The sequence below is a fragment of the Sycon ciliatum genome, chromosome 1 (assembly GCF_964019385.1).
Source record: "Sycon ciliatum chromosome 1, ocSycCili1.1, whole genome shotgun sequence".
NCBI classification, from domain to species: Eukaryota; Metazoa; Porifera; class Calcarea; order Leucosolenida; family Sycettidae; genus Sycon; species Sycon ciliatum.
Window position 1 is genome coordinate 11007034 of NC_088643.1, and position 72089 is coordinate 11079122.

Consider the following 72089-nt stretch of genomic DNA (forward strand, 5'->3'; position numbering starts at 1 on the left):
ACTTGAAGTACTACTAAAGGCCATCTGGCTCTCACACTCAGTCCTTCCACCCCTCATTTTCGTGGTTTGGGCTTCCACTCTTGACTCGGCAGGTTCCTGGCCTCTCCGCAGTCTGTCCTCAGGAGACTGGGGTCGCTCTGGAGCTAGTGCAGCCGAATCGAAGGGAATCGAGTTCTTTCTCAGACGTCCACAAACTTTCGTTGTGCTTGACTTCGCTTCCACTGCGGGAAAGTAGTCACACTTCAGGACCACGACGTGCTTGTTGCAGCCTACACCAATGATACTAAAATAATATTCCCTCATTTTTTATTACCGAAGTTTCGCTTTTTGCCTGACGAACACTGAGCTAGTTTTTTTGGCTAGAGAGTAGAGTTGTTTTGATTCGGCTTGTATCGTCATGCCGAAGCGCTGCTACGCTCCTGAATGCACTAGCAGACGAGAGATGGAACTGAGGCTCCCATTCCATACGTTCCTTTTTTTTGGAGCCGGCCGGCCGGGAGGCAGAAAAAATGAGGGAATATTATTTTAGGGTAATCATTTAGTTTAGGGTCCCAAATTATGTCGCACTTTCCCAGTGTTCTCTGTACTTTCTGTGTACGTGAGAGCGTGCTTGAGTGTGTTTCGAAGTTTTGTGTCCTTAGTACTGAGTTGTTTCCTTTGACTTCGTGGTAATGGCTGGGCGTCCCGGTGCGCCGATACGGAATGCCGTCCCTCAGGGAGACATAATGATGCAATTTTGATGGAGCAGTGGACCGTGTTCACCCTTGTGCCGATCTTTTCCAGGACCCAACTTGGCCAACTCGAGTTCCTTGCCGCTCGGCGCTTTATCAGGAACGAAATGCTCTGTGACACATGTGGTGCGCGATGTGGCCTCACTAGGACTGTAGGAGGCAGGAAAGCCACGATGGGTTTCGCTGGAGATGCAGACCTTGCCAATATGTCAAGAGCATCCATACCAACAATGTCGAGAATATGTGGATGCGTGCAAAGCGCCAGCTCAACGCAACTTCGGCACGTCTCGCGAGTTGTTTCCAACCTACCTCTGCGAGTTCGTGTGGAGGCAAAGAGTTCGAGAGGAACGAAACACCTTCGGCTCCCTGCTCCGCAGCATTCATCAGCAGTACCCTGTCTGATCGGTTCTGATGAAAAAAATCCATATCAACAGCTACTGTGTTTTTGATCTCGATTTGCAAATTTCTGGGGTTGACACGCTCTCACGTACACAGAAAGTACACAGAACACTGGGAAAGTGCGAAATAATTTGGGACCCTAAACTAGATGATTACCGAAACTTCGAAAGTCACGAACTCAAAAGGTGGGGAAGTCAGAGTCAGAAGGTCCGCTTGCGCAATTGCCCCGTCTCGAACCCAGACAATCTTTGTGCAAGGCATCTAATCGGCAAAATATCGAAGAATTGAAAGAGCGGAAATTGCCGGCAACATCGGAGCAAAATATCGAGATGTTGGGCAAAATCGATGCCTGATACTTGGATTTCCGTGTTTCTTACCCGTTCAGCAGGCCTGCAGGGTACACTGCCCAGGACGCGACGAGATCATGTCACCGAATTATCACTGGGATTGACTGTGGCCGATCGACATGATTTTGGAAAAAACTTGGGGACACGTGCGTGGAAACCCGTGTTGAGAAACCGACCCTGCGATTTTTATGAAACGTTGTACGGGATTGTACGGGAAGTGGATAAAATACACGGAGCAAAATATCGAGTTTCCTGCGCCAGGCCCGGCAAAATATCGAAGATTTCGCAGCAACATTTTGCGGCAAAATATCGAGGCGAGCTAGGCCTTGACGGATTATGCTAGCATAATTTTTCGCATAATTCCTACCAAAATCGAATAATCGCATAATTCGAGGCAAATTGCATACGAATCGCATAAATTGGAATAATCCGCCTGTTCGCATCAAATTCCATACAGTTGTACATGTTTTACAAGTACAAGTACAGTCGTCCCTCTCTAATCCGGCACTTATTATTATTATTATTATTAACTGTTATTTTACTAGGGTGTTTCCCACAGACCTATGGTCTTCTTACGGCAGCCCCTAGGAAGGTTATGCATGAGCGAATAAATGAGCGGTAATCGGCTTGTTTATCCAGCACCCTTGCAAACCAGCACACTTTCTGGCAAAACGGATTTTTTCAGTTCATTTTGTACGCTTTAATCCGGCACTTGAATTCCGCCTCCGGCAGCGATTTTCTGCAACAAATCGCTCACACTGTACATAATTCGGTTTTCTAATCCAGCAGTTTTACATCGCATACCGTACCGGAGCACAGCTATACCGGTATGTCAGTTTGGTCAGTGCACGAGCTACTTATCAGGGAGCATTCTACACATGTAACATACACTTGGGAATATCCTATGCGCTGTATAGTAGACATGCATTCCACAAAGTACTTGGATTGACACGGAAAATCCCTGCGTTTTGACGTATGACACAAACATGTACATGTATGTTAGTAGGTGGGCCGGGGTGGAGGACAGGATTTGATAATCCAGCACCCTCGTTTATCCAGCAGAAAATGCCGTTGCAAAAGGTGCCGGATTAGAGAGGGACGACTGTACAAGTAGATGCACCAGGAAGTCGTAGGTTTACGACTCCCTTGATAACATGTCCAGTCCACTACAATCAGTGACGGTCGTAGCTAGGTCGGACGGTGCGTTGACCCCGTTGAACTTTTGCTACTACATGTATACAGTACACATGGTACAACGCCCTCTACAAAAAATTCCCCTGTTATTTTGCACAGAACGATCATATACATTAGCAGCATATGTGAGCATGATGCGGCATAATATGATAACTTTTAGCATAAAAATAGCATAATTCTGCCATTTTTTCAGCAATGCGAAAAGCATAATTTCACGAAAATATTAGCATAATCCGTCAAGGCAAGAGTAGGGCTGCGTTCGTTTTTAGCTACCTGGTAGAGTAGAGTAGAGTCACTCTACCAATAGAGGTAGATGGTAGAGGCAAGTGTACGAACGCTGTTCTACCACATCTGGTAGTTTCCACGGTGTGTACGTGAAATGTTTCTTTTTTTTATGGAGTTGTGTACAAATCCTTGATCTTGCTGGAAATGCCGTAGCTCTACCAACTTCTACCGGATTCTACCAACTTTTTCCCGGTAGAGCCGGTAGAGGAAAGTAGAATCTACCCTTTTGAGTAGAATTTTTTTTCAAAAAACGAACACCTCTACCGTAAGAAGTAGTTTCTACCCAAACCTGTAGATCAAAAACGAACGCCCCCTAGATAAACAAGAGTGTGCAACTCCGGATCTCTCCTGCACAATCTGAAGATACCCCCCGCCCACGGCGGAATTTTTTGTTGACGTCACCTTTTTTCAGAAGAACGCGCATTTTGCTGCAGAGCAGTGTGAGAGCACGTGCTGAGCACCGACTTTGTAGTGCAAATGCGGCCAAGTGCACGAGGGAAAACTTTCCAAAAGACTCGTAGTGCGTGCGTCGTCCAAAAGATTACGTCAACAAAAAATTCCGCCGTGGGCCAACCCATCCGCGAGTTGCACACTCTTGTTTATCTACTCTTGGTCAAGGCCTAAGGCGAGCGGAGCAGAATCTGTCTGGGCCTAGCGCCTGCTAGCGGGCATATTATTATGCAGCATTGGGCACATCAGTCTATCCATATAAAAATCGCTCTGTGAGCGGTTCTGAAAAACCTTTACTGGTACTGCCCCGTCGTAAAAGTAAGAAATTAGAACTGGCCCATTGTCCCCCCAAATGCGAACTGATCCACCTAAATCGCGAATGACGGGACCCGAACGCACCAGTAGCACGAGGTCGGGAGTGCACAGGATCACGGCAATTATCATAGGGTAACACCAGTAGTAGCAGTAGAATTTATTATTTTGATAGGGAAGCCTACCGCTAGTACAGTACATGGCCTATGGTCCGGACCAACGTCCCCATCTGCATCCACAGGTGGGAACCTCGTGCTACTGGTGCGTTCGGGTCCCGTCATTCGCGATTTAGGTGGATCAGTTCGCATTTGGGGGGACAATGGGCCAGTTCTAATTTCTTACTTTTACGACGGGGCAGTACCAGTAAAGGTTTTTCAGAACCGCTCACAGAGCGATTTTTATATGGATAATTTCAGCTCTTTTTCCGTTCCCTCCCCACCCCAACCCCGAAGGTAAACATGTTGACCTCGCGCGTGATGTACTGTATGTAGCCATGCGACTGCAATAACACACTGATACATACCAGCCCTCCCCGCCTCGCTACCCCGCACACAGATACACAAACATGTGTATGCACACGGCACACACACGTGGCCACGCACACATACGCACATGCACACGACACAAACAGGAAATTCTTCATGTATAATGCCATGCAAAGCAGTGGCCACCGTACTTGAGGAAGTCAGTTGTGAAACAAAAATAATTCACCTACAGCGTGTAGACAAGCTCACGGCCAAAGCACAACATAGCAAACATGACATTTGCCCAAGGATTGCAGTTTGCAGACCATGCCATGGAAGCAGCGAATACAGAATGTAATATCATACAAAGTGACAAGCAAGGACGTGGCCATCATACACCAGAAACTTGCAGAAAGTCACATATCCAACAGATAGAGAAGTGAACAGCAATCTGATACAGCCCACACAGGACAAAGCGGACCTGATACTCGTCCCAGGATCGCAAGTGGCAAACCCTTTTCAATGCATAACATGCAGGTGTACGTTAGACGCATGAACATCTGACCGTGTCGCCAGCATACAATGTCATCACATGTTTACCCCACAAGTTACACACATGCACAGTAGAAGCACAATGAAAGCAATGGAAAAGTACGATGTGGTTGCTGAAGCATCTTCACACTTCAAATTCAGACTTCAATGTGGTCGTCACGGGATGATATACCTGCAAGATACAAGTGATGAAGAAAGGAAGCAGAAGGTCGTGAGGTAGGCTATGAGACACCACAAACGGTTCACCTACATGTCTGTTCAGGGCTAGTGCACTCACACGGAGAATTGTCATAATCGAGCATTTCCCAAACTGAGAAGTGCAATGAAATCCACTTGCATGCACAGGAGCAATTTTGCAATATTATGATGCGCAATTCGACACGATCTGCGATGCTGCGTGCGATGTGCCCTGCTGTCATGATAGTGACAGTCACCGCAGTATGTTTTGTCAACGTCGCCCATGCACTCTTCTGTCAAGTCCAAAGTGCTCACATACTTGGCAATGTTTTTGCAGTGATTAACTTTTCTCCTAGTTATGTCACGGGTAACTTTAATGAAGTACCCGCAGGCCGTGTCGATCTGCACATCGTCCACTCTCTCATGTACTTGGCCTGCTTTGTCTGTGTATCCATTTCATGTGCGATCCACAAAATCGACTAGACAGTGGGTGCAATACGCTCTCTACCTGAAGACGTTCTTCTGGCGACATCTCGCCATGTACTTGGCCTGGCTTTGTCTGTGTATCCATTTCATGTTCGATCAACAAAATCTCAATGCACTACAGAGACTAGACAGTGGGTGCAATACGCTCTCTATCTGAAGACGTGAACCATTAAATTTTTTGGAAAAGTTATACGTACACCTGAAACGTAATGAAGTACAGGAATAGAGAGAGTGACTACAATACGCTCTCGACCTGATATAGTGATAACGTGAGTACAAGACACTCTCCACCTGATAACGTGTTAGAAGGTAACATGTCTACAGTCCCACCGTACCCTTCCGACACGACTGCAGACCATTACATTTTTTTGAGAAGTTATACGTACACCTTAAACGTAATGAAGTGCAGGAATAGAGAGAGTGACTACAATACGCTCTCGACCTGATAACGTGAGTAGAAGACACTCTCCACCTGATAACGTGTTAGTAGAAGGTAACAGGTCTACAGTCCCACCGTACCCTTCATCATTCCTCATTCACCATCGCGCGATACCCTGGCACACACTGGCAACATATCAATGGGGTGCCTTACCGTGGTCTAGAGGAGACGTCTTCGCAGCAATATTTTCCCTCCTGCGCATTCAGTCGTCGACGCGACAGCGTTCACGGGGCCGTTCCAGTTGCGGAAGACATTCGATTCATCGGGCCAATTCAGCAACAGGGCCGTGGACACACAGGGGGCAGAGGAGAGACATTGTTAGTGGACAAGAAATATGCAGTGGCAAGTGGCGAGTGCCGCATGGATGTCAAGTTGTCATGCACAATTCAGCTATTACTTACGGTCCAGCTAGTCCTGCCATTGCTCGCTCGTCCTGGTTCCTCCTCGTTCGTCTTCCTGCACGTCTGCACTTCTCCTTCCCCACCGTTGGCTTTGCGGTACGGGGGTGCCGGAAGGAATTCCCACCATGTATCCATGTACATGAAGTCCCACCATGACTCTCCAAGTACATGTCCACGGCCACGTCAGCAGTTTGTATAGTACCGGAAGGAGTTCCCACGATGTCTCCAAAGGCCTAGAGCGGACGTCTTTGCAGCGATTCTTTTCGCCCTGCGCATTCAGTTCGCCGACGATGTCTCCAAAGGCAAAGGCCTAGAGCCTAGTAGAGGGGACGTCTTTGCAGCAATTCTTTTCACCCTAGTACCCTGCACATTCACTCCGCCGACACGACAGCGTTTACGGGGCCGTTCCAGGTGCAAAAGGTCCACGTCAGCAGTTCTCAACTATTTCGCGTACGGGATAGTCGCCGCGACAGCGTTTAAGGGTCGTTCCAGGTGCAAAAGGTATCCATCCACAAAGCACTTTGCAGTATGGGGTACGGAAAAGGGGCCTCCTCGTTCGACTTCGTCGACTTCTGCAGTTCCCCTTCCCGTCAGGGGTACCGAAAGGGGCCTCCTCGCAGTTGTCCTTGCCGTCAGGTCCACGTCATGCAATTCTCAACTATTTCGCGTACGGGATAGTCGTCTTTGTCGTACGCGACATCGGCGTTTACCGAGTGGCATTGGCACAAAGCAGACCGTTGACGGGGTCACGTGTCAAAAAAGTATCAACAAAGTGTCGTCTAAGTGTCGACCACGTGTATAGCGGTACACTCAGCGGTACACTAATTCTCGTGCCATTCTCGTGTCACAAAACTGGAACATCGAGTACCAGTATGGAAAGGCTTCAGACATGTAAGCCTTTCCAATCCGGCAATCGGCAATCATGTCAGTGACATGACATCACGTGATTCACGTCACGTCATGCATGCACGTCATGCATGATCATGATGATTAATCGATTGTGTCACTCATAGTTTTTATGCGACATAATCGCGGCAAAAAAACATTTTTTTTCAGCTGACACGTACGTATGATGCGATAAGTATGCGATCACGTCAATCAATCCGAAAATTTGGAGGCGAAATGGCGAGCATGGACAAAGACGATCAGCCACTGTTGGCAGAGGATTTGACGAATCCTAGAGATCCAGTAGCGGAAGAGCCTGGTAGCAGTAGACCAACGGCATTCTCTTTTGATGATGTGGTAACGGGGATCTTCGTTGTGTCTTTCGACACGCACAAAGGTTTGTGAAAGAAATACAAATTTTACTTTTGAAAGACACATTATTGGCTACACATATTGCTGCGTATCAGTCTCTTGTCGCGGTAAAGAGAAGTATCTCAGTCACATGTTCTCGTGCAAGTGGCTTCTGCAAGCGAGTGCAGCATAGAAGTACATCCAGGGTTCTTGACGTAAAAGTATCTTGGTCACATTAGCTGCAATATTTTTTTCAAATTATTCATTTTCATGGCTGGATGAACATGGAAAACGGAAGGAAGTGTTCACGACCACGTACTGAGAAGAGCATGGGGAAGAGGGGGGGGGGGGGGGGGGCGGGAGTGGGGGCATGAGCACAGAACACTATTGCCCTGGACCTTACTACACTTTAAGTTCAATACACACTCAGGAATGCACCATAATAGCTCAAAAAGAGTGATAGCCTAGAATTGGCATGATGCTCAATGCTACGTACAGTGAAATCTGGAGAAAAAAGCACCCCTTGGCCCTAGTTGTAGTGGTCCTCTGGGACAGGTGGTCACCTTGACAGGTTTTACTGTACGCCGGTGAAACCTGTCTAAGCTGACCGCTCAAGGGACCTTGGAAATGTGGCCTCCATCTTCAGGTTGTTTCCTTGTGTAGGATCATTTGACTGGAAATAGCAACCTTTGGTCCTGGTTGTAGTCACGATCCTCTTGGACAGGTGGTCGTCTTATCAGGGTGATCACCTTGGCAGGTGTTACTTTATCAGTTTTATCAGTAGCAATCAGTATGTAGCAGCTGTACAGTGCATTTCAAAACTATAGACACGTAGGGTTTTTGAAATATTTCAAATTTGGCTGGAACTTTTTGAGAATAGTTTTCGGAATATTGCTCAGGATCGCTCCACAATTACTCTCATATAGTTTCTAAAGGATTGGATAACAGACGCCCAATTTGGAAAAATTTATGCACAAAGTGATCACAGATTTTATGTGGTATAGATGCTGGCATAACGGTTTTTGCCTAGGTACGCGTCTATAGTTTTGAAATGGACTGTAGTTAGACTACATACAGTACATGTATGTATGTATGTATGTATGTATGTATGTATGTATGGTAGTGTGAGCGTGCGCAAGCGTTTATGTTTGCGGCAGGGAGAGCTGTTGTCAAACATGGGAAGCATGCGTGCCAGTTTGATTGCGCAATTTGCAAGCACAGGCCGCTTATCTGTGACGCATGATATGTGTCACAGATGAGCGGTCTGTGTTCGCAAGTTGCAAAATCCATCATCGTTGATCTTGAAACTCGGATGTTGAGCCAATAATAAATGTACAAAGGAAATGGATGCATGGATACGAGTTGTGAGTAACTGTCCGCCACTGTAACTAGATAGTACGTCAAGTATAAAGTCAGAAAGTGCGACAACGAGGCATACAACTAACAGGGCATTGAGACATTCAATGACCTGACACCTTGCTCCAACCCTTATCCAATCTTTTTTCTTTTCTTTTTTAAGAACACTGCTACTTGATTTTGCACTGTTTTTGCATGTGAGATTTCACGCCCATCACAAACAAGCGGACACGACGAATTCCCGGTTTGTTATCGTTGACTTCATGCCACTGCAGGCAACACGGTGGAATGGAAGTCTCCGGAGTCCCTCAATCTTGCTGGCCTGGAGTTCAAGGCGATGGCGAGCGGCTTCCACACGGTCAGCGACGATTATGTGTAAGTATAGTACAATGCAGGCACAGTGGGTTGGTCAAAGACCATGATTGAGATACGAGAGGTACCTGGTTCAAGTCCTGCCTGGGAGCGGTTTTTCCAGCCGTGCTGCTACCCACAGTCAACTGGGAACTTGTGGCCAGGCACAAGGGGTACATGGATGCAGCTAATGGGGTCGATTTCGGCACTTGTGCCAGTGGTTGTGAGACTTGCCCACTCACCCCCACCGTTAGGCGCTGCATCTGCCGCTAGGGTTTATCGGGTGTTAGCGGCCGTCGTGAGTTCCCTTCGGGAACGGATGCGATAATTTACTTTTTACTTTTTTAGTACAATGCACTGTCGGTCGCCGAAGAACTGGGGTGTCAGCCTCCTAGCCTAGACCGTTCTTATTTTTATGTATCACAGTCTATGCGCAGTTGAGTCATCGTGTATACATTGGCATGCTGTGCTTGGTGAAATTCTTGCCTGGTCGTTCTTCGGCGCTCTGTTCTTCAGCTACCAACAGTACTGTATGATTGGTACGGCTGAACATGATTCTATTGATAATCAATGTCGCCAATGTGCATTCAAGTTCAAGCATACAATGTCTTAGTGCCTTGTCTTCGCAGCTTGCAGTTTTAATTGTAAAGTTGTCTCGCTGTGCACAGTGTTCTTTTACTTGTGTTTGTTTTGTTTTGTTTTCTAGTAGTATTGATGCCTGATACATGTGTGTGTGTGTGTGTGCGTGTGTATGTGTGTGTGTATGTGTGTTTGTGTGTGTACATGTGTGTGTGTTTGTGCAGCCTGTTCAACTTGGGCGGCCTGTTCGGTCTCAGCTGCTACCAGAAGATCGCCGTGGACAGCGCCGAGGAGCGCGGTGCACGCATGCGCAGCGTGGGCGTCCTATGCCCGTCATTCTACGCTCTGTGTCGTCATCAAGACTTCCTGAAGAAAGAGGTGCAGCGTCAAGTGGAGGACCCCAACCGCGGCCATGAGCAGTTGCAGCGTTACTACGAGGCGCACCAACCGAGCGGCGCCTCGTTTGCGCCCCAGTCGCCGCTGCCAACGGACGCTGCCGTAACGCCGGGCCAGTCGGTGATGCCGCGGATACAGGTGCGTGTACGTGTGTGTTACAGTTCTTTAGTTTAATGTGTATTGTCGATGTGTATGTGTGTGTGTGTGTGTGTGTGTGTGTGTGTGTGTGTGTGCGTGTGCGTGCGTGTGCGTGTGTGTCTGTGTGCGTGTGTGTGTGTGTGCGTGCGTGCGTGCGTGCGTGCGTGCGTGTGTGTGTGTGCGTGTGTGTGTGTGTGTGTGTGTGTGTGTGTGTGTGTGCATGTTTACTGTTATTATTTATTATGCATGATGTGTTGTGAGTACAAATCCTGCCAGAATGTATGCTATGTGTAGTCGACTCCTGATATACCGAACACCAACGTGCAGGAGAGTTAGTTCTTCACAGCCGAAGAGCAGAAAAGGCACTCAACCATACAAACAGCACGTCATGCCTGGCATGCGGCCTGTGACTGCATGAGTGCACTTGGTTTACAAGCTTTTCTACGATATGTGATTCGCCATATCACGGAATTTACTACATGCGAGTTTGTGATAAGTGGAACCGTGGAGGCGACTGTAGTTTCTATCGGTCCACTTATGCCCTCTACCTTTGACCTAACTGTCTCCTCCGGACACCTGAAATGGCGCGTACCTTTCCTATGTACTGTGCTCTTTGTGTGCGTGCAGGCCCGTCATCCTCCGGGCTGTGTGTCTGAGTTCTGCTACTCGTTCGGCGCCAAGATCTTCTCCCTGTGGCGACTGCTGATGCTGCGCAAGCGCATTCTCTTCATTGGACATCCACCCGTGGGACTACTGTGCGGACGAGGTAGGAGTGCATGATTTTGTGTTTTTTTTTATTTGCTCAAATGAAGATTAGAACTTTTTCAGCTTGGGAAAGTGGCTCATCTGCATATAAAAAGTTTGCACAGTCTGTGAGCAGTTATGTATCCTGATGAGAAAAGATTCTCATTGAGCAGGTTACACCTGTAACCGACCCATTGTTTTCACCATAATAGTACACCTGGTCAGAGGTCCACTGTACAATGCATTGCTGCTTTTGTGTACATGTGTGTGTGTGTGTGTGTGTGTGTGTGTGTGTGTGTGTGTGTGTGTGTGTGTGTGTGTGTGTGTGTGTGTGCGCGTGGGAATGCATGTGTATGCGCGTGCATGTTTTTTCTTCTTTTCTCGGCCGTGTGCGTCCATCCGCCAGTGTATAGCTGTCACATGACGAGCTGTACGTCGGAAGTCATCTCGAGCCTGGGCGACGTACCCGGTCTCTTCTACGTCAACGTCAACGACATCTCTTACCTGCAGCAGCAGAAATCCTACATTGCATGTAAGTGCAGAGGAGCTGCAGTGTATACCGGTAGGACAGAAACAAACACATGTGTTTGCCAGACCCTGTACCAAGCGAAATCCTGCATTGGCCGGACCAATTTTCATGCACCAAAGTCCTGTGCATTCCTGAATCAAGCGGAATCCTGTCATATAATCAGGATAGTTTGCACTGCGCTAAGGACGCCCGGTAACAGGGCAGGTTTTCACGGTACCCTGGAAATAACCTGCTTCTCCTTGCATCTGCTTCATCTATACGCCATGCATAAAGTACTGTTGCAAGGTCCCTTCATGTCTTGTTCCAGTACATGTAACTTGACCTCGTATGTAGAATATCTTGCCTACGAAAGAACTACACCTAGGTCTCTCTTATCCGGACCTCGTAGTTACGGGCACCTCGGTACACCGGGCACCCTATGGGTGAGTGTTAGTGGAAATACTGCTACATGTACTCTTTTTGTCAGTTTTTGTGGAATTAGTGACGTCATGTACCAGACCTCTGGCCTTTCCCCATTGAAACACATTTGATTCGGAGTTAGGGTATTTCAAAGTTATGGACAGTGCCCGGTCCTGGCCCACCCGGAAAAGTCACACCCTCCTGCCCCCCCCCCCCCCTCTCTCATAATACTACAAGTGTCTATCTATCTATGTCTCTATGCAGGCACAACAGAGACTATCTTCGAGACGAAGACCACTCTGTTTGACGTGCTGGTGCGTGGCGATGAGATTGCCGTGTCGGCCGGCGCAAAGCAGGAGGGACTGGAGCATGTGGTGCACGTGTCGCGGGCTGACGAGAGGCGCATGGCGGATCTGAACCTGCAACGGTGAGAATACATGTGCAGCTGTAGTAGCAATACTGTACAGCGAGTGACATTGAGTTCATTTTTGCCTCCTGGGTGCAATGCTTGAGCAATCAGTAACTTGATGTTGCTGGTTTTTTGTTGGTTTTTTTTGTTTTTTGGTTTCCCGTTCTCGGGGCCTTCTATTCGGTACTCTTTGTAGTTGTACTTCTGTACTGTTGAGCTATCCGAATTCAAATAAACATTAAAAAAAAAAAAAAAAGTGCTTTTCTTTCTTTGCATCATCATTAATTTTTACAAAAAAACACGGAATTAATTAATTAATAAAAAACATGCTTCCAAGTACATGTAGAGATGTACAGTGACACCTCATTACGAAGAACACTGATAACAGTTTGGCAATCTTAGCCAATCTATAACTTTTGCATGCAGAGACGCGAATCCACACAATCAAGTAGACACTACCTTCCTTTCATCTTTGATGGTGTGGATTTGCGTCCTTGCATGCGACGTTATAGGTTGCGAAACAGGCTGCGAAACTATTGACAGCTTCCAAACTACCGCTTGAACTTATAACAGTGATACGACGAACTTTCTCTTTGAAAGACCTTGTGAGAATACTAGTACCGTAAAGTACCGTTGATCCGCCCCCACGCCATGTCGCTTCCCAGCTGGGTTTTCGGCAGGGGGCGGGAATTAGATCAAGGCTGTCAAGTGCAGTACGATGTACAACAACCTAGAGGATCAGACTCAATGTGCTGGATTGTGCACATTTTGATCCTGGATTGGCAAGTATTGTGTACAGCAGTGCATGCGTCGGTTCAACATCGTATTTCGTTGTATACGCCGAAGTCGCTTCACAAGGAGAAAATCGACAGGGGGCGGGAATTAGAGAGGGGGCGGATCAACGGTACTTTACGGTAGTAGCAAAACTCTCAATGTCCTGCATCCTTCACGATCGCCAACTGTACACAATAATCTCACTCAATCCTCTTTTCCATGTGCGCCAAGGGAACATAGTCGAGTGTACATTACTTGCACACTACTTAGTTGTGCAAGCTTGTAGCAGGTTAGCAGGCCCGGTATGGTACATAGCTGATCAACGTAGTATGGGCAGATCTGTCATAAGTGGCTACCCCTGGGTGCTACTAAAGGCAACTACGGCCCACGGTAGATGGTCGTATGTTATATGCAGGGTGCGTAGCACCCTTAAAAACCCTTGAAAACCCTGAAAGTTTTTCTTCCCCCGGGAATTCCCTGAAATCCCCTCAAATTTTGTATTTTATAGAAAATGTTCCTTGAATCCCCTGAAATTTGTTTTCCAGATCACGCGATCCGGTAGACCTCCGTACTCAGCGACTGACTGTACATGATATGCATAGATCTACGAGTGCCAGTCCGGTCACCTGTACTGGTCATGTGAGTCGACGGCCTCAGCGGCCGGCGCAGCTCGCGTGAATCTTTAGTTCTTTACGGTATTTTTTTGATCGCCATGTACGCTCGACTATCGACTGTGGTACGACGGTTCCTGACTGTAGCGAAACTGGAATCCGCCACTGCAACTGCTTTTCCGTTTTATTTGTTTGTTTTGGCCTTCAACAAGACAAAGTGTCTTCAGTTTTTTTTTCGGAATGCCGAAGACGTTTTACAGAGTTGTACTTGTTCTCCATGCCAAAAGGCAAGTGTGTTTTCAACGATCGCTGGTTGTCTTTAGACCCGTACAAAGACTGGCTAATTCGCTAAGAACTTAGCGATGGAGAAGCATGATGGTGACGGTGGCTCTACTACTTGTAGTATTGATGATCAAATCTTCGATTGTTGACATTCTGAATCAGTGAACCTCTGTGTGGCTACGGATATGTGGTGTCTAGCGGCTGTATGACATCTGTGAATACCCTTGAAATGCCCCTGGAAATCCCCTGAAATTTTGTGTATAGATTGTGCTACGAACCCTGTATATGTATCCAGAGTACTGGCATGGTTAGCACACGTAGCTTATCAGCTCACTGTACACGCACATCTGTGATACGCGATCACCGTTTGAGACGACTAAACCCTAGAGTAGATGGCCGTACGTTATGTCCAGGGCACTGGTGTTACACTCTGTTTACAGCCAACCTCATGGATAACGACCTCGGGTATGCAGGCGCGTGCGCCGGTGCCCTTCAAGGGGGGGGGTTCCGGGGACCTCCCCGGGAAATTTTTCAAAAAATGAAGCAAAATCCTGCATTTTGAGCGGAAAAAAAAGGGGGGAGTTCCGGGCACCCAGGAACCCATGCGGGTCACGCGCCTGGGTATGTGTAATAACAACTCACGAATAACGACATGATCTTCAGACCTAGTAAGGGGTCGTCCGCAATTATCGAAAGTTTTTTCCAATCCGTAGTAGCTTCAAATTTTTCCTCACCCACCCACCCACCCCCCCCCAGTCCGTAATAAAATATTATTGATGGACACACAACCGAACAATAACAGTCGTCAGCGCCAGCGCTAGACGGAAGGACTTCAAAGGAGTGCATGGAAGACGGTACTCTGGACGAAGGAGACAGTGAAACTCAAAAATAGAAAGTGTCGACTCGCCGTCGAATGCGCCGAACTTTATGATCCCCGGCCCAGGAGCAGCCAAGGAAGCGCGCGCGGGGGCGCAGAAACTGCCAGAACTAGAAAATATTTGTAGTAGACAGTTCGCGCGCAGCCGCGCGTGGAAAACAGGGGCTACACGTAGACGTACACGTGGCACGCGCACGTGTCATATCGGAAGTTTTTCAATCCGTAACTGGCCTTGACCCACCCACCCACTTTCGAAGCTACTACGGATTGGAAAAAACTTTCGATAATTGCGGACGACCCCTAACCATGTTACTGCATACTCTAATTTCAGAAATATTTGGTGCTCAATATTTTCGGTAGTTGGGCGAAAGGCCAGATTAGGTGAACAGAAATTTTAGGTACAGAGAAGCAGTTCCCTATTGGATTATGTGTGTTCGTGCCCCGGTGTATTGAAATTTTAGGTACGAAACAGATGCACCGAAAGTAAAAGTACACCGGAAATTTGTGAAATTACAGTACTTTCAACAACTCACGGATGACGATAACTCGCGAATAACAACCCTTTTTTCATGCACAATCGAGGGGGTTGAGGGTCGCTGGTCACAAGGCTGACTGTACATGTGCCGTGGTGTTCTGTCTCATCTGTGTGCTTGCCTGCAGGAGTCAGCTTTCGGCCGAGTCCGAGACAGGAGAAGAGGAGCTGTTCATGAGGTACGTGATGTGTGCGTGTGTGCTGTGGTCTAGTCTGCACATGCTACCTCTGCGTATCGGTATTTGAATACATGTACAGTACGCTGCATATCTGTGCAGGTATGTACTCCCCGTTGTAAGAGGCTCGATATCGACGAGCTTCTGCGGCTCGTTAACGAGTACGAATTGAATCCAGACTCGTCAGCTGGACGGAGGATTCGTTTGGCGGCTCATTTCTGATGAATGCAGCTGAATGACTTGTCAGGAACAGGACAGCCACTCATTTCTCTGGTACACAGAAGCGTGATCGGTGGTGACCGGTGGTCTTCAGTTGGATGTTGAGAGTCATGTATGCACACACGCGCGTGCACACACACACAAACACACACACACACCACACACACACACAAACACACACACCAGCACATATACAACGCCTACACATCTCTCTCCCTGCACTGTGAATCTCAGTATCCTTGGTGGCGGTGCACGCGTGTATACGTGTATATTCACCTGTTTGTGCTTGACACACAGCTTCTTTCAAGACATGAACAATGCCCTGTATCGGTTACTGCGCTCCTCAGCCGACTCTCCCAGCCATCGGCTGACGATGGTGGCGCTGGAGGAGATCGGCATGGATCCGTACGACATTGACTTTGCCCGCCGACTAGCCGACGTGCATAGTTTGGAGGTGGTGGCGCAGTCACCCGTTTGTCCGTGCATCAACTGCTCCATCTTCTAATCTGCGTGTGCAGAAAGCGTTCGATGGCCGTACACGTTCCGTTGCGAATTTCCTAATCCTATTGCAACGTATAGCTTGCCTGGCGTTTTTTGATCCAGCTAGCTGGCTGAATTGGCATGCTACGTACTTGCAGGAATACGTAGGGAAGTGTCCCAAGGCGTCTCCCATCCCAAGATCACTAGTAACCATCGCGATCACGCCTCTCAGTTCACAGGCTGACCCCATCTCCCGACCGACCCATGAGCCAATTTGGCTTTTATTTAGTTTTCGAACCCTATGCCATCTCCTTCTCATGGCCTGACCATGCCATGAACTGTACATAGCCGTGTCATGTGACAAGCAGCAGTAAAGACGCTTGCGGTGTTTTGAGTCTCTGTTGCGCTTTGCGTATATTATTTTCCCGTCTGGCTGCGCAGAGTGTTCCCCGCGCTCTGCGTACGGAAACCATCTCCCCACTGCACATACTTTTTTTTAACTTTCTCAAGCCGCAGCCCCCGATTTCAGCATTCCATCAGTTATTCTGCATCTATTTTAATATCCGGTGCAGGCGCGAATAGCTCGACCTCTTTATTTCTTTAGTTGTGTGTTTCGTGCGTCCGCGAGCAACTCAACCTCTTTATTTCTTTATTAAAATTGTGTGTGTTTTGTGTCTGTGTAACTAATTACTTGTCTGATTGTTGTCTTCTTGTGATTGTATTGTGTTGTTTTGACCAGGGAGTCGTAAACTGACTCCCTGGTTTTGACTTTATTTGAATTCTGAGCACTATGAATCGATGTATGTGTCACTCCTGCTTTCAGGAAGCTGTACGCTTTCGAACAGGTAAAGAGATTTGAATAGAGAATAGAATAGAGATTTGCCTTGTCAGTGAGTGACTTGATTTTTCGCAGACTTTTGGTGTGTGTGCATGTGTGCCGGCAGCTGCTTTGGGATCGTCCACGGAGATCACCTTCCGGTTTAGCAGCCTTCTGATGCTGCGACGAAGCCTGGAAATGTATTTCAATGTGTCAGGCAATACCCAGCTATTGACACTCCACTCCACGTTAGACTTCGTTGTGGGTAACATACAGATTACAGCCAGCGATTCGAAGCCATTTCTTGTGCTCCTTGACCGGGTAGATCTACCAGGTGACATGCACTGCTGCAGCATGCTATACGTATGTCTGGGATTGCAAATAATAATTGGACAGCTTTCCACAAGCAGGGGTGCATGGCCTATGCAGGATGGGAAATCATGACTACAAACCAGCATTCTTTACCTTTGGGAATGCTGATAGAATGCATGTTAGTCTGTCCCTCCAGGAAATCGCGATTCCACGGATGCAACAAATTTCGCGATTTTGGCCCAAACCCGCGATTTTCAGCAAAATCCGCGATTTCCCGCGTTTTTATGTTGTTTTCTGCACCATATCTCACATTTTTATGCACTTTTCACGCAGTACTTTCCATGATCCTGTTTTTCGGTATATTTCCATGATCCTGTAGGTTATTTGCACAGCACGACTCGTACTACTCCCGAGTAGATATACGATGCAACAAATTTCGTGATTTGGCCCAAATCCGCAATTTTCTGCAAATAATTCCGCGAATTCCTGGCAAGTTCTGCATCATTCCGCACTTTTCGTCGCATTCTTTGTTGTTTTCTGCCGCAATTTCTTGCGCAAGTTTTCGAGAGTTTTTTCCGCAAATTCCCGCAGGCCAGGGACAGGTTAGTTGCATGTACCACGGCACCGCCTATCCACTGCTGGTGCTATTTATAGGTATGGGCTGGAGAGCAAAGAGAATCATGTCGCCACACATGCACCGTACACTGAATGGTTATGCAGATATTCTTCAGCGACTCAAGTCCGTCTGCAGAGTAGAAATGACAGCAAATCTTGGAATCACGTTCTCACTCCTCAGAGCGAAGAAGGAAGCAGGCGACCGTTGCAATTTGTCTGATTGTGAACAGTATTTCTTCCTCCTGCCTGCCTACCGTCGGTACCGCCTTCACGAGAGCAATCGCCGCAAACACTTGCGGGTCACCACAGCCCAGCCACATAATACGAGAGCTGCTTGTTGGTCTCCTGCTTGTTGTAGACCTACCATGCATGCCGCCTTCCTTGGTGGATCAACCGGAGGGCAAGTAAGGGAGTGCGTTGAAGTGAAGAATAGATGGTTTAGGTTACTTGTCTGTGTAGTATCAAGATGTCCTCTTGGTACATAGTATCAACTACATGACTGTAGTATCAAGACTAGAGTACATAACCCCGGGGGTTATGGAGGCGCTGCTCATGGTCATTCCACTGCCTTTCTCCTCGCCTCCCTCGAAAGCTTCCCACCGAGTCTGTCTTTCTCCTCGCATGATCCCAAAAACTTGAAGATCCTGTGGTCGTATGAACCTGAGCCTAAAGTGTATTCTAGTTGCGCCTATGTTTACATCACCCCACCCAACCCACACACGTGTATAGTGAGGTTCTGCTATACGTGAAACCAAGCTCGCGCTATGAATGAGCCTATGATCCCAGCGTGCTGCAGCCTACCGTATATCAATCACATCTTCCCCGGAAGTCAGGTTGCTGTCTGATGCTCGGTAAAACCGTGAGTTACAGCAGAAACGTTTTGATAGGCTTCTTTCAAGTGTGTAACCCCAGGGATTATGTACTCTTGAACTTGAAGGTACATGTACATGTATTTTACTACTCTGGGCTTATGTGCTCTGGGGTTATGTACTCTTGATAGTAGGGAGGTTTAGTTCCCACGTAACGGAAACGCGTACGTGGGTGATCCACGTAAAGTGGATGAAGGGCACCCACGTTGCAATGTTGTGTTTAGTCACACGGAACAAACAAAAGCATAAAGCGAAAGGCCCAAACCTGGTCAAAGACGAAGCTACCCGGGCCTAAGAAGCTCATCGAATATTTTGATTTCGTGCTTCGGAAACTTCTTCAGCTGAGCACCCTCACAGCTTGCACAATGCGCTCCATTCTAATTTTCACCCACGTTCTGGCGGAACGTGGGTGAGCCTCCATACACGGCATGTCGTGAATCAGAAAACGTCTGTACGTGGGTCACTGAGTATCACGTGGTACACCCACGTAAAGTACCCACGGATTACGTGGGACTAAACCTCCCTAGTATTGTTACTACCGTGTACTCCCGGTCCCTTATTTCGGCCCTGGCCTTGCCTGGGACAGGGTACCTTGATACGTTGTACTTGTAGCTGTAAATTATGTGGTCCACCTGCGTCCCACAGTAGTGCCCGAGGATAATAGACTACAATAGTGCCTGCACAATTGGTTCCTACCAGAGAGTTGAGTCTATACAAGTCCCTGGTTACAGGCTGTGAATACAGATTTACTAGCTCGAGAACAGTTTATTTTTGTGTTGAATTTTAGATGAAAGTATGCGGTTGATAGGCTGCATTGCCATATGGGTCAGTCATGAAGCTGCCATTGCTCGCTTGAGAGTACAATCATGTACAAAGTCAAGCAATATGGTTCAGGTCCGGTCCAAAGTTTAGAAAATAAATGCAAGATGGAAATTCGTAGATAACGCGGATGAGCATAATCATATAACGGCAAAATACTGGTGGAGAAACAGCCGTAAGCCCGCTCCTTCATACCATGTCATACAGGCTTGTAATAATCGTAATGTTACGTATAGCCGAACGTGTGGCGGTACAGGCACTGAGAAACATGCCTTAACTCATTCATACTTCGTTCCTAGTGGGAATACAATAATTCGCCGTGCACGTATTTTGTACAGTCACATTGCTATGTACATGAAAGCCAGCAGTATGAAGCACCGTTCGAGAGAGCAGCACCGGCTAGCTGGGGAGCATGCATTGCACAGGGAATTTAAAATTCAATTTATACATGATAATAGCATTTAAATAGCAATGATTCCATGCGAATGATTTCTAGCCGGCCAGCAATAATGGAGAAATCTGAATGAATTTTTTTAGAGGATTGTGCTACCTATATGTATATTTCAGTGAAGTCAGCCTGTGCCATAGCGTTGTTGCGTGTAAGGCACCAGCTTTAAATTGCTATGGAGTTGGGCAGGAATGTTGGCAACATGTTGCGGTACGGCATGAGACCGGCTCTGCGACGGTCGATGTTTATCTGTCGCAGGTTGGCGTCCACGGCCATCAGCTTTTTCCGATACTTGCGCACGATCTTGCCGGCCTCGGCCCTGAGGTGTGCCGGTCCCCGCAGCTTGTCGGCGTACGTCAGGAGGTCCGTGTACCGCAACGAGGCGAGCTGTGTGGCAACGCCCGTCTGTTCCTGTAGCATGAACCACACAGTGACTCAATTATTAGTTTATTACTCATATCTTGAAGTACAACTTGAAACGATATGGTGGCATACATCCCCACAGAATTATACTTGTAGCCAAACCAGGATTATGTACTGTGTACTGTGTACTCAAACTCATCCAATCTGATCTACAATACGTGACCCGGTGCAACACTGGGAACCATTTGTAACTGCATTCTCGCACAGCTTTTCATACAGCGCTACAAGACCCACCCTCTCCTGGCATATACCGGCATGGTCGGAACCCCATCCTCTTGTTGCCTGATGATTGCAAGAGCATGATACTTGAAGTAGCAGCAAACAAGCCATGATCGCCCTTGTTGTTCTGTCCCGGTAACCGCAAGTGACATATCCAAAATAGACTGCACCCAACCCACACTTACAATGGCCATCTGATACTGTGGCAACATTGCCACGAGGCCGTCATTGTGATCGTTGGACGTGATGCTGGCGATCTCGGTATCGCTCCACTGCTCCGGCCGTTTGAACACGGTGTAGGCGGTGGCCGGAATGAACGAGCCGATCTCCTTGACCGGGTAGTTGAGTGCGGCATGCTGCGCCGAGTTCACCCATATCACCCTGATCAGCAGGTCGACCAGGTCGGCTCTGCCACTGAACGAGGACGGAACTCCCTTGTTCTGCAGCATTCCAAAACAAGAGTCAGGTTGAAGAAAGCGAACAGCGGTTACAGGCAACAGCGTGAGAGCGGTATGGGGTATGAGTAAACACTTTGACTGCCCGCGCAGGCAAGCAACCGACCAGCTATGAGTTAACAAAGTCTGTACTCTTTGCATTCAATTGGATTCAAACCGGATCATTTCACTCGTTGATATCTAATGCAAGTGAGAACTTCAGTCTTGGAGCACAGGCCATGATAATCATACTGCACCACATACGGAGTGCACCCCCCCCCCCACACACACACACATGCACAGTTGTTGCACTTTGAATATTGAAGTGAAAGCCGTAGTACGTGCAGGGTAGCAGCAGTGCCTTGTTGGTTACCATGGTAACCTGGTGTACGGCCTGCCGTGCCGACTAACCTCGTGTCTCTTGCTGACCTTCTGTATCCACTTCTGAAGGTTTCGATCCTCATACACTGCCTTATCGGAACAGTAGAACCTAAGGGTTCAGAGAGTATTCGAGAACACAGAAACTTCAATAAAGAGAAGCAGAAGCAGGGGTGTCAGGAGCAACACTATCGTATTTCCCCGATTATAAGTCGCACCCCCATTGTCAGGTTTGAGCCATAATGTTTTGATGTATTATTCACTTCAGTAGTAAGTCATGCTCGATTGTTGCATTGTATTTGTTTTTATGGATTCTCCACGGGCCTTAGCCTTTGTAAGTCGCACCCCTTTTTTACCCTTGGGTTTTAGTGTAAAAAAGTGCGACTTATATTCGGGAAAATACTGTACTTGCTATCATGGAGTGTGGCTGGTTGGTGAACTGTTCGTGCTGTCGTGTGCAAGCACTGTGCGGTCTCGTCGGGTCAAACGAAAAACCTATTACGTAACTACTGAAGAGAGAGCATTGCACAACATCAACATGTTGTTGACAGATTGGAGCAAAAAACGAGGCTTGGCTAATGTGGGTACAGTCAATACTGTGCTTGTGAAGGCCACAGCTGCAATTATGTGTTTAATGCTATACCATTCCAACAGCAAGTTGCCATCGAACACACATGCTAGAATACTGAGGTCAAGCTAGAGAGAAGAACGACGGAAAGGTTACTCGGAGAGAATTTCTAAATGGAGACGGGAAGGAGGTGGAGAAGGAGGAGTAAGAGGAGGTGGAGGAGAAGGAAGAGAAGGGGCGGGAGAAGGTTGCTTTGGTATAACCTTGCAACATGTACCCCACACGGTTGCTACATGTACTAAACTTAGACTTCTAAGCAAATGAGCTACTTTCCTACCTGGTCACGTATGCCTTGACAAACTTCCTCAGCACACTGTAGACTTTGAGGCCATCATCCCGAAACGGATACTGCTTCAGAACGGAAGTCTCCACGCCACGTCTCTGCACAGAAAATCCATCGAGGAGAACACCAAGAATCTCACACACTATAAAACAGTGTCTGGTTGTGTACGCCAAACTATATCCTGCATTTCGGAGCTGTTGTGCATGCGTGTGTTGTATCCTGGCCGGTTGGTATGGTGATTTTACAAATATTCGATTTTCAAGTAAGTTGTTGGAACAAGCTGCTCTCGTTCAAGTGAACTATCTTGTGACAAGCTGCATACCGTGTAGTAAGTTCCAGGGAGGCAGAAGTAGGCTGGTTCACTGGCAATGCATGCATACACACACACTCCTAGTCTTGCCGCACACTGCACCTGAGCTCATACCAATTTGACGTTTTGTAATAAGAAGTCTATGCCTCGCGTACTGAAACATGATTCATTTTAAAGAGGACACATATTAGATCGAGACTGGCCATACCTCGAGACCACCGAGCATTTCCGTGTCGTCCCAAGTCCAGTTCTCGTAGCTGGATTTGATGAAGTCGCCGAGGCCGGAGAAGCCGAAACCCGCCACCTTTGTCACAGAGCCGCACTTGCTGGTCAGAAGTTCAAAGCCTTTGCTGTTGATACCGACAAGGCCCTGCGATCAGTAAGCAAACACACAAGAAAAAAGCGTAGACAATAGCAATGGTTGAGTGTGCAGGAGCTGGATTGTTTAGGATACAGGTTTGCCATGGTCAGTTCCAACTGTGAGAGATAGGTGGTGTTGGGCACCTCTTGTTTCAATGAGCTCACCATAGTAACTAGTGTCGGGGGGGGGGGGGAGTTGATGTAGTATGCATTCATATTGATGAGCACACAGTGCAGAAGGCAGTCAGTGTGGGATTAGAGATGGGCTATGGTGTAGCAGGCACCTTTTATGATGTATAATCATTCTTTCAGCCCCCAGAGATCACATGGGATGCCTGGTAGTGATGTAAGATGGCTTGCGAATGCGAAAGCATCATAGATTCGGTGCCCTTTTTCTCACCTCAAAGTGCTGCTGCAGCAAGATGTAAATCGGATGATAAAATGGCAGGCGGATGAACGCTTCCACGGCAAACACCTCCGAGATGAGATGCGAGTTGACCAGGTGGTGACGGATCTGCGACGTCAGACCATCGGCGTTGTTTACGTACATCTTGCTGACCGTCCACCAGAAGTATCCCGAGTCCGGAGTGTGAATGGGCGATGCTTCTGTACAGCAAAGTGACAGTGAATGTTGCATGTGCACAGGCAGTGAAACACAGTGAGGGGTTTTCCGCATTGTCGCGGAAATGGGTTTTCCCCATTGTGTAATGGCATACTTGTGGTTTTTACCGCTGACACAGGGTCCACACAGCCACCTGGAGATGCGGTCGTGTGGAGTGTTGAACAGTGCTCTCCTGATTCCAGCATACTGGTACTCACAAGCATTATCCATACCTTCCATATTTGGCAACCCACAATTGACTTACAGCATAGGTGCCCAGTTTTTTCTTCAGTTTTTGGCAAGGTCTTATTATCTGTGTGTATGGGGGGGGGGGGGTCTTGACACCATCAGCCCAGTCATCTTTGCTTCACAATTCTGCTCCAAGCTCCCGTTTATTTCTTAGCGGTGAAGTACATAACAAGGCAGCTTTTTTAAGACTACAGAAGGCTTTGATGGTTTTGAGCTGATAAACGATGGTATTAGGGGATTTTTTGATGTTTTGAGCTGATGAACCATGATATTTAGGTATTTTAGATGCCTGTGTTGTGGACAGCACAATCATAGTCGAAGCACTGCACTGCGAGAATACCGGCAGCAACAAGAATCATGGCGGGGGCAAGACGCAAAGTCACTTACGCGTGTGTCCCAGCTGGATAGCTATGGGCTTGAGTGGGTAGGCTGGGTTTTCGGTCGCCACGAACAACGCCACCGGCGCCATCATCAGCCGATTGGCGTACGCCCCTTTGGCCTCCGGATCGCCTCTGATGTCTTTCAGCAGTGGGAAGTGAAGCACGTACAGTCGCTCCTCCAGTATCGCCTGCACGGGATTCAGTCATGGGAAGCATCATCGTCACAAAACACACCATTTGAAAAAGAGTAGAACTGGACATAAATGAAACTCAGGATCAAATGGTTTATCTGGTGCAGTGTTTTCCCGAGGGTTTATCCGTTTTATATAATATTTATCCGGTGCAGTGCAATCAAATTTATGCAAACACTTGAGCATCAGTGACGCTTCACCCGATTGGCCATGTTAAACGGTAGTACGGGTTTCTGTCTCGTGGCCTGATACTGACATTCGATCATCTGATCTAATGATCTCAGAATGTGATTTTCAGCCAACTATACACATGCTAGTGGGGGGGGGGGGGGGGGGCGGGGGGATCGTTCTCTGTATCTAGTCTCCTGTAACATCTAGCAAAGCAGAGGGAGGTGAATGGGGAAACCCCTTTTCAAAAATATCTTCTTGCTTGATTCTTGCTTGGTACCGTATACAGATTTTTGGAAGTGGTTAAATTTGCAACTTGGTCTAAATAAATATGTTAGACAGCGTTTGAGCAATGTCGAAAATATCATGCATTTATCCTCCAGTGGGATATTTCAAAGCAGGTCCGAAGTATTGCCTAATGCTTTCTGTCATGTTCAAGATCTCGACTTCACTACATCCGTAAGGTGCCCGACAGCCGGGATCATGACTGTACCTTGGGCACGGTGAGATCGTCTCTTCCGAGTGCCATCTTGATTGCGACTGCCAGGTCCAGGGTGGTGTTGAGCATGGCCTGCAACTGCTGGTAGTGCACGCCAACCGACCAGTTGTAGGTCACGCGCTGCAACTGCAGTGGGTTGACTCCCATCAGGCGAAGCTGTACGAGATGATCAAATTCCACATCAGCTGTCATAAGCATACATCACTGCACATGTTGTCGAACGGGTAAATGTAAGTGAGTATTCATCCTGGTGAATGGTGTACATGATTACTTGGCTGCAGTGGAGCCTCCGCATATTGAAGAAGGTAAATGGTGTACACATTGCGATATTTGACTGATCACACCCATGCGGTGGGAAGTGAGTATCTGAGAAATCTCTTCCGTGCATATCCTAGCCCACAGAGTGGAACTAGTCCTCTGTTCACGTGAACAGAGGACACATGGATGCGCGTCATCCATTCGGTTCAGCCAGAGGAAAGCAAAATGGCTGCCGTGCACGCTGCTCCTGAATGGCCTATTGGCAACACTTTCCCATTATTGTTCCTTTGCTCTCTTGCCTGTATCCCACCTGAGGAGAAGGTTTGAAAGTACACTCATGGAAAACTTTCAAAAGTTTGCTGTTGAAAACCCTGAAGTGTGTCCTCCTTATTTTTTTATTCGCTAGGTGAGGGAATGGAGATGGGAAACGTCTCTAGAAAATTGACTGTCACCTCCAGGACTCGAACCAGGGACCTTGTGTCTTTCCTTCTAGCATTTGTCTCCGAGGAAACCTTTCCATTACCTGTCCGAACACGTTGTCGTCGTTCCAGTGGTTGTCCTGCGGCAGCAGGGGGTCGGTGGCATTGTCTGGCGTCCAGAGACCCGGTGGTCGCTTGGCCTGGCTCATGCCGATGCCGTAGTTGTCGCGGAAGAACTCGTACACCGTCGTGTAGTAACTCTGCGAATGGAAACAAAGCAGCACATGAACTACCACCGGTATCCTATTGTCGCACAAGCACTGTGCCAGTAACAGACATGAGTTAAGAGCGATCCAAGAGTGTTCAAATAGGATAATCAAAGTTTGGAAATATCACCCCTTAGTCAGTTGCATGTGCATGGCCACGGCCTGCAGATCTTCTCCGATGGCCGCAAACGGGCTTAGAAATTTCGGATAATCAAAGTTAGGAAATATCATCCCTTAGTCAGCTGCATGCGCATGGCCACGGCCTGCAGATCTTCTCAGATGGCCGCAAACGGGCTTAGTGCTGCTTTCAGGGTTGTCCCAACTCAATAGTGATGGCAGCAGGGTCTTTCAAAATGGCAGAAAAAACCTATCGCCCCGTAGAGGACAAGAACAATTTAGGCAAGGCAAGGCAAGAATAAATTCTTACTCTATGTCCCACTCTTCCATATGCTGAGCAGTTGGATATTTATGTGTTGTTTGGATTGATATCTAACGTAGGGTAGTACCTTTGCTGTTTGCGTTATGCAGAGCTCGCTGACTTGTAAGTTTGAGCACTCTAGCAAGGTACGTTTGGGCCTGGTTTAAATCTGGTTTTGGAAAATTTATTTTTCATTGCTATCAGGTTCGACCTCATTTCCTCTGTGCTGCGCTGATGAGTCCACGAAGGACGAAACAGTTCTGTCCGCAGATTGAGTAACTAACGGGTGTGTCATTCGCAGAAACCGTTGTCCATGACATCACAAGCATGCCCGGGCACATTCTTACCATTTTGGAGATGAGAGTAGGCGGGTGTGTGACTTCGTAGATCAGGCCGGTGGCGTGCGTGGCCTGCATGGTGTATGTGAAGTCCTGGCACCAGGTCGGGTTGAAGGCCACGAAGTAGTGGAACTGCTGCTGTATGAGAGTCGTGTTGCACTCGCAGAAGCACGGCACGGGCAGGTACTGGGTGGTGTTGAGCGGCGTGCAGGACGGCTTGTCGCAGTCGCCCAGGCTGCCGGGCATGGTCGACGCGTTGCGACTCACCAGCGGGATGCCGCCGTAGCGCTCGCTCTCGCTCCTGTCCATGAACTTGATGGCCTGTGCGTAATACTTGCATCTGGTCTCCACGTGGTGGTTGAAGCTGCAATCAAAGCCGCGGTATTCTGTGCAGAAAGAGAATGTCCGCATGGTTAACTTAGGCCCAGAATCAGATAGTGACATTCCATCGTACAGCTGGGCACGCAACAAAGCTGTGAATGTTTTCTAGCTCAGTGTTGTAGCTCAGTGTTGTAGCTCAGTGTTGTAGCTCAGTGTTGTAGCTCAGTGTTGTAGCTCAGTGTTGTAGCTCAGTATTGTAGCTCAGTGTTGTAGCTCAGTGTTGTAGCTCAGTGTTGTAGCTCAGTGTTGTAGCTCAGTGTTGTAGCTCAGTGTTGTAGCTCAGTGTTGTAGCTCAGTGTTGTAGCTCAGTGTTGTAGCTCAAGTTACAATCAATAATTGTATTTCAACCTTCACTATGACAGGTCGAGCAGCTCTCATTCAGTTCTGAAGTACCGGTACATAATTATAGAGAGAGAGAGAGGGGGGGGGAGACAGAGAGATACAGACAGACATAGGCAGAGAAACAGACAGTCAGACAGACAGACAGACAGACAGACAGACAGATGAGATAGAGGGGAGAGAGAGAGAGCAAAGAGACAGATACAGACAGACAGACAGACAGACATACAATGTGTATCTGTCTGTCTCTATCTCTGTCATATAGATAGGCAGACAGACTGACAGACAGACAGACAGGGGAGGGAGAGAGAGGAAGAAAGAAAGAGAAAGAGAGCGGGAGAGAGAGAGAGAGAGAGAGAGAGAGAGAGAGAGAGAGAGAGAGAGAGAGAGAGAGGGAGAGAGAGAGATAGAGATAGAGAGAGAGAGAGCATGTACCCTCCTTCTGTCTTCGGCAACACTCAGAAACTTGTCTCTTTCTAAATTTGTATCCTGCCGGGCATCAAATATGGATCCTCGCGCTGTTAAGCATTGATGAGCAAGCTACCTAAAAATACATGGGTGTTGACTAGAACATATTTTCCAGCACCTGGTTTGAACAGCAGCAAAGTGCTATCTTATGTTGCCAGTTTCTTTGTCTCCATTGCCGTTCCTATAGCTGTTGCTTCTACCTGTTACTGCAAGTCAATGCATGCTTTTATACAGAACCTTTCAGGATAGAGCTTCAATGCATAGTGGAGATTGTCAGTTGCTTTGGCCTTGAGAGAATACTTAAACATTTCAGGTTATGAAGTGAATGGCTGGATGAATGCATGCACAGAGATGCAGCCATGCTCTTATTTACATTGTTACATGTATCTCTTTATCTGATGCATACAGGAACTAGTAAGTGAACATTCACTCCAGCATTAGTGCTAAACTCAGCTGCATGATTGCTTCAAACAGTCAGTCAGCTCACTGAAGCACATGAACATCACGGTTTCCTTTGTTGTCAAGCAAATCCGCATATCTGAATTGAGAAATACCATGCAGCCATTGAATTATGTTTGGCTTGTGCCAAACGTCACGTGCTCACCGGATTTGTAGCCTGTCAAGTGTCATCATCGCATCCTGGTGCCATATAGCTGAGATAGCTGTACATGTGCACCGCTACCTGAACTATTAGTCTATTACCTATCTATACTCTCGGCTATCTCTTCGCGGCTGAGTCCCGTCTTTCTCTCCTTGCTAATCAGTAATCACCAGTTATGCTAGCTGCACGTACGTACGTGAACTGAGACACCTCTTGCACATGCACACGCACAACGCGTCCAGGTGCCTAACGTTAGGACTGGGGGTGCGTATCCATCGGACTCCAAGTCACTTACCTGATGGTGAATCGTCGCAGTCGTGAGCGTGGTGGCTGGCCGAGGAGGCATTACCGGTGACCCAGCCTGGCGCTGCACGGACACAGCCGGCCATGGCCAGCAGAGTGACAAGCCATAAGGACACTGAAAGGCCATCTCCCGTCCTCTTCGCATCCGAATACACGGAAAGGAACATCATGATTTGAACAAAAAGAACTTCGAACTGTCGAACGATTACTTCGCCAATGCCACAAAACAAAGGCTTGCTAGCGTTGATGGTTTGGAATCTCTTCCACTTTATTCTGCTGGAGTGGAGCGAAGATTTGTGCTTTTATACTCGCTAGCTTGTGGGCGAAAGCATTTGGAGCTTTCATCTTCGTACCGTAATACATATACTTAGGTGTTGCTTTCGAATTTCAAACACCAGCAGTAACACCTTGCCTCCATTTTCACTACATAATGTGCACCGTCCGTAGCTGCAGGCAAGATGAGATCACAGGAGTCCCACCAATAAATTCCAGCATTAGTCACGCAAAAAATTATTGTACTTCATCAGCCGCAGTCGGCTTCTCCCTGCTACGCATGACCGGGCAAGCCTTGCTTGGAAATAAGCCGATCACATATTGGCGACTCAGAGAGAGAGATAGAGAGAGAGAGAGAGAGAAGGGGAGAGGAAGGTGCTACTCCAGAAGCGGTGCCAATCGTGCTCCTTTCGGATGGGGGTAGTTGCGGTGTGGCTGGCATGGTACAAAGACAGACGGTGGAGAAGAGAAACAGTATTTTCGTCTGGCCCAACTGAACCCCAGTCACTCGTCCCTAATAGATTCTTCAAGAGAATTGCAAACATTGCTGATTGCATGGTTGAATTGCATGGTCAGCCGGGTCAGTGGCCTGACCTTGGGTGAAGATTGCTTCTCGATAGCTGATGAGTCGCCCCAACCGGGAGTTGAACACAACAGACATAACACAACAACATTGACAGCATTATGTTTGTAGATGACTCCCGCCTGCAGTTCCGTCCTCCTCTTTCAGCAATCACCCAAGCCACGCATACACCATTCATGGACCGTCGTTGCAGTCTGCGCATTATCACCTCGGCTCGGCACAAAATGCTGCTAGGGGCCTTTCGGGTTATGCTCACTGGCAGAGCATAGGCACCGCCGTGTTTCCCTTGCACACCGACTTTCCCCATGCTCTACAAGCGGCACCGCACACAATCACACGGCCAGGCCTACATGTAGCCTTCTAAAAATTCCTAAAGACTTAGCAATAGAGTCGTTCGTAACTGACAGCACAAGCATCTCTACCGCACAACGCAGCTCTAGAAAATAATCCCGACGCTTGCCAGCTTGGTGAACGGAGGTATATGACGGAAGGGCATCAGACGTCCTTTCAGTTCGAGAAAAATGTGCTAACCGATGTTTCTGGCTGTGCCTGTGGCAGTTTCCTGCCAGTTGAGGCTTTGACACTTGCCCTGTCGCACATCATGCTCATGGTGACCGAACGTCCCCATGTTTACCCTCAACTGCTCATGTTTTCTTTCGCTAGGGTGCGTACTCCACGACCTGGGTCTTTCCTCCTGACTGTTGGTCTGGGTAGCGGGTGCCAGAGTACTCCGCTTCCTGGAGTATCATTCATGACGACAGCTGTTTGCTTGGCCCGCTGGTCATGCATAAACAGGACGTTGGGCATGGGGCAGCATAATGTTGCAGTGCATGCATGCAGGCAGCACAGGGCCTGTAGCTGTGTCGTGTCTAGCGACATGATTGTAGATTTCGCTACATCATACATGCATGATCATGATGATCATGTATATGTAGGCCATGGCCGATTCGAAACCGCGTGCACGTGCGACGATGGTTGAGATCTCGAGAGTTCCATCGATGCGTCCACGAGTATACATGTGTAGTATGACACATGAGTCAGTGTAGCGCACATGGGGCATGTCTGGGGATTCCCGGCTGTCGACCACAAGCGCGATTTGTATGTGAGATGTTGTGAAGCGGCCACTCCAGACACGGCCAAGGCCGCAAGGGGCCACACGGCCTGCACTGATAAAATAATCATAATGAAGCCAGGGTAAAGCGGAACACTTTCCATACGCATATTATTGTTATTGAATTGTTTTCTCGCTGGGCATGTTTTCGTTGACCCCGCGCGCGGCCCGTAACTACCGGATATGCATGCTTTCTAGGCTGACCCCGGCTATTCTCAAGTACTGATGAGCAGCTGTGTACATGTACATGTACATGTAGCTAATAGTAATACAATACAAGCCTAGTATTGGCTCTGAACAGATTATGTCACGTGCATATTTTTAGACAACGTCCATCATTGGAATGCAGACTGGTCTGTTATTCACAGAACGTGATCTCATTTGGGTCATCACCACATGAGGAAGGATCCATACCAAGCAAGGCTCCAGAATGCAAAACAAAACATGCCATGATTGAATACACCGAAACACACACTCACAGCTACACAGATCACAGCTGATACATAAGATCTACGGGAGGCCCATAAGTACACATGCACCATGCCATCTGCGACGACACTGTATTATTATTATTATTATCAGGGAGTCGTAAAATATTTTACGACTCCCTGATTATTATTGTATTGATGTTGCCAACGTTACTGCATACACGTACTCATCGCCCAGTCACCAGGTCACAGTGACCTGCGATATGCTGCTTTCTGCTGAGCGATGCAGAGCTGCAGAACGAAACTATTACTTAGACCCACCGCTGAGATCTTCCCCCATTGTCGAGACTCCAACTCTCTGTCTTTCAGCACACCAGTGACTACAGACACTGGTTATGTCTGCTGTTGTGAATTTGATCCTACAAAAACCCGGGGTTGCGTTTGATTGAAATACAGGTAGTGACGGTACCTCTAGCTCTGGGTTTGCTAGCCAAAACAGTGGACCCAAGCGAACCAGCACACGACTGAGACTGTAGCCCAGTGTACTCGTACGTAGTTTGTTCTTCTGAAAGTAACGGTTACAAGGGTCAAGGGTCACAAGGGTCAAGGGTCACAAGGGTCAAACACGATATTCAGACCAGGCACGTGGCATGTATACATGTACATGACTACATGTACATTTTTTTAATAAGTACACAACCTACTCGTGAGAAGGGGAGAAGACAACAGAATATACGATAACAGAACAGCAGGGATACGGATAGGAGAGTAGGGGCTGCAAAGCAAGCCTGTGACTCCAGTGATGAGGCAAGCCCACAACACCGACCTATGGTCTCGGCGTTAACGTGAGCTTGCGCACCATTAGCCTAAAAGAAGGGGGTGATTTAGTGCGATAAAGACAAGAGAAGGTGAGGTAGAATCATGGGTGAGGAGAGATATAATACATGTGCAACGTAGTGGGTATGATCCCTGTATTGGCTGCAACTGTACATGTTGGTACTAGTAAACAGTTACAACTACAATATTACAAGACTGCACAAGCACAATCATGTACATGTTCAGTTGTCTGAGGATTGCCTTAGCTTTGCTATGTGCATGAAACGCAGCGTTACAACAATGACCTAGCCGGTTGTCTCTATGTCTCTCTTCGCCTTTGTGGCAATGCTCCATCCTTGTGGTGTTGAGCACTCTAGGCAATCTGGAAACCCTCGCTATTGTACAGGATTGTATGTAGGAACACTAATGTCAACTGTCCTCCACCTTGTGTTAATATGTGTGCCATCATCATACCTGCACTTGCGCTACAGAAGGTGAAGAACCTTCTATTCAAGGTACATGTAAAAGCTAAAAAGGCATTTACAAGTACTGTATGAAACAGGTGCTACACTGTAGTAGTACACTGTACCCTCACTGGCATCACTCACACTGGCATCACTCACACTGGCATCACTCACACTGGCATCACTCACACTGGCATCACTCACACTGGCATCACTCACACTGGCATCACTCACACTGGCATCACTCACACTGGCATCACTCACACTGGCATCACTCACACTGGCATCACTCACACTGGCATCACTCACACTGGCATCACTCACACTGGCATCACTCACACTGGCATGTAGCAAGTACAGTGAAACCTGTCTAAGACGACCGCTCAAGGGACCTTCAAAATCTGGTCTCCGTTACCAGGTGGTCTCCTTATCCAGGGTCATTTGACTGGAGACAGCATCCCTTGGTCCTGGTTGCGGTGGTCTTCTGGAACAGGTGGTCGCCTTCTCCGAGTGGTCGCCTTGACAGGTTTTACTGTACTAGCAACTCTGCTTTGTGCAATGATGTTTATTGGTGTGGTCTGTGGGAATCATGTATACTGGCAAGTCTGGCATTCACTGCAACTGATCGTGGTATTATATACATGCTCTACCGCTCTGTTTTACATGTTCTACCGCTGTCGACATTGCGTCATGATAACTCTGGGGAAAGATCTCGTGACAATCAGAGGAACTTCGCCAAATGTACTCCCGGTATGAAGTACTGATTAGTACACACAATAAACCCGTTCCACCATTATACGAGAAGCAGAGACAATGAGCACAAGGCGTTGAAAACTTCAAAAGAAATCCAATGAATATCGCATGCAGGACTATTGTCGTGGGAGTACTCGTGCACGTGTACATGTATGTAGTTTCCTTCCCCGCACTTCCTCCTCCTTCCTTCCCATTGGCGCGCAAGACTCGCTGCCTCTCCCACCCCTGCCACCCCCCCCCCCCCCAGTCTCGTTTCTCTAGAGCTGTTTCGCTACCGCCCCTGTGGGCGTCCTTGCTTTTCCTTTTCCTCTGTAGCTCGTCCAGTACATGTACCGTGTAGATGTCGGCAGCGGAGCTCAAAGCTACTGACCAAACCGATCGCTCTGATGAAGTCTAATGACCGACACAGCATTTTTTTTAACCGACTCAAACCATCAAAGTTTTAAAATGGAATGCTCTATACTCTATTATTATTATTATTATGAACAGTTTCGCGTACTTGAGGACCAGCCTCTTTCCGCCTCTGTGTTCCTGAGCAATGGAAGGAGAGAGACAAAACTATACTATTATGATGATGACAAGGGAAGACATGGACTGCAAGGTACGGTTTACAAATCGACAATAAGCAAATAGCACTGAGTGACTCTATACCTGCGATAAACAGAGCGATGTACATGTACATTCGTCGAGTCTTCCGGCTCGAGAGAGATTCTTCGAAACGCATGGGAGCAGAGTTATATTACATGTGTGTAATTGTTGTCTCCCGATGCTGAAGAGTATGAAACACATCCATCATGTGCATGTACATGTACTAGTAAGTTAGTCACAGCGAAGCATACGCTTGCCACGCTGCAAAAATGTGCAGATCATCAAACAGACTCATGCACTTGCAAGTACACTGTATGGGAGCAGTAGTTCCCCCCAAAATGGCCAAATCTATTAAAATCTTGGCGGCCTGTATGTACATGCACATGTAGCATGTACATGTACATGTACATGTACATGTACATGCACATACATGTACATGTACATACATGTACATGTATGTACAAAGAGGTAGCCTGTACAATGTATAATGTATGTCCATGTGGCTCGCATGTGCAAAGAGGTTCCCTTTGGCCTGTTGGGAGCTCCCAAGTGGAAATACTACTTTGAGGCGCTTCATCATGGCCTGCTTGCGACGTAGCGCTGCATTGCCTCTGCTCCGGGCTACAATACACACTGTCCAGTCATTTCTTTTAAGGTGGCCTGCCAGTATGAATATTGCAGTATTCACTTCGTCTTAGGCAGTTAGGGTTAGACATGGGGAAGTAAGTTGCCACACTGGGGTGTGAGCATGCCTCTCGGCACCGGAACTACAGCTCCCTCGACTCGTGTCTACTGAGTGAAGAGGACCTACATGTACATGTACATGTACATGTACATTTTATTATTCTTTATTTCCACGATGGCCCATGGCCAATAAGGAAGATAATATGATTCAAATCAGTCCAGAATCATATAAAATCAGTGTAGCAAGTAAGGAAACCAACACATTGCAGGGGGATGGGGTTACGATGGGGTGCAGTGTGAGCTACTACAGGAGCATATGGATGATAGAATGAGGCTAGACGCCATTGATTTAAACGCATGCTTGCTATTTGTTTCACGCAGGTGAGGCTGTTGCAGGTGAAGGGGAGCGCGGATGTACTTGATGTTGTGGGCAAGAGTAATCTGTCGAAAGAGTTGCCGGGAGACTAATGTGGGGAGTAGTTGGTTGAAATTGTGAAGGGACAGGTTGATAGGTGAGTTGGTGTGTCGGTATGTGTGTGATGTTCTCAATGTGTATGTTCTCATGTGTCGTAGTGCATATGGCTGCTCTGTGATTGGTCGTGCAAGGTGAGGCTGTTGCAGGTGAAGGGGAGCGCGGATGTACTTGATGTTGTGGGCAAGAGTAATCTGTCGTAAGAGTTGCGGGGAGACTAATGTGGGGAGTTGGAGATGATGAAGAAGTGAGCTGTGATGGACTGGTGCAAAAAGGGGGATCCGCAAGCAGATACGGGCTGCTCGTCGCTGAACGCGTTCTAATTGGTCCTTCTGTGTGCGGGTTGTGTTGGATAACACGAGACTGCCGTACTCTATAACCGGGCGAATGTAGGCGGTGTAGATTACGAGCAGACTGGGGGTGTTAAGTTGGCCTCGTGTTTTACGAAGTAGGTGAAGGAGTTTTTTGGATTTGTTTATTATGTGCGTGACATGTGAGTTCCATTGGAGGTTGTTTTGTAGTATGATTCCAAGGTGACGGTGTTCTTTGACTTGCTTTAGGGGTGTGCCGTTAAGAGTGATGTTGAGTTGGTGGTTTGGTGTGAACGACAAGGTAACGGCCTTTGAGGCATTGACGAGGAGGTGCCATCTGCGCAGCCAGGATGCGGCAGCTGAAACGGCTGACTGCAGGGACAACTACGATGTCAAACGGGTCTGGTGTGTTGCGATGAGCGCCGTGTCATCTGCAAATTGGCTGCACTTTGTGTTCGAGTTGGTGCAGGCAGAGGGCAGGTCAATGGTGTAGATCAAGAACAGCAGGGGCCTAGAACGGATCCTTGGGGCAACCCTGCTGGTATGGCTTGCCACTCACTGAAGGCGTCGCCGACACGAACACGTTGACGGCGATGGGTGAGGTAGCTGACCATCCATTGCAGGGCGGTATCCTTCAGGCCGAGGTGTTGCAGTTTCTTGAGGAGACCGGCGTGCCAGACTCTGTCGAAAGCCTTGGAGAGATCAAAAAAGCAAGCTGTGACGGAAAGACCTTTATCTCGGCTCTCGGAAACCTCGTGCACGAGTCTGGCGAGCTGGAGTTCGGTGCTATCATTGGCACGAAAACCGGATTGATCCACTGGGAGGAAGGGTGTGACGTGCTTGTAGAGTCGCTTGTGGACGATCATCTCCTGCACTTTACTGATAACGCTGAGAAGTGATATAGGCCTGTAGTTTGTTACCAATGACCGTTCGGCTTTCTTGTATAGTGGGCTCACAGTGGCATCACGCCAGTCCTGTGGTTGTTCATCTCTCCGAAATGACTCATTGAAAAGTCGGGAGAGTGACGGCGACAGCTCACGCGCCGTGGCTACCGTACATCATTCAATGCAATCATGTAAATCTACATGTACAATGTACAGGATGTAGGTCTACAAGTACAGTACATGTGCATGATTGTATGCTACTACAGTGCTGGCAAATGAAATCCGACCCCTGAGCAGTGCGCTCACATCGCAAAGACCCAACACGGGATGGTGAAACTCCGAACCAGAGACCGCTAGAATGTGAACCCACCGCTCAGGGGATCGGATTTCAGTTGCCAGCACTGTAGTATGTACATGTACAATGTATACCTTCATCTGGTGAGCTGCGTCATGTGCAGACTACAGTTCATGTAGAGGTAAAGTGGAATATTCCACCACATGAATGTGCTTTTCGAAGTACCGTGAACCTTGTGAATAGCGACCCTCGATCGTGCATGAAAGAAGTTTCATTATTCGTGAGTTGTCATTATTCGTGAGTTGTCATTATTCGTGAGTTGTCATTATTCGTGAGGCTGAACAAATGGTCACTAGGTCTGAAAACTGTATCATTATTAATTTTGCAAGTTGATGTTATATCCGAGGCCATTATTCGCGAGGTTGACTGTTAGGGGTGTGCGGATAATGCTCGAAAAGGTGGCAGATTCTGCTCGAAAAGCAGTGAAATTGGCAGAACCATACAAATCTTATGGTGGGCAATTCCTCGAATTCTGCTCCATTTCTTTATCCACATACCAAACATGCATGAAACTTACCAGAAAAAGTACCGAATTCTGCCAATTTTTCTGCCGGCATTATCCGCATAATTATGCCGACTGTACATTCACATGCAGCAGATTGGCGTTCACTGCACCAGCTCAGGGGCCGTCACACTAATGACTTATTTTATGTACATGTATGTACAATCATGTACATGTGTGGGGTGATGAGGTGACTGAGTGGAGACGCCACACATGTCCATGACTGTACAATGTCATGTACATGTACAGTCGTTTTCGTTTCCCACCATTGTACAATAAGATGTAAATGTAAGTAATGCAGTTTCGGAAAGTAGGAATATAAACACAGGTACACTGGGTCTGTACATGTTCATGCACAGTGAAACCTGTCTAGATCGACCAATCAAGGGCCATTTGACTGAAAATACATGTATACATGTACAGTCCGTTAGATTGACAGCGTGAACTATAACAAGGTTTATCTGATACTGGTTTTTAACCAGTATTAGATTATATCATGTACAGTCATGTAACATCCTTTGGTGCTGGTTGCAGTAGTCTTCTTGGGCAGGTGATCGCCTTATCCTAGCGGTGGTCTTGACGGGCCTTTAACGTTTACTGTACTTGCACATGTACATGTGTCATATCCGGCAATGCTACAACTGTGACTTTTCCTACTCATGACTAGATGTATGTTATTATTATTGTTGGCCGCGAGCATCATGCATGCAGAGCTGTCCTAACGTATCCCCTTACCTCTACATCTATGTACTTGTTGTAATGTACTAGTAGTAGTATTGATCCACGCCGCCATCATCTTGCCTCTAGCTCTCCCCTGACAAATCAGTTGGTGACAGTGCGACATATTCATACCTGTCACCGTCGTTATGGTCTGGTGCGCATATACATGTACGTCCGTACTAGTACTGAGTACTCTTAGTCCCGCTGATGACAACGTAGGACCTCACCGTATAGCCGGTGCTATTGCTGTTGCACTGAACAATACATTAGCAGCGTAACTGCTTCTCAGCTGGCATGGTCGTTCGCTATTGCATTATAACCCGCGCTGATGTTTACTTTTCTAAATGTGTACGATGGAGACGGTTGGCAGTTTTGGAGCTCCTGCTCCGGCCTCCTTTTCTTTTAGGATTGAGAAGGACTGGTCTGCAGACCACTTGTTTTACGCCAAGGCGCTCAAGCAGAGTAAGGTAGATATATGTCAGGTCTGCCAGGTGGACCTTCAGGGCAAGCCTGGTCATTGCGTTGTTACAGTGAAGAGTTCTGCTGAGCGGGAAAAGATACTGGACGCAGGAATCCGGATTTCCGGTAAGCAGGTGCTCTGCGAGATTTCCGGGGTGGACTTAACCCATCTGCATGTGTTTGGGTGCCCTGTTGGGCTTCAAAACAGTAAATTGTGTGCTGCGCTGGGCCAATTCGGCCGAATTGTTGGGTCGCCTCAACAGAAAAAAGTATTGTTTGAGGGATTGGAAATAAGCACTGGCACCCGTGTTCTCAGCCTGGTCCTCCGATCACCAGTTCCATCTACGGTTACCGTAGGTCAGTTGAAACTGCGAGTATGGCACCGCGGCCAACAGCAAACATGTTGGCGCTGCAACAACAGTGGCCACGAGGCTAAAGCATGTCCCAACCGTGGGGCACAGTCTACAGCTTCCCAGCTTCCACAAGCACAGCACCGCAACACAACCGGTACGAGTACAAACCCTCCCAGCGTCAGTACAGCCACTAATACGGGTACGGTGACTACCCAGCCCGCTGAAGCCGCTGTAGAGCCAGCTGTCGTCAGTGTGGAGACAGTTGCAGCTAGCAACACAGGGCTGAACACTGCCTCAGTCAACAGCTATCGCCAGGCACTTTTAGCCAATGGGACCAGCACTGGCACAACTGATACCAGTAACCATTATAGCAATAAAAACTGCTTTATGGCAGTTTTCTAAAAAAAGTTATTGTGTTCTAGTCCATGGACCCCGTCCAAAAAGTAAGAAATTACCGAAATGTGATAGCTGGAAATTAAAATTTCACCCAAAACCTCACAATAATCACAACACTTGAAATGCTGCTTTCAACTTCAACTTGTACTGCACCAACAATTGGCAACATGCATGCATAGGAAAGAGGATCACGAGGGGAAAAGGTCTTCTACATGTAGCTTTTAATTCTGTGTGTGATTATTGTGAGGTTTTGTGTGAAATTTTAATTTCCAGCTATCACATTTCGGTAATTTCTTACTTTTTGGACGGGGTCCATGGACTAGAACACAATAACTTTTTTTAGAAAACTGCCATAAAGCAGTTTTTATTGCTATAATTTCTTTTGTTTTTTTTTCTGTCACCAATCAATGGAATGCCCTATATCAAGAGTACATAACCCCGGGGTTATGTACTCTTGCCTGTATCAATAATTATGTAAATGATGGCCTTCACATCATATCAAGAGGTTTATGTACTCTTGATCATATCAATACCGTATTATACGCATTGATATGCAAGCCTTTTCTGGCAGAAAATGGCACTAGCATGATAATGCATGTTCTCCTGCAGGTGAACATGTGAGTACTGGTGGTTATACTTTTTTATACGGAGTTCACTCTGTGCATGTTGCTGTTGCAGAATTTCATGACTCTGTCATAAATTTGTCTTATTATTATTATTTACTTTTATTTTACTAGGCTGTGCCTTGATCCTTGAAGGGTGGTGGCGTTCCTACGGATGCGGAAAGCCCGGCTTCCAGCCGAGTCTCACGCGAACCGTGAATTTTTTTTACTAGGGTGTTTCCCACAGATCTATGGTCTTCTTACGGGAGCCCCTAGGAAGGTTATGCATGAGTCGTGCCTTTCAGATATTTCAGATTTCCCCACCCTCGATCAGATTTGTTTGAGAAATGTAGCCATGCGCCAGGTGCGTGTCGCAGATGTTTTTGTTGATTCTGTGTTTATATTGGTTTATAATCATGGGTTATCGTGATAAGGTCATCCAGCATCATATTGCACTGAAATCGTAATCCTGTTGATGTCGATACGACTTTTGGAAGTAGTTCAATGACTTCAAACTGTTAGTCCACGATTTTCTAAAACAACACATCAAAGGAGGAACAATAAACATGTATTAAAATGTAAACAAATACATTGCTGAGTCCGACACCTCGTTCCAACAACTACACTGATCCTGAGGATAAAAGGGTCAAGGCTATGGTTGGAGGTACTGATACTGAGAGATAAACAAGGCACTCCATGATAATAAAATCTTACACATCTTTTGGTGAGTATGAATGATATCCAGTCGAACCTCTTTAGGACGAACACCAAGGGACCGATGGTATTTATTCTGTGAGTTTGTCTTAACCTATTTTATAACCAGTGAATACAATTATTTCTCAAATAGACATACGAATACATTTATTCTACAGCGAAAGATTCTAAGCCACACCGACTCATTGACTCGTCTCGTATCAAACAAAAGAGTCACTAGAGAGGTTCTGCAAAACGAAAATGCGTACAAACTTTCCCTCTACATCAGGAGGTGCGAAACTTCGCACGAACTTTCGCAACTTTGGAAGCGAAACTTGCAGGGAACACAAAATGAACTGTCGTAGGAAATTTCGTGAGATCGGGTCATGGCGTACGTGCACATGGCCCGCGCAAACTACGAAAATGTGCAGAACGCAAAGTTCGTGCAAAAATCGTACACACTTTCGCAAGGACTGTCGCGAAACTTCGTTCGAATTTTCGTTTTGCAGAACCTCTCTACTGAACCTTTCTTTAGCAACATGACAGCAACTGAAACAGCAACAGAGAAAGTACGATACACGGACTGCACATTCTTGCAGGTACTACAGGTACTACAAACAGATTGCAGATCGTAATTCTTGCATTAGCGGCACGAAACTTTATTTGGGGCAGTGCAATCTCGGCGGTACTCACAAATCAAACAGCCCAGACTCGAGTAAACAAAGGCAATCATACAAGTACGAGATTTTCACGAGACTGCACCCGTTGGCTCGTTTCGTATGAAGCAAACAAGTTACTGAACCTCTCCACAATGGAGATTTTCCTTGATATGCGAATTTATTTGGCAAACTCGGTCAATGAGTCCTTGAACCTTTCCTTCCAGATTGGGAACTGCCAACGATAGTATGCCACTGACCAGTGCCTTACTTGTAACGTACTAATGTGCAATGGATATGAGTATTTTGACAACACATCTAACATAAGCCTTACCGTCAAGAAGGTGAACTCGCGTTCTTCGCACACTGTAGGCAAGGGCAAAGAGATAAAAATGGATCTAAATCCGAATAAAATCAGCACACGTTTCCGTAAATGAAAGGGTGAGCATAAGCAAATGAATCGAAGGAAACTGGTCAACTCAGAGATCACCTGTCATTGAGTATTCCGTAAAAGGAGGCCTCGGCAGCGGAAAAGCTAAATTTGGAAAGGAGATCCTGTCAGCTTTTCCATTATTTATTTCATTCCGCCCAAAATCAGCACACTTTTCGTAAATGAAAGAGTCGACACAAGCAAATGAATCAAAGTGAACTGGTCAACTCACCTGTCATTGAGTAATATTCCGCGAAAGGAGGTCTCAGCAGCGCCGAAACGAAATAAGCCAGGCCAGGAGACGAAATATCCGAAACAGCTCATGCAAGAAGCAGTTCCAAAGAAGGAAGTTCGTCGTGCATGCACATCCGAAAAGGCAACAACAAAAAGTCTGCAATGCACACGCATGCGGCCAGCCGGCCGCGCGATGGTAGGAGCCATGGAGTAGCTCCCTGCCCCTGGTCCAGGACCAGGTACCGAGCATCTTACGTAGAAACTTACGTAGCTACGTAGACAACGTGTCTGAATAGCGGTGTCGTTAGGTAGCGCCATGTGAACACAATAATAGAAAAGCTGACAGGATCGCTTTTCTAAATGTGCCGGCTTTCAGCCAACCTGGAGAAAACGAAAAGAGCAGCGGGACAGCCCCCTCTCCTGATGACGATGGCTTCAGACTGGCAGCAGGCAAACACACCTTCTCCGCCACTGTCCTATCAGGGCGCACTGAGCCACCTGCCTCTGCCTTGAACGACCCGCAAATTGCGTGGGCTAAGGAGTGTTCAAACCGTGAGCGCAAGAAGCTGGCAGAGAGAGTTGAAGCTGCCCGCAGAGGAAGCTACTAGTGCAATGAAGGTAATTACGGTTAATACTTACTGCACTTGCTCTTAATCCCCATGCTGATCCCTTTTTCCCTAGTAATGATAGATCATCAGAACACAATTTCTTTAGCTGTATCTTTTTTAAATGTTAATGGCGTCTCTTAATCCCTTAGCACCCAGCTTTTCCCCCTCCAAGTTAACTGCTAGTAGTGTACACAGTCAACATCTCTCCCCTGGGGCTGGCGCTGGCATCCCAGGTCCCAGTGCTCATGGCTCTTGTACCCAGAATAACCGTTCTGCCCCTGCTCACCGCCTTACCCCACTGACACAGTCCTTCATAAGACTGGGCTTTTTGAATGTTTGTAGTCTTCGAAACAAAGTAGCTGAGGTCGCCGATATCCTACAGCAATACAACTTCGACATATTTGGCGTCGCAGAAACCTGGCTTGACAGCACAACGTCAGACAGTGATATTGATATACCAGGTTACTGTGTGATACGGCACGATCGTCCAGTGCGCAGAGGTGGCGGTGTATGCTTTTATTTCCGTTCCGGACTCCAGGTAAAACCGCGCCCAGAGCTTTCCGACGCTAACATTGAATCGTCCTGGATCGAAGTCAAAGGGCGACGAAGGCGACAACTAGTTGGGTGCTTTTACCGGCCACCTGACGAGCCCATCTTGTACTGGCAGAATTTTGAAGAGCAGCTGCACAGGGCTTTCGTGGACAACCCAAGCATCACAGTCATTGGCGATTTTAACGTTAATGTTTCAACCCCCTACCCACCTTGTCCTATCGCCCGGAAATTTCTCGAACTTTGCAACTGCTACGGCCTCACTAATCACGTTCATGCTCCGACTCGTATCTCACCGGCGTGCCCATCAGGTACAACTATCGATCTCATTCTTTCAGCTAGTCAAGACATCAGTGAGTGCCACGTCCTGCCTTTGACCATTAGCGACCACTTTGGGATTGAGGCTAACCTGCACCTTCAGGTTTCTCGCAGCGTGTCACCTCAGGCAGTAGAGCGGGTCCGAGCTCAGAGAAATACTCGGTCGGTGAACCTCTGTGAATTTCGTCGGGATGTCAGCTCCGCAGGGCTGGATGATTTTACTAACACGCGGGATGTGGACACCATGTGGGCGTCGTGGCATACCAAGTTCTTGGCTGTCGTGGACAAGCATGCACCCATCCGCTATGTATCCTCCAACCGCAAATCCCATCCGCCCTGGTCCGACAGAGAGCTCCACAAGCTCAACCAACGTAAAAACCAGCTACACCGACGGTGGCTACGCGATAAGGGAAACCAGAATCTTCACGTACAGTTCAAGCAAGCACGCTCAAGCGCCAGAAATGCCTATCGCCGAAAGCGCAATGATTTCTTCCGAGCGCAATGTGCCGCGTCCAGTCAGAACCCGCGTAAGCTCTGGAACGTCATAAACTCCGTTACGAACAGGAAGAGAGTACGTGTGGAGCCTACTTGCCCCATTGAAGAAGTTTCGTCAGTCTTCCAGGCAGTAGTAACAGACAATGCCCGTCCTCACAGCATCCCGCTACCGCAAGGTCCACAGCCTCAGACTGCAATGTCAGAATTGCCCCAAGTGTCTTTTGGCGAAGTAGAACGGCTTCTCCGACAAATCAATCCTGCCAAAGCAACAGGAAGCGACGGGATACCTGGTCACCTTCTGAAGTGCTGTGCCGATATCCTAGCTGCGTCCGTGGCCACGTTGTTTAATGCCTCGCTTGTCAATGGCGCTGTCCCCACAGCCTTCAAACTCGCACACGTTATCCCGCTGTTCAAAGCCGGGGACCCGTCTATTCCCACTAACTTCCGTCCAGTGTCCCTACTTCCCATATTATCAAAACTCTTGGAGAAAGTCGTACAAAAGAAGCTAGCCCAGTTTCTGGACATATCTGGTACCCTCCCCACGACTCAGTTTGCATTCCGCGCAGGCCACTCAACGGAGGATGCCCTGGTACTTATGCTAAATCGTATTCTTAGTGCACGGGACAAGCGTTTGTGTACTGGCATATGCCTTCTAGATATGTCAAAGGCATTCGACAAGGTTCGTCATGAACGGCTACTCCAGGACCTATTCGATATCGGCATAACAGGGACAGCCCTAAAGTGGTTTTCCGCCTATCTGTCGGGCCGTACTCAGCGTATCTGTATTGGACGGGATCAGAGTGCCATTTCTGCACCATCCTGTGGCGTGCCACAAGGTTCTGTTCTAGGACCGATCCTTTTCAGTATCTACACCCGCGAAGTTCCAACCATAGCTAACCAGTCTTCATCAGTTCAATTTGCCGATGACATTGCGCTGATCAGCAGCAGCACATCCCTGGACACGGTATCTGCTACGCTATCGGCCTCGGTTTCTGCACTTGCTGACTGGTTGCAGACCCGTGGTCTCATTTTGAATGCAGCCAAGAGCCACGTGATCCCTGTATACCCCAACAGGCAGCCTCAGCAGCCCCAGCATACGATCAATGTAAACTGTCATGAAACGCCGATTCCTGTCGTTACTGCGGCCAGGTATCTTGGAGTGCTCCTCGACTCGGATCTGTCATGGACGCCCCATGTTGATCGCTGCACCGCTCGACTGGCCCAGAGGATCGGAGCACTATGGAGGTTGCGTCGCTGCTTGACTCATCAGAGCCGAGTTCTCTACTTTAAAGCGATCATCATGTCTGACCTGATGTACGGATCCAATGCGTTTTCCCCGCTTCTTACTGCCAGCCAATTGGATCGGCTACAAGTCATGCAGAATCGGGCGGCAAGGGCGGTTTTCGGACTCTCGCATCACACCTCCGCGCGTACCCTCCTGCTGCAATTGGACACCTACAGAGTATCCGAGATATTCAGGCAGAAGTTCATCGTTCTAGTCTGGAGGTCTCGGAATGAGCACGCAAGTTCTGAACTGCAAGCCCTCCTAGTTCCTTCGGCAGCTGGCCCAACTAGGTTGCACTCCACCATGGGTCTGCGCCAACCGCCAGTTTCCACCAGGTTCGGCAAGGGTTGCCTCGCGTTCCGGGGCGCCCAGCTGTGGAACACATTACCCAGCGATATACGTGCCATCTCCACGCTCCGCCAGTTCCGCGCCAGCATGATCCCGCACACACTTACTGGCCTTAGTACCTAGAGTACCAGACGTCCTGTTTGATGATCAGCTGGCTTAGTTTTTCTCCACCTCTATCCTAATTACATCAGTCCCCAATTTCATTTATTACTGCTTTCTATCTGCATTCGCCACCTTTTCATTGGGCAGATCTGCCCGTTTGGTTTGCGAATTAAAATAAACACAACAACAACAACAACAACAACTTCATGTTTTTAGCTAAGCTTACAATAGGAGGTGTTCGTAGCCGCTAGGGTCACTCCTCGTGTCTCCCTCTTCTTGTCCGGAGCAATAAACGTCCTTTAGGTTACGGTGACCTTGTTGTGTGAGTGGTTGGGCAGTAGCCGTATATTGCGGCTGAACGCTACTACTAGCGGGATACCCGGTTACGACATTTGGCGCTGCGAGCAGGGTCTGCCCACCACTCTACAAAGGATGGCGGAAACTAGCAATTGCCAGGCAGAAGAGGTCCGGAGGGCGCTCCGCGATGGAGCGGCGGCCTTGGAGGCAACCGGGCGCGAACGGCCTGCCACGCTGCTGCGGAGGCTGCGTGGCGAGCTGGTTCGGTTGCAGCGGTCATCGGAGGGCTTCTTCTCCTCCTTCGTCGGTGCGGATGCCGGCAGGAGTGAGGATTCCCCTCCGGTACCAAGGCGGAACGGTTCCCTACCCCAGAAGCGGCGACGAGAAAGCGAGGAGTCTGCCAACGTCGCACCAGGAAAGAGGTCCTGTTCTGACCGACGGCGGGTGAAGCGGGAGGAGCGGTGGCAGGCGCATTTGGCCAAGCGAGGTTGGCCTGCGGAGAAGCCTCGCGGTGAGGCGGCGGCAACAGTTGCCGCAACTACTGCTGCAGCTGCCGTGGTGGCAGCGGGAAGTGTGGCGGGAGTTGTCAATGCTGCACCTCCCAAGAAGCCCTCCTATGCTGACGCGGTCCGCGGCGGGCCAGAAGGTCAAGGTGACCAGGTCGCGATGGACCTGGACACCGATCTCGATTACGGAGGCACGGAAGACGAGGAAGAGGTCAGCGCAACCTACACCGGTCGGCTACGGTCGGTGGTCGTTAAACCAGTCCGGCCACCACCGCCACCACCGCCGGCACCTTCAGCGGAACCCCAATGAGCGCCTGCTCACGCGGACATCGTGTATACTGACTTGTATGTATTGCTAACGCATGATCTACATGTGCATGTATCATGATGTATGTCTACCTGTCCTTCAATGAACCAATGCTTGCATATGAACTAGTCTGCGGCATGCTGTTGTGCTGTGTGCGTCACCTGCTTGCGGTTAGCAGTCACTTGCTCGCATGGGTTCAGTTATGGGTCGTGACGGAAACTCTGGCAAGGCTTTAGACAAGGTGTGGAACTGCGGTTAGTTCCAAATCATGTATCAGCATTGACTGTGGTTCTGATCAGTCTGAGTAGGTGTCATGGTTGGTTGCGTTGTCTGTACGTCTAGAGGCTTGTTGTTACCCTTGAGGGCATTGGTGGTTTGTTCGGAACAGCGCTCTGATAAGGGTCTAGTGGTTGTGATTCGGTGTGATCCGATGGAGTTGATGTATCCTGGGAGCCTGTGGTTAGGTCAGGTTACAGTTGACGAGGATAATTTATTAAGAGTCTGGTGGCGCCACCAGGGATAACGATGTACTAGGGTACTGTGTGCGTGTGTGTGTGCGTGTGGACCGAATGCACAGAGGTCAGAGTGTCGGGACGGCTAAGGTAACAATGGACAGCTCTTGATGAGCTGGTCGTGGGCGATCGGGAGTATCGCGCGAAGACCTGGGTCTTCGGTGGGCCGCTAGGAAGTGCTAGCGGGCCCAGTGATAGTATAAAGCAACGTGTTCGTCGCTGGGGAGTCAGTTGGTGGTTGTTGTACCTTGTTTCCTGACGGATTGTGCCTGGGTCCTGTCGTCCCGCGTTTTCTTTTTTTTGTGTTCTTAATTTGTTGTGTGCGTGAGAGGTGCGATGGCTCAACGAGGGCAAAACCAGGGTGCTGCCGGTGCAGCGCCCGTAGGTGGTGGTGGCGCTGGTGCTGCGGGGGCAGCTGCGCTTGGAGGTGTTCCTGCTGCAGGAGCCGCTCCAGCGAGAGCAGGCGGCGCGGTTGCTCGGCCTGCTGTTATGCCAGAGACCTTTGATGGAGAAGGAGATTGGCAGGAATACTTGGCCTATTTCATACAGTGTGCGGAAGTCAACGGATGGCAGGATACGCAGAGGGCCCAGTTCCTTGGGGTGAGGCTGCGCGATGCGGCTCGCCGGTTCTTCACTACCTTGCCTGCTGCTCGACGAGTGAATTGGCAACATCTCTGCGCTGATATGGGAAATCGGTTTGCCTCTGCTGCGGTTGCAAACCAGTACAAGGCCCAATTCCGTACGCGGCGACGGAAGGCGGGTGAGGACCTACTGCGGGTCGCTGATGATCTTCGTCGCTTAGTCGTCTGGGCTTACCCTATGATGCCAGATGCGGTTCGCGATGATTTGGTGCGAGACCAATTTATCGAATCTCTTACTCCAGTGGCACACTTGCCTTGTGTATATTGACGACATCATCGTCTTTGGCCGTACGTTCGTTGAGCAGCTTACCCGGCTGGAAGAGGTGTTCGCCAGGCTGGCGACAGCTGGACTCCGTCTCAAACCTAGTAAGTGTCACCTCTTTAAAGATGAGGTTGAATTCCTAGGCCATGTTGTAACGCGGGAGGGAGTTAAGACTGACCCCGCCAAGGTACACCAACTCGTCCACTGGGCCCGTCCTGCTACAGTTTCAGATGTCCGTGCTTTCCTAGGCTTCGCTGGGTATTATCGTCGTTTTGTTCGTGATTTTGCAACTCTTTGTCGGTCCCTCCATGCCCTAACTCAGCAGGGACGCTCGTTTGAGTGGACAGACGAATGCGAGCACGTATTTTGTACATTGAAGGACAAGTTGTCCCGTGCCCCAGTGTTGATGTACCCTCGTTATGGGTGCGATGCCCCACGTTTTGTTCTAGATGTGGATGCTAGTGGGGTGGGGTTGGGCGCGGTGCTCTCCCAAGCTGATTCTGAGGGCTGCGAACGGCCCGTGGCTTTTGCCAGTAGATCTCTTACCGACACGGAGCAGCGGTATGCGTCCACAAAGAGCGAGTTGCTCGGCATTGTTTGGGCCTTCCGGCACTTCAGGTGCTATTTGCTGGGTAGGCCATTTCTGGTGCGCACGGACCATCGCGCGTTGGAGCACTTGTCTCGGTTTAAGGATCCCCCTGCGATTATCGCGCGTTGGTTAGAGTTCCTCAGTGAGTTTGATTATGTTATGCAGTATCGTGCGGGGCGGTCCCATGCCAACGCCGATGGCCTATCCCGACTTCCTGGGAAGGCGTCTGCGGTGGCTTCTGTCTCTGCTAATACGGTGGCAGAGCATGTAGTACCCTCACCTTTGGTGCAGCGTCGCGGTTGGACGTTGCAGGACTGGCGCGACTGCCAGAGCAAGAGACACGGATTTGGCTCAGTTAGCTACGTTGCTCAGCGGTGATGAATCTGCTGAGGTCGCGGACTTGACAGGTGTCAGTCCTGCTTTCCCGTCTTACTGGCGAGGACGCCAGCGCATGTTCGTTTGGGAGGGGGTGGTGTGCAGAAAGTGGGAAGATCCATGCGTCTCTGTGCCACCCAGGACCCAGGTACTGGTTTCGGTGAACCAGAGGACTGCGGTTTTGTCTGAGTACCATGACCACGGGGGTCATTGGGGAGTACAACGCATGTACGCGCAGTTATCGCTAAGGTTTCACTGGTATGGAATGAAACGGGACGTCGAAGACTGGGTCGCAAGCTGTGAATCGTGTAGCCAGAGACGTAAGCCAGCGCAGAGAGGGCGAGGCGCCCCTCTGCAAGTAACATGGTGTGGCTACCCTTTCGAAAGGATTGCTATGGATCTTATTCCTAACCTGCCTGAAACTGTGAGAGGCAACAAACACATCTTAGTTATCGCAGATTATTTTACTAAATGGGTAGAGGCATACCCACTACAGAGGATGGACGCCGAAACCATTGCCTCAGCATTTGCTAGCGAGTTTGTTGCACGCTATGGTGCGCCGGAAAGTATACATACAGATCAAGGCCGGAATTTTGACTCTGCTCTGTTCAAACACGTGTGTAGCCTGTTGGGTATTAGAAAAACACGCACCACAGCGTATCATCCAGCCAGCGATGGTCTCGTGGAGCGTTTCAATCAGACGCTCGAGAAGGTCTTGTCACACTATGTGTCGGATCACCAGCGGGATTGGGACACACACTTGCCCGCCATGTTGTTGGCGTACAGGGCCACGCCACAAACCAGTACCGGAGGAGGTCGAGCCCGTGGGTGATTCCGGATGCAACCCCGCTAAAGTTCGACAACCTGAAGCGTACCAACCCGATGCCACAGACCTTCTGTACCGGGACGAGTGCGATAATGGCGAAACTTATGGTGGTGAGCCTGCCGTTATGGCACAAGCGCATGCTCCCATTCCTCAGCTGCCACCAGTAGTCCAGCTGCCACAAACGCCTTATGCCATGGCGCGGCCGCAAAGGAATCGTAGACCGCCGGCACGGTTCTGATATTTCATGTTCTTAGAGAAGGTGCTGTGAACTATTATAATAATCATGTGGCATTAGCAATACCATAATTACCGTTCCTAAAACGAAAGTGTTAGTGAAATACGTTGGGTAGGTTTAAATTCCCTTCTTTCCCCTCCATTCATTGCTTGCGCTACGCGGACTCTCTGTACAGTCTTTTCCATTTGTTAGTTATTCCACCTTTGCAAAACACGAGGACGTGTCTTTTGCGAAGCCGGGGGAGATGTCATATCCGGCAATGCTACAACTGTGACTTTTCCTACTCATGACTAGATGTATGTTATTATTATTGTTGGCCGCGAGCATCATGCATGCAGAGCTGTCCTAACGTATCCCCTTACCTCTACATCTATGTACTTGTTGTAATGTACTAGTAGTAGTATTGATCCACGCCGCCATCATCTTGCCTCTAGCTCTCCCCTGACAAATCAGTTGGTGACAGTGCGACATATTCATACCTGTCACCGTCGTTATGGTCTGGTGCGCATATACATGTACGTCCGTACTAGTACTGAGTACTCTTAGTCCCGCTGATGACAACGTAGGACCTCACCGTATAGCCGGTGCTATTGCTGTTGCACTGAACAATACATTAGCAGCGTAACTGCTTCTCAGCTGGCATGGTCGTTCGCTATTGCATTATAACCCGCGCTGATGTTTACTTCATGTTTTTAGCTAAGCTTACAATAGGAGGTGTTCGTAGCCGCTAGGGTCACTCCTCGTGTCTCCCTCTTCTTGTCCGGAGCAATAAACGTCCTTTAGGTTACGGTGACCTTGTTGTGTGAGTGGTTGGGCAGTAGCCGTATATTGCGGCTGAACGCTACTACTACTAGCGGGATACCCGGTTACGACACATGTACACTGAATGTCACACACTGTATGTCACACACTGTATGCCACACACTGTATGATACATGATGAAGGTAAAACGGCTGCGACCAAAGTGCTGTCTCCATTACTAGTACTCCGAGTTTCGTGCTTTTACTTGTAGGAACACTCTCGCCAGGCTTATCATGCAGATGAAAATAGAATACAATGCCCAGCTTCCCTCACATTCCATCCATCATGTGTCCTGGATGAATCCCAGCAAGACGAACGTTGGATGATGATCCACTGTTTCATGGTATCATTGGCCAGCGTCCGCAAAAGCCGGAGCAGCACGTCCTTCCATCCTTCCTGCCGCTCTTCCACCTCCACACATCCATGATCCATGATCAATGTACAGTAAATATCGGATATAACGTGCCCCTTTGATTTTCGAAAATGTATCACTATATCCGGTGCATCACTATAGCCGATTTGCATGTTTGACCGACACATGGCACATGACTGCACATGAAATGATGCGTACACGCTGGAAAAAGCATGCTGAAAGTGCATGCATGCTCCGCGGACTGTGTACCGGTGCATGACACAGAGCAGTGCATGGCAGTGCAGTACGAGTACAGACGTATGGAATCGAGCATGAGTACGAGGACGAAAGTGCGGAATCGGAGCCCGACGCGCGCTAGCGCGGAGGGCTCCGATTCTAGCACTTGAGTCCGAGTACGAATGCTTTGATACCATTTCTGACATGCATTGCACGAACTACTTCGTACTACGAGTACTAGTACTACTACATGTAGTACTTCACACATACCTAGTACCTACTCAAGGCACGCACACTAGACCAGACAAGGAACACAACTAGTCGCCAGTTTAGTACTTCAGACATGTTACATAATGACTAATGTACACAGTCACAACACAGAGATAAAACAAGCTACAAGGGCGGTCTAGTCAGCTAAAAACCAGGTCAGTTCAGCTTCTCTTCTTCGCAGTGACTACAGCCTACAGCCTACAGGTGCAGGTGAACATTGCAGTTTGCACCAAACTGAGCTCCGGAAAAGTTGATGGTCTTCGTAGCTTTCTGCATCAGAGACCGTTGGTGAGTTGGGGATTGCACTGTTGGGTCACAAGTTGCGATGTACTCATCAATGTCGGGATCGTGGAACTCAGTCTGCTGCTGTGATCGCTGAACGCTCGTTGTTGGCGCTGTAAGAGCACGGGTAGCAGCATTGGTTGCAGTTGGAGACTCTCCATCCAGAACTGCAGCCATCTCTTTTCTCTTTTGTTCTGAATTCCTGTTGGCATATGCGGTCAACGACTGGAAAAAAAAAAAAAAAGCGGCCTCTGATGGCTGAATCGGAGCACGCCTAGGCGTGCTCCGATTCAATCGGAGCACGCCTGGGCGTGCTCCGATTGGAAAATCGGAGACCTGCAAGCGCTCACAGGTCTTCAGTGGCTGATTCAAAGCACGGCAAGTCGCGCTAGGATTCGCTGTTGCCATGTCGATTGTCATGTGACATGTCAGAATGTACATGTACTAGAACTTCGATACATCATGTGGCATGGCTGCTTCTTCAGCGTGTTCTCCAAAAAAAGCCTGAGCTGGATCCGTGCTCACGTAGATCGTAGATCTACTCGGTGTCCAACGAGTTGCGTAGAGCCAGAAATAGACATGAGTGGCTGTGTACGTGAGTTGGCAACATCATCGTGAGAGGCAACACAGCCAGAAACGGGCAAGAGCATGCAGAAAGATCACTCTTGATCATTATATGCGATATTTTCCTGTACATTTGATATGGTTTGCTTCCTGAAGGCCATCACAATAAGCGATATATCGGTATAGCCGATAATAGTGTATATAGTGATATTTTAGCTGTATTTTTTCAGATTTGATTTTGATTTTGACGTGTTCTATCACTATAACCGGTATATTATCATTACATGTATATCCGGTCACTTTATAAACGATACTTACTGTAGTAGTAGTATTCTGCTGCATGAGCCATGCTTGTAGCAAACTACATGACTATGACGTTGTACTCAAGTAATTACACGCATGTCAATTTTAAAATGATTACAATTACAAATCGGCGGGCAACGTAATGAAATGGGTCAATCTGGCACCACTCGCATGTGTAAGCACTCAGTCAGCGGTTTGCGCGTCCTTCCTGTGCGCGTGCAGGAAGGATGCGTTTACCGTGCGCTTGGCTGGGTGCACCTGGGGTCCTGGCTGTTTGCACAGCAACTGTCGCTACGTATAAAGCCCATGTCATGGCAATGGCAATGTTTGTTTTCACCGTGAGCTAATCAGTCCGGATCCATGCATGCCTCGTAATTAAACACGGCACATTGCCGCGTTTAGTTATAACACCTGTGTCGGATCATCTTTGCGCAGGTTGACACCTTTTCTGATCTCCTCCACATTCACAGTGAGTGGGAGAGTATTCCCCTGTGTACTGCTGGTCTCCAGTCCTAGGCTATTGACTCTACCCTTCACCGCCAACTCATTGGATCATCATTCCTTTGAATTTGGGAAGACAACAAACCTCCAGCCCCATCTCTATCCTGTCGCAGAGACATTCATGCATTCTGAACATTGTCCCTGAACATCTCAGCAAGTAGGTTTACTTTCCCATGGGACACTCAGAATGGCATGAATAGTATTTCCCAGAGCCTTGTCAATTATGTTTACCAAATCCAATATCTTTTCTGCATATTCGTATTGGCTCAAGCTGCCCATGGAAATGAAGACAAAATCCTATAGTAGACAGTTCAAAGACCATGTTAAATGTCATGCCAAGTTGTAGGCTCACTCTCCTCTTTTGCTAGCTTACACTGTACATGTACATGTACATGTATCCCGCCACTATTCACCATGGTCAACATAGTGATAAATTTCACCCCGCTGATGCGTTCTTTTCTTCCGATTATTGTGTTCTTTCCTTTTTTCTTTCTTTTTCCTTCTCTTGCCATGGCTGACTAACGCCCCCTAGGCCCTCCCGTGCATTGGCTTCTGCCATTGGACGGTGAAATAAAAACATTCAAACAGCTAAAAACTTCGTACTTTTGCAGGCTGTCAATAGAACCGATTCTGTCGAAGGCATGCATGAAGATTTGTTTAGCTGCTGGTTCGACCAGTGACTCTGGGATCCGCTGTTGAGACAGAACAAGATGAAAACTGCTCGCTGCCGGGAGATTGAGTAACTTTCCGATTGCACAAGGTTACCATGGTTACTACTGCCTGGGTGATACACGGAATTTTGATTGGGCTCACTTCCGTTAATCGTTTTTTCTTTGTAATTTTCCATTCATGTTTCGCTTTAATTAATATTTGCTTTGTTTTCCTAGCTTACTATTGCCGTGGCTGGCTCAACGCGCTTGTCTCAGGGAATTTTATCCCTGCATTAGCTATGCTTGTCACATGCTATGAGATTGTGTCTAATAATAATAATAATAACAATATTTGTTGTCTCCACGTCGATTATTTGAATAATAACAATACATCGTACATGTACATGTACGATGTGTGTAACATGTACGATGTGTGTAACTTGCTTGAGTTCGCGACGATGTATAATGTTCTGTTTTATCAGGAATCTCGCAGGTTGTTATGATAATTGAACATTGAAAATTAGTTTGAAACAGTTCGATAAAGTTTCCCTTTTCCCTGCCTCAAATTTATGAAATAGATTGTACATGCGGGTACATGAAAGAAGCAGGAAGACACTGGCGGGACTCGTGGAGCATTAACGCTGTAAATTTATAGGAGGTAATTAGGCCGGGTGGCAGCGGTCTTTCTAAATCCCTCCGGTGATTCTCATCCTAGCTCGAAGCATTAGCTGCATTACCCGGTCAAACGTGAATGCATCCATAGCCACTACTTGTAGGCCCCATTCAGGGCCCCTGGGCGGCGCGGCGCGCCGCCAAGTGGGTCGGATTTCAGTTGCCAGCACTGTACATGTGCAATGTATACAGTCTAGGGCCATCCAGAATTAATTCGTTGTTTCGGGTCACCCGACCGACCGTCTTTTTTCACCCGACCGCAAAATGTTTTTTTTTTATAGTGCATGCAAATGTACAGACTAGACTATGTACACACGCGACCCTAATAATAGCAGTCCAGATATCGACCTCAGAAGCAGCCATGGCTAGCCGAATGACAGGATGCAGCGCTTGGTAACGACGTTGTCTTCTATCTCCGATCCGCAATGGGTCCTGAAACAGCATCAGCTCCGCCACCTTGTCGCTATTTACAGAAGTTTTCAAGGTGAGAGCTGCTCGCCAGACTCGTTTGCCAGCGAGGCCAAGATCTGGTCCTGGAGGGGACCTGGATCTGATGGGACAATGACTGCGCTGGATTGTCTACACTACAGTCAGATTTGATCGACTGGCTAGATGGACAAAAGCTATTCAATGTACACATGGTACATGTATGCACATGGCCGTAACCAAAATAAAAAAATAAACCCGATCGACCGACCCTGGTACGGATTAGTGAAGTGACCCGAAACAACGAATTAATTCTAGGTGGCCTAGTAGTGACCTTTTGCAATCGGAAGGTTTATCAATCTCCCGGCAGCTAGCAGTTTTCATCTTGTTTGGTCTCATCAGCGGATCCCAGAGTCACTGGTCGAACCAGCAGCTAAACAAATCTTCCTGCATGCCTTCGACAGAATCGGTTCTATTGACAGCCTGCAAAAGTACGAAGTTTTTAGCTGTTTGAATGTTTTTATTTCACCGTCCAATGGCAGAAGCCAATGCACAGGAGGGGGCGTTAGTCAGCCATTGCAAGAGAAGGAAAAAGAAAGAAAAAAGAAAGAACACAATAATCGGAAGAAAAGAACGCATCACTCATCAGCGGGGTGAAATTTATCACTATGTTGACCACGGTGAATAGTGGCGGAATACATGTACATGTACATGTAAGCCAGCAAAAGAGGCGAGTGAGCCTACAACTTGGCATGACATTTAACATGGTCTTTGAACGGTCTACTATTGGATTTTGTCTTCATTTCCATGGGCAGCTTGAGCCAATACGAATATGCAGAAACGATACGACGGGTGGATTTGATAAACATAGTTGACAAAGCTCTGGGAAATATTATGCATGCCATTGCGAGTGTCCCATGCGAAAGTAAACCAATTATACTTGCTGAGATGTTCAGGGACAATATTCAGCACGCATGCATGTCTCTGCTACAGGATAGAGATGGGGCTGGAGGTTTGTTGTCTTCCCAAATTCAAAGGAATGATGATCCAATGAGTTGGCGGTGAAGGGTAGAGTCAATAGCCTAGGAGGAGACCAGCAGTACACAGGGGAATACTCTCCCACTCACTGTGAATGTTGAGAAGATCAGAAAAGGTGTCAACCTGCGCAAAGATGATCACACAGGTGTTATAACTAAACGGCAATGTGCCGTGTTTAATTACGAGGCATGCATGGATCCGGACTGATTAGCTCACGGTGAAAACAAACATTGCCAATGCCATGACATGGGCTTTATACATAGCGACAGTTGCTGTGCAAACAGCCCAGGACCCCAGGTGCACCCAGCCAAGCGCACGGTAAACGCATCCTTCCTGCACGCAATTGGGCACAGGAAGGACGCGCAAACCGCTGACTGAGTGCTTACACATGCGAGTGGCGCCAGATTGACCCATTTCATTACGTTGCCCGCCGATTTGTAATTGTAATAATTTTAAAATTGACATGCGTGTAATTACTTGAGTACAACGTCATAGTCATGTAGTTTGCTACAAGCATGGCTCATGCAGCAGAATACTACTACTACATTGATCATGGATCATGGATGTGTGGAGGTGGAAGAGCGGCAGGAAGGATGGAAGGACGTGCTGCTCCGGCTTTTGCGGACGCTGGCCAATGATACCATGAAGCAGTGGATAATCATTCAACGTTCGTCTTGCTGGGATTCATCCAGGACACATGAGACAGAGAGAGAGAAATACAGAGAGAGAAAGAGAGAGAGAGAGAGAGAGAGAGAGAGAGAGAGAGAGAGAGAGAGAGAGAGAGAGAAAGAGAGAGAGAGAGAGAGAGAGAGAGAGAGAGAGAGAGACAGAGACAGAGACAGAGAGAGATAGAGAGAGACAGAGACAGAGACAGAGAGACAGAGAGACAGAGAGACAGAGACAGAGAGACAGAGAGACAGAGAGACAGAGACAGAGACAGAGAGACGCAGAGAGAGAGACAGAGAGAGGGAGAGAGAGAGAGAGAGAGAGAGAGAGAGAGAGAGAGAGAGAGAGAGAGAGAAAGAAAGAGAGAGAGAGAGAGAGTCTCTCTCTCTCTCTCATTCCTTCTGTCGTTCACATGTATGAAAGGGAGCAAAAACCCTGTTTGTGGTGCGCGGATGCCGTGCAAAGGCAAGTGAGCTTACGTGTCATCATTGTGACAAAGAACTGTCCTGCAAGCCCCATGTTGACCATCTTGCCGAAAGGGTGACGCAAGCACTGGGTCAACTTTGGCGCCATGTCCCCTCCTTAATCTTTGAGACAAGCGTATGACTACTGGCAGGATCAATCAGGTATCTGACCTTCTACCGACCACCCACACGACCTTTTTACAGAAGCACGGGCGTCGGCTGCACATTGTTAGTGCCATGTACACAGACGGGAAAACGACAAGCCTGGAAGGAGTCCACTCGCTTCTCTATCTTTTTTCCACTTGTGAATAGAGGCAGGCATAGGTGATGACGGAGGTTGTGGTAAATTGGTTTAAAAAAAATGAAAGGACCAAGACAAGTGCTCATTGAATTTGTGACTGCGACTGATACTGGACAGTACCAGATTTCCATACTCAATATTATTAATAATAATACAACTTGATTTGCAGCCCAATCTCTTCTCTTTATTGTTGTTGTTCTGATTTGCACTTTTCTTTTCTTTTTCTTGCCATGGCTGGCTATAATCGCCCTCACCTCCTCCTTGATTGGCCTTGGCCATGAGTGTGTGCGTAATAATAATAATAATAATTATTATTATTATTCATTTTCCTCTGAGACAAAAATGCGATCATACTCATAAAAAGGACACACTTCAGGCTCATTACAAACATCTTAAAAGTTTTTAAGAAAGGGTTTGCTCCCCACACCGGAGCTCGCGCTATTCCGCCGACTTTCTTACAAGTCATCGCCGAAGTCGCAACCACTACTTAAAAGTTTTTGTCTTCACAAGTATACTTTCAAGCCTTCTCGTCAGGTGAAATACAGGCAAGGGAAAAGGAACAGGAACAGTGGATTAAATACAGTAAGGAGGTGGTAAAACAGCGCAAAGAAGAAGATAGCTAAAGTAAACAGCGAAAATTGCAATAATGACACAAAGGTGGAAGCCGTATACATCCACACAAAGAAACCCAACCGTTGCAAGCAGAAACAAATTAAATTCACACTTAGGCTATTAGGTAGGTCGTCAAAACCTCGTTAGTTACATGTATGTCCAGTGGTTGTCTCTTGTTGTCGCACTACATGTCACGCTTATTGAGTTTTCTCGCACTTGCACCTTTGTGTCATTATTGCAATTTTCGCTGTTTACTTTAGCTATCTTCTTCTTTGCATTGTTTTACCACCTCCTTACTGTATTTAATCCACTGTTCCTGTTCCTTTTCCCTTGCCTGTATTTCACCTGACGAGAAGACTTGAAAGTATACTTGTGAAGACAAAAACTTTCAAGATGTTTGTAATGAGCCCGAAGTGTGTCCTTTTTATGAGTATAATAATAATAATATTAATATACATGTAGCTATGAATAGGATGAAGGCCGCAGACATCACGCAACTACGTTACTTGTTTGACATGTATTTACTGTGTATTTTATAACAAAAATATTATTGAAAACCCATAATCGATTTTCTTGTTCCTATCATCAGTGGGAAAAATACGGAACTAAGGATACAACCAAAGAAACTGAAGTTAAGTACTGTAAATAGAAAGGTGTTAGAAATAACAAGAAGATACACGTGATGATGATCGTGAGGATGACGAGCGGAACGAGGAAGAGGATGATGAGATGGACGAGGAGGAGTCGGGTGGGAAGGAGCAAGATGAGGCGGATGAATGTGTTGATCGTAAGAAGTCAGCTGTGTATCTACACTTGTTATCTCGTCCTGACTGTCTTAGTGTGTATGATGACTCTCATTTTTCTGTACTATGTCGTGCGCGTTATGTCCAACAGTTGAAAGTCCTTGAGGCAGTTTGTATACGTATTCATAAGCCTGTTTTGTGTAAGCAGAAGGAGCACGTTGTTGCACTGAAGTTGTATTCGTAGGTTGACACTTCGTTTAGTGCCTTCTCGCCTTTGGTTACGTAATCTTGTTACCTTTTTGCGTTTCCTCTAGTGGTTTTATTGCACGTGTATCTTCTTGTTATTTCTAACACCTTTCTATTTACAGTACTTAACTTCAGTTTCTTTGGTTGTATCCTTAGTTCCGTATTTTTCCCACTGATGATAGGAACAAGAAAATCGATTATGGGTTTTCAATAATATTTTTGTTATAAAATACACAGTAAATACATGTCAAACAAGTAACGTAGTGGCGTGATGTCTGCGGCCTTCATCCTATTCATAGCTATATTAAAATTATTATCTCCACGTAGATTATTTGTATAATAATAATAATTATACGAAGTAGTGGTTGCGACTTCGGCGATGACTTGTAAGAAAGGGTTTGCTCCCCACACCGGAGCTCGCGCTATTCCGCCGACTTTACTTGACACTTGACTGACTCACGACTGCCATCCAGAGCACACGAGAAGTCCATCGAACCTTCGACTCGGCAAACCTGCAAGAAAGCACCACTCCCTGCTCAATACACAGTGTTTCGGGGAATTCACCCCTCATCAGTTGAGCTTGAGTAGGCTGAGGAAGATTGTGCGTGTGTGTGTCAAGTGTCAAGTAAAGTCGGCGGAATAGCGCGAGCTCCGGTGTGGGGAGCAAACCCTTTCTTAATAATAATTATAATTATTACTATTATTATCCTCAATCCGTTGCTGACATAGTGTCAACCAACCGTAGGCCGGTACAAACTGCGAGTTTGGCACAAAGGGCAGACCCCCACGTGCTGGAAATGTAGCACCCCCGGCCACGTGGCGAGGGATTGCAGGGCGATCTCGCAGCAGGGCACCAAGCCCAGTCCGGGAGCTGCAACGTCAACAAGCGAGCTTGGACCACCCCAAGAACCACTTGGACAGGGGCAGGAAAACCAAGAAGTGGCAGCGCTACCAACACCAGCAAAACAGCAACAAGAAGGCAGTGTGAACAAGGAGGCACAGGATCATGTCCCTGATGCACCACAACCTTGGACGTACGCCAATGCGTTGGGAGTTCACACTCCCTGCACGAGTGCTCGAACCGAGGCGACTGCCCCCACATCTTCATCCACACCCGCGTTCCCGATGAGTAGAGGCAAAGCTGGTCACCCATCACCCGATGACCAAGGCTTCAAGCTGGCTCGTGGGAAACACGCGTTCCCAGCGCGTGTTATTACTCCGGCTACAAAGCAGGGAGTCCAGGTGACTGAGAGTGAGGAGAGCAAAGCCATTCGTCAACTCGTCACAAGGCTTCGGATGAGTATGCCACAGCGAAAGCTCGGGAGCAGGCGAAGGGACAGCTTGTAAGTTGTTAGAGGTTGCGCGCCTTGCATTGTTTGTCTCATTGGCTTAACTTTATTCCGCATTTGTCTGTATCTATCTGCATCAACATTTTAGCCCCTACTATGACTCTCCCTCTCAATCCTCATGCACCACCTTTTATACCCCATGAATCTACGCCGACTCAGTCTGGCATAAAAATAGCCACGCTCAATGCATGTAGCTTAAGATACAAACTGCCAGAGATTGCCAGCCTCATCCGCACGCGTCAGTACGACGTCTTGGGTCTATCAGAGACATGGCTAGATCCCGAGATTACAGACGGAGAGCTCAGTATTGACGGGTACAATCTGATTCGAAAAGACCGCACTCAACGCTTGGGTGGCGGAGTCTGCTTCTACTACCGTCAAGATCTCCCAGTTCGATCCCGCCCCGATCTGCATTCTGAATCTACAGAAACAGTCTGGGTAGAAATAAACGGAAAACCAGGTCGGCACCTGGTTGGTTGCGTGTACCGGCCACCGGGGGAGCCAGTGTCTTACTGGGCAGATTTGGAAGCAGATATTGTACGAGCAGCTGTGCAGTCTTCTTCCGTGACCCTAGTTGGAGACTTTAATGTAAATATGGACCCAGCCCATCCGGCACCCCAGCACAAACACCTCACCGACCTCTGTGCTGCGTTTGGCCTCCAGAAACATCGTCATGCAGCCGACCCGTGAAACTCCACAGTGCCCTGAAGGCACGATGATCGATCTCATATTGACCAACCCGGCGCTAGTGTCCCTAGCAACGGTTGTGCCCACTGATATTAGTGACCACAGCGCTGTGGAAGCCTTTATTCAGCTTGCCGTTGACGTTCCACCCGCGTCATCCACGACGTCGCGGCTGACCAGGAATATACGTGGCGTTGACATTAACTCTTTTCGGCAAGATATCCTTGAGGCTTCTCTACATGATTTTTCGGATCACAATGATGTTGTTGTTGTTTATTTTACTTCGCAGATTCTAACGGGCAAGTTGCCCAATAACAAGAAAGCGAAGGCAAAGAAAATAATAATACTAATAAAAGAAATAACCGGGGTCAGCAGAAAATGAATAATAGCTTTAAGAACTCAGATGGTGAGCCAAGGAACAAATTTCCATGTTACAAATAATCGCTTTTAAAAGTAAAAAGAAAAGAGCGGGTGGTACAGCAGACTTCCTATTCTGATTTCCCTGAACGAAGCAGAGACATTAGCTGGGTACATGTCACTATTACACAGTAGCAAGAGAGCTACCTCGGTCGACATCAGTGGACGTGGACTACGAGTGGATGCGACATACGAGTGGATGCGACAGCAACAGTGATTGGAATAATGGGTGATACGTTTCATGGAGCGAGCGTATGTGGGATGACTGACATCTTGAACACACTGCGTTGGGGGATGGTGCGGATGTCGCTGGGTAGTGCGTTCCACAGCTTGGGAGCGGCAACAGAGAACCTAGCCTGACCAGCGCGGCTTACGGCGGGTGGTATGTGCGCTCCGATGTCCTTCTGCAAGCGGGTACGCCGATCTGGTGACCTTGAAATCAGTCCACAGAGCCGGTTCCCCGCAATGCCGTGGATGCATCGCCAGGTGAGCAATAGCGCCTTTTGCTTGTGCAGCTCTGAGATTCGGTAGAGTTCCACCCGTTGGAGCAGAGGTTGAGCAGAGTCGTATGGCCGAGCGCCAAAAACTGCGCGAACCGCTTTGTTCTCCAGCGTCTGGAGATCCGTTGCTTGCTGGGCAGTTAGACAGAACACGAAACAACTTGATGCGTAGGTCAGATCCGGCATCACCACGGACTTCAAGTAGGTGACTCGGGCCGCCAGGCTCAAGCATCTCCGAGTCCGCCAGAGGGCACCTACTTTGCGGGACACCTTTGCTGTAATGGCTTTCAGGTGTTGCTGAAAGTTCAGCCCCTCGTCAATGATGACGCCAAGGTACTTCGCGCTGGTGACTGTCGGCAGAGCTTGGCTGCGACAGAGGACTGTGACCCGGGGTCCAGCGTCTCTACCAGGAAAGACTGTGAGAACTTGACTCTTCTTCTCATTCAGAATCAGTCCTCGCTCTTCCAGCCATGCAGCCAAGGAGGAGACTGCGGTGGAGAGCGTACTGGCAACAGCCTGAGTCGTGTCAGCGCTACAATATACTGCGACGTCATCGGCGAACTGGATCGTGGCTGCGGATTGGGCTACTTGAGGAACATCTCTTGTGTACACGTTAAAGAGCAACGGGCCGAGCACCGATCCCTGGGGCACACCGCAGCTGCAAGAGGTGATTGTGCTGCTGCTGGCCCCGAAACAAACTCGCTGTGTCCGCTCACTGAGGTAGCTGATGAGCCAGCGAAGGGGTCTACCTGTCACTCCTAAAGCAAACAGGTCCTGAATGAGACGCTCATGACTGACTTTGTCAAATGCCTTGGAGAGATCGAGAAAGCACACTCCCGATACCTGGCGTCGATCGCGGGCCTCCAGGAGCGTGTCCGCCAGGACAACCAATGCATCTTCTGTTGAGTAGCCATGCCGGTACGCAAACTGCGTGTCAGGCAGCGCATGAACACGGGAAAGCTGACCTTGTAACTGGTTTTGTACAATCCGCTCGAGGATTTTCGAAATAATGGGTAGTAGAGATACTGGTCTATAATTCCCAGGGGAAGCAGGATCTCCCGATTTGAAGAGGGGGCGAACCTCTGCTAGCTTGAAGGCGCGAGGAACGATACCCGATTTCAGGGACATGTTGAAAAGTTGGGTGAGGCTTGGTGCGATGATGTCGGCAGTGGCGAGCAGCAACGATCCTGGGACCCCGTCACTACCGGTTGCTTTTCTGGCGTCGACTTTCCGGAGCAGTTCGTAAACGGAACCGGCATCAGTCCCTCGAAAATCCGAAAGGACTTCCCCTCTCAATGGCCCCTGAGGTTCTGCCAATATGGGAGGTCTATTGGCGTCGGTCACAACTTGATGGAACGTATTGCCGACCTCTTCAACGTCGCATGTAGGATCCGGTTGTGCTCGGGTACGGCCTGTAAGGCTGTTGATGAGCTGCCAGAGCTTACGAGGGTTTGCAGATGCAGATTGACATGTCTGATGAAAATACGAGTTTCGTTTGCGCCGAATCGCGTTAGATGCCTGCGTCCGAGCCAGTTTGAATGCACTGTGAAGTGCCATATCTTCGGGGTTCCGGAGCCAGCGCGTGTGCAGCCTATTCCGTGTCCTGATGAGTTGATACGTCTCACGGTCGGACCATGGAGGTAGAGGCTTGCGGCGCGGTGGTACAGTCTTCATCGGAGCATACCTGTCCAGGACAGTCATAAAGCGCGAGTGCCAATCATGCCACGTATCATCCACGCTTGACGACTGTGGAAGGGAAGGGAAATGCTGAAGTTCTTGCTCCAGAGCGATTCTGAACTCAGGGATACTTATATTCCGAATCCGCCTGGCCTGCTTCGATTGATTTTCTGCACGAGGAACTGAAATGTTCAGGTTGGCGAGCACAGCGCTGTGATCACTGATCAGACAAGGTATCACCCTGCAGCTGGATACCATCTTCCTGTCCGTGAGGACAAGGTCAATAAGGGTGCCTTTCGGCGTACTTGGAGTGATGCGCGTCACTGCATCCACGCAGTTGGTTAAGTCGAACGTGCAGCACAGGCTCTGTAGATGGGTTCGCTGATGATTGGGGTGATTAGCGGACAAGTCCACATTGAAATCCCCCAACACCGTTAAAGACGTGGCTGAAGAGCCAGCACTATGCATGGCACTTTCTAAATCAGTCCAAAACTCCACGGATGTGTCAGGGGGCCTGTAGGCGCAGCCGACATGGTGATGCTGTCGATGTATCTGTACGTCAACCCACACCAGCTCTAAGCCGCTTACGCTTAGATCTGGGCGCGGTTTGATTGGCAGGGTGGATTTGTAATAGATACACGTGCCGCCACCTCGCCTGCCGCTGCGATCGGTCCTTGTGAGGCTGTATCCAGGAATAGCTACTTCTCCGTCACCAATAGTGCTATCCAGCCAGGTTTCGGCCAATCCAAAAATATCAAAGTCCTGCACCTGGAGGAGTGCCGTTACTTCATCTACTTTGTAGCGCAAGCTACAGACATTCAAAAAACCTAGTTTAAGCGTTCGGGTATCCTGGGTGCTCACCGGAAAACTGATGGTGGCAGCTCGTGGAGAGAATACCTGAGCGTGTGGATTTAAAGACGATATAGCAGTGAAAAGTAGTAATTAGTAAGAAAAAGAACAATCATGACGAGGACTAGCATAGAATCGAGATTACAAGCAGAAGTTTACCGGTTATTGGCTTCCTCGCCGACTCCTCACACGTTGGGCAAGGCGGTGCATCTCTTTTGCAGATGCCTCATTTGCCCATGCGACTTGGGGGTCGAATGCCAGGACTCTTGCGCTGAATGTGTGCTTGCCTGATGCGCGGATGAATCCTTCGTCATCAGGTGAAGAGTGACACCCCTTCCCACGAGAGAGCGGAAATGCCGGCACTCCACGTGTAGCCTCTTCTGCTGGCAGGGTTGTTGGCGTGGCGACTGGTACAGAATAAGCTGCCTGCCGTACAGGTATCTTAGAGACCTTTGGTGGTCGCTTGTCGCAGTGCTGCTGCTGCTGCTGCTGTTGTTGTTGGTTCGAGCCCTCTAGTGTGGTTGAACCTTTTGGTGGACATGGGCAGTTGCTATCTGTTGCTTCGCCTGCTATCGCAGCTCCTGGATTTGGTTCAGCGCCAGTGGGTTCTTGTACATGAACGAGTACATCCGGACTGTCATCCGCCATACGGTCCGCAGCCTGGCCCTGTGCGACAGTGGAGTACGAAGTGTGATTCGTACGTGTACGTGCAGCATTTGGGCGTGCAGGACAGTCACGTGCTTGGTGGCCAGATACACCACAGCGAAAGCACGTCTGTATCTGGTCGCGGTGATGTGTACGGTACGACCTTTTCTGAATGCTTAGCTTGCAGGGTACACCTTTCTTCAGGATCATTAGCACCCGTCGTACCCCCGTGAGAATTTTGAATTTCTCAACGGTGACAAATTCGCAATCAATATTGCCGACAATTTCGCCAAATTCCCCCAAAGCCGACTCTATGTGGCCCAGATGCAATGCGGGTTCGCAACCATAAATGTAAACACGGGTAGCGGATACTGTGCCATCTCCCGGTAGCACGTCAATGCTCTTACCCTCCAACTGCAGATTTGCTGCGACGAGCTTGTCCCTGGTGGCGAAATCACGCAGGGTCAGAACACAAGACCCGGGCCGGCCGTGCAGGTCGATCTGGAGGACATCTCCAAGCGAGAGACTGCAGGCTTGAATTGCCTTTGCTACGTCCAGATGCTTCACAGTCTTTGGACACTGGAAATGGACAGCTGGCCTGTCCATGTCAGAGCGCTCAATTTGCCTACCACTCGGTATTTAGAAGAGTTCTATTGCGATGTAAATCACATGTGGAAAGAGTGGCACACTAATTTCCTGTACGTTTTGGACAAGCATGCCCCGCTGCACAACTCTAAGCCTTCCCGGAGGGCGATACCTCCCTGGTCTGACAGAGAGCTGCACCAGCTCGAACAGCGTAAACGGCGGCTGCACAGCCGTTGGCGGAAGGATAGGACAAACGGCACACTGTATGCAGAGTTTAAACAAGCACGTAGCACTGCTCGGAACGCGTATCGGCGCAAGCGAAACGAGTACTTCTCCCGTCAGTGCGAAGAAAATGTGGCCAACCCTAGGAAGTCTTGGGCCATTCTAAATGCAGTCACTGGGCGCTCACGTCGCCGCCAAGATCCTAGTTGTAGCATCAGCGAGATGGCCGACACGTTCCACTCCATTGTCACAGATCCCAACCGTCCTGAACAACTCTGTACCCCGCACGGTCCCGCTGGACCCGTCTCCTTGACCGAACTTGATCCTGTGACTCCTGCTGACGTCCGACGTCTCCTTGAGAAGTTGGATGCGCGGAAAGCCACAGGTAGTGACGGCATACCGGGCTCTCTGCTACAGCAGTGTGCTGACTTGCTTTCATATTCTCTTGCTGTGCTGTTCTGCACCTCGCTGAGGACTGGAACCATTCCATCCGCATTTAAATTGGCGTCTGTCGTGCCACTGTACAAGGCCGGTGACCCATCAGTCCCCACCAACTATAGACCTGTATCCCTTCTCCCAATAGTGTCCAAGTTGCTGGAGAGGGTAGTGCAACACCAGTTAGTTCGTCATTTGGACTTGACCCAGGCATTACCCGAAACACAATTTGCCTTCCGCAAGAAATGTTCCACGGAAGACGCCCTCTGTGTGCTGACTGATAATCTGCAGAAGGCGAGAGACAGTGGCAAGACCACAGGGCTGTGCCTATTAGACATGTCGAAGGCTTTTGATAAAGTGCACCACGACAAGTTAATTCAAGACCTCCTTGCGGTTGGAATTTCTGGAAAAGCCCTTAGTTGGTTCGTCGACTACTTGTCCGGCCGCAAGCAGCAGATCCTCATCTCGCCTTCAACCAGCCCTGCTCTGGCTTGCACCTGCGGAGTGCCCCAAGGCTCTGTTCTCGGCCCTGTCCTCTTCAGTATATACACACGCGATGTCCCTTTGGTTTCCTCGCCTGTGCCAAGTGTACAATTTGCAGATGACATAGCCCTGTACGACTCCCAGGCCTCAGCGGCGGAAGCGTCCAGAACCCTCACCACAGCGGCAACTGCTCTGGCCGGTTGGCTGGAGTCCCGAGGCCTCATCTTGAACGCCACCAAGAGCCAGGTTCTGACTATCTCTCCCCAGCAGCATGTACAGGAAGTAACAGTCAAAAGCGGCGACTGTCTCCTCCCATCAGCGTCTTCTGCGCGCTACCTCGGCGTTCACCTTGACAATCGCCTAGATTGGGACACCCATGTAAACTATGTGGTCACCAAGGTTGCCAAGAAAATTGGCGCCTTGTGGTAGGCACGCCGAAGCCTATCAAGACGCTCTCGTCAGGTGTATGTGAAGGCGGTCATAATGCCCGACCTGCTTTATGGCTCCTGCTGTTTCTCAGCCGCAATGCGAGAGGGTCAACTGAAACGACTGCAAACCACGCAAAACAGAGCCATCCGCTGTATCGATGGCAACCCGCCCCGGACAGCCATGCAGCCGCTGCTCACTGCTCACTCCCTGTACCGTGTCAGCGAGCTCTACAGGCAGAAAATATTGATCACCATCTGGCGGTGCATCCACGCCCGCACCAGCCCTGTGCTCGCCCAGCTCCTGACCCCGGCACAAGGCACCCCTACCCGCCATCAGCAGTCAAATGGCCTACTAAGCCAGGCAAACCGTAGCCGCCGCGGTCAGCGGAGATTTTCTGTTGCTGGTGCTCTGCTGTGGAACGCTCTCCCTGGTGGGGTCCGCACAATTACCCGGCTACCTGAGTTTAAGCATGCATGTGTACCATACGCCTGTAGGGAGTAGTTCGAGTTGCTGCTGATCGCTCTGCTCTCCCTCCCCGTGCAGTTCAGTAACCCGCACGTAGTAGCACAGATACATCGTATTCTCTCTCTCCCCCCGTTTACCCCCAGTTATTAGTATCCTATTCTCTTACTATGTGCTGCCATAGCTTTTACTATGTTCTTCCATAGCCACTTCTAGGCTAAGCCTTCGCCGTCATTTTATTGGGTCGTCATCCCGTTTGAATGTGCGAAGTGAAATAAAAACCAACCAAACCAACCAAACCAAACCAATGTAATGAATGAGGGCAACAAGTCATGCAACTTGAAGCCAACAACAGTACATGTACACAGCATAGCTGAAAGACTGAGGATCAGAGATCGCTAAGTTTTTCTCATGGACAAGAACATTATGTACCTTTACAGACCTCTCACACAAACCTCGGCCATAGTGCACACACCACGTCTGAGGCCGTGTCTTTTTTCGCTAGCTTATAATACTCTCTCTCTCGCTCTATGTTCCGGCACAGTAGCTCCCTTGTTCATGTAATAGCTGGCCTACTGGAACAATTATGACTTTACTGGCCAAATAGCTGAGGCCGGAGTCACCTCACCAATCATCTCATGTTTTCAATGTTCCTTTTATTTCGCAACCTCTCTCTCCCTCCCTCTCTCTCTCTCTCTCTCTCTCTCTCTCTCTCTCTCTCTCTCTCTCTCTCTCTCTCTCTCTCTCTCTCTCTCTCTCTCTCTCTCTCTCTCCCCCCCCCTCTCTCTCTCTCGCTCTCTTCTCTCTCTCTCTCTCTCTCTCTCACTCTCTCTCTTTCTCTCTGTCTCTCTCTCTGTCTCTCTCCCTCTGTCTCTCTCTGTCTCTCTCTGTCTCTGTCTCTCTCTCTCACTCGCTCTCCCTCCCCCACCCTTGGTGCGTCTAGGTGGCCATTAAGTCGAGACCCTAGGTCGGCGGAGCTCCTTAAACCTCACCACCACTGCCACGATTCAGGTTGTGCGTGCTTCCCTAGCTGCATCTCATGTTTGGTATTTAAACGGTCTTTGTAAAAAAACCACACACGCACACCTTGAACCTTGAACGTGCCCATTGCCGATGGCAATGATTGCGAAGGGACTATCTGCCACATACACACATCTACACACACACGTACACACATGCACACACACACAAACACACACACACATATATATACGCACACACATACACACACACACACATACACACACACACATACACACACACATACACATACACACACACATACACACACACACACACCACGCACACATACACACACACACACACACACATACACACACACACACACACTTACACACATACATACACACACGTACACACACACACACACACACACAGTGCTGCAGGTAACATGCATGTACAGGTACGAGTTTCATTGTAGATATTTGCACTTGTTGATCAGCGCCAGGTGACTGTGCTTGCAGAGGGCAGACGAACCAGGTAACGTTAAGTGTTCATAGTGGGAGTATTGTAAGCTGCACTCTACTACCAGTACCAACACTTGCTCTTCCAAAAAATGCAAGCATACCATCCTTGTGCAGACCATCTATAGTCCATTCCTCTCCGCTTGATTCATTGTGGAAGGACAAGGTATGTCTCTGGCGATCAGCTGTTATCTGAATGATGTCACCAGTTTTGAAAGCTCGCTCCGTAGTTCCATGTGCAGTCACTTCTTGTTCTTGTTTCACTTTTAACTGACTAAAGAGTAACGGATCGCAAACACCAAGTCCAAGGTTCCGGCCTTGTGTAGAATCGACTTGGAATCTTACCACTGCTACTGTTCCAGCGTGGAGAAATGGTTCTGCACAGGCACATTGATACAGTAATCTTGTTTTCCTTACGAACGTGTGATCTTTATTGTATAACAAAAGATCAGAGTGACAGTGACGGCGGCTAAATGTGTAATTCACAGCACTCGGAGCGGCTGCAGATGCAGAGTCTTCCAGGTCTTCGCAACTGCTCACAATTCCGCCCATTCTTCGTAGAGTTTCCACTTCCTGATCAAAGCCGTCAGAACAGAACTTTGGCACGTCCAGGTTGGGTAGTAGCTGCTTTTCCACAGTCTCTTTCTCCTCATCAGCAAACTTGCCAAGGAGCCACGGATGAAGTCGGAGAATGTCAATATCCTCAGTGTCAGCCCTGACCAAATCAAGCGTCCGTGTGAGGCGCGTTCTCTTCCGTCGTAAAATCTCCACTTGGCGTTCCACAACAATGGACTGCCGCCAGTACCTGGCATGGGCTTCTTGCAGCAACTCAGCACATCGCTCTTTCAATACTTTCTCCAATTTGGTAAATTCCTCTGTGATCTGAGTTGACACAGTATCAGAGGCTTCTTTGAGAACTTCAGCCGAAGTGCTTGCGGCTGTCTGAGCATCTCCAATTTTGCTCAGGGTGTCTGAAGCTTGTTCAAATGCTCTCTCCTGTAATGCTGTTCGTATATTCTGCGCAGCCTGGGCTATTGACAGTACTTGGTCAGCATGTTGAATATGGACTTTGCTGACGGCTTTGCACGTTTCACACAGGAATTCCTTGCACTGGATACAGTACCACGAAAGGCTGGAGGTAAGATGAAGGGAACACCTGGTTGCATGGGATCTCTGCTCTGATCTGTTGCTGCTGGTTGCTGCGTCTTCACAAATACGCTCAATTTTGTGACTCTTGCCAGACTTCGATTTCAGGTGGCCATTCCTATGAAGCGTACAGTAGAACATGGAGCAGTCATGGCATGTGAACGTAGCTGCTTCTTCCTCATCACATTCCTCGCACACAACACGTGCAGATCTGGTGCTGGATGAAGAGTCGGCACTAGCAACAGCACTGTTCTCCATTGGAGCTCTGGGTAGCGATTGCATCTGAGGTCGTCCAGGTCCCGGAGAGGGTGTGATTTCCGCGCAGTTTGGACAATGAATGGTGTTGTCGTCTTTGATATGTGGCTCAACACACAGCGCACACAGTGTATGCAGACATCGAATCAACCTACCGTCCCGTGGTGGCCGATCACACGAAGCACACTTCAAACCAGCCATGGCTTGGTCCTCCTCTATTTCTCCGGCAGCTGTCGCCATTTTAATTTCCTCCACAAATTTGTGTTCTCAACCGGACCGCTTGCCTCTCTTCTTGGTCAATAGAGCTACTGGAGATTCTGAGATAGGTGTTAAAAAGACCAGATTATGTATGGTGCGACGTTAAAATAGACTTCAACAACAACTACTACTAGTGTCTGCACAGGTTCACCAAAGAGGGGAAGGTAAGCGCAACAAAAAACGGGAACAAACTAAAGTCCCACACTAGGCCACAGGAACAACCAATGTCGATTGTTACTGAACGATAACGAGACCAGTAAGATACTGTTGACAAAGAATGTCGTGCGTGAGGATTACTGTTGGAGTTTGGCGTTCGGTTTTGTACAATTCGTTTTCGCAATGTAAAGCTTCCCCTTCTGTACTTATCATTGATATTTCTGAGCCACCCAAGTTGGGTGGTGTGCTGCTTTGCTGCTTCGAATTGTAGTTGGACCGCTTCGTCAAGTACCTTACTGGTCTCGTCATCGTCCAGTAACAATCGGCATTCTTTGTTCCCGTGGGACTTTAGCTCGTACTCATTTTCGTTGCGCTTACCTTCCCCTCTTTGCCACTTTGGTCTCTCCTTAACCTTGAACCTTCTATGTTGGAAGGCCGGCTGTTGGTCAACAACTATCGTGGGACTTTAGCTCGTACTCACTTTCGTTGCGCTTACCTTCCCCTCTTTGGTAAACTACTATCTTTTAAAATTATTTTAAAGAGGGGTCATGACGCCAAAGTCGACCCAGTGCTCAAGTCACCCTTTTCGCAAGATGGTCAACATAGCTCTGTCAGGACATCTCTTTGTCACAATGATGATGCCTAGATACCGTACTTAGTACATACAGCACCTTGCAGAGTCACCAGGCTGCAGGACAACACCACGGCAGCTCACTTGCATTTGAGTTGACTTCATTGCCATCGGTTCGATCAATCACTTTGAGCTCCGCTGATCAATGACACC

At 48.4% G+C, this 72089-nt stretch overlaps 2 protein-coding genes across 2 annotated transcripts; one reads left to right on the forward strand and one right to left on the reverse strand.

Moving 5' to 3' along the window:
* The first annotated feature begins 7340 nt into the window (after nucleotides 1–7340).
* On the forward strand, nucleotides 7341–17228 carry LOC135813106 (DENN domain-containing protein 11-like). The gene is made up of 8 exons (XM_065326325.1): nucleotides 7341–7519; nucleotides 9105–9204; nucleotides 9984–10293; nucleotides 10921–11059; nucleotides 11444–11569; nucleotides 12230–12392; nucleotides 15579–15629; nucleotides 16143–17228. The coding sequence occupies exons 1-8, from the start codon at nucleotides 7360–7362 to the stop codon at nucleotides 16348–16350; spliced, it is 1257 nt and encodes a 418-aa protein (XP_065182397.1). The 5' UTR covers nucleotides 7341–7359; the 3' UTR covers nucleotides 16351–17228.
* A 2469-nt stretch (nucleotides 17229–19697) lies between these two features.
* On the reverse strand, nucleotides 19698–30448 carry LOC135813112 (polyunsaturated fatty acid 5-lipoxygenase-like). The gene is made up of 11 exons (XM_065326332.1): nucleotides 29112–30448; nucleotides 27037–27413; nucleotides 26110–26265; nucleotides 25323–25484; nucleotides 24478–24658; nucleotides 23641–23846; nucleotides 23089–23250; nucleotides 22565–22668; nucleotides 21693–21771; nucleotides 21033–21287; nucleotides 19698–20616 (listed from the first exon to the last, which is right to left on the reverse strand). The coding sequence occupies exons 1-11, from the start codon at nucleotides 29287–29289 to the stop codon at nucleotides 20371–20373; spliced, it is 2106 nt and encodes a 701-aa protein (XP_065182404.1). The 5' UTR covers nucleotides 29290–30448; the 3' UTR covers nucleotides 19698–20370.
* Between the last annotated feature and the right edge of the window lie 41641 nt (nucleotides 30449–72089).

What these genes read in the sequence shown, in the direction of transcription:
- LOC135813112 (XM_065326332.1), bottom strand. Translation starts at nt 29,289, where the DNA reads ATGATGTTCCTTTCCGTGTATTCGGATGCGAAGAGGACGGGAGATGGC. An exon ending in ACGATCTCACCGTGCCCAAG is followed by an intron (nt 24,659 to 25,322) that starts GTACAGTCATGA and finishes AATCCCGTGCAG; the next exon opens with GCGATACTGGAGGAGCGACT. An exon ending in TATCCAGCTGGGACACACGC is followed by an intron (nt 23,847 to 24,477) that starts GTAAGTGACTTT and finishes TTTGCTGTACAG; the next exon opens with AAGCATCGCCCATTCACACT.
- LOC135813106 (XM_065326325.1), top strand. Translation starts at nt 7,360, where the DNA reads ATGGCGAGCATGGACAAAGACGATCAGCCACTGTTGGCAGAGGATTTG. An exon ending in ACGGTCAGCGACGATTATGT is followed by an intron (nt 9,205 to 9,983) that starts GTAAGTATAGTA and finishes GTGTTTGTGCAG; the next exon opens with CCTGTTCAACTTGGGCGGCC. An exon ending in GGGACTACTGTGCGGACGAG is followed by an intron (nt 11,060 to 11,443) that starts GTAGGAGTGCAT and finishes TCCATCCGCCAG; the next exon opens with TGTATAGCTGTCACATGACG.